Here is a 72,089-nt window from a genome sequence, read left to right as displayed (position 1 = left end):
GCTTGTGGCCTCCAGTGCCATCCATGTTGCTGTGTTTAAGGAATAGGTGCGAGCTGAGGAAGGGCTGCAACGAGGAGAGGCAAAATTTTGAGGGATGTTGAAGAATTCGTCACTCAAGACGCACCGAGACACTAAAGGGGAGATTTATCAGAGGAAAGACATGCATGTGTTTACTACTCAGATGGATGAAGAGGAGCTTGGAAGAGCCAAGCTTCTTCCCTTCGGTCATGACTGCCATGTGGACGCCAAGCAACACTCAGGAGGCCTTGGGCAGGCCCGTGGGTGCTCCAAAGCCCCTTGGAAGGTGGTAGGTGAAAGTAACCAAAGGACTCTTCTTAAACGTCATGCGCAATCCAGTCGGCGGCTGGTGAGGGAGGAGGGCAAGCTCCATCATTTAGCAGCACCCACGCACCAAGCACCGAATGGACCCCAGGAGTCAGCTGCCCAACCCAGGACCCCAGACACACGTCCTCAGGACCCCACTCACAGCAGGCCTCACTTTCTCGTGTGTACGACCAGAATGATGATAGTGTCTCAGCTGTCACAGGAAGGAAGCCTCAGTGCCTGACCCATCAGAGCCCACGGTCATTGCCCGGGATTTCACTACCCGCCCCCGCAGGGCTGGCTTCGAGCATCTGATTTATACCATCCTCTGACGGGATGGATGTATTTTCCCCCAACACAATAATCATCTGGTTTATATTTTATCTCACGGCTCATTCGCTGAGACTTTCCTGGGATCAGAAAAGAGAGGCACAGGACCCTCAGGCCACCTGCCTCTCTGTGTCTTGGGGCTCCTGGGGAAGAGAGTGGCGCTGAGAGTCAGCAGGAGCTCTCCAGCCTCAGTAAGGGGTGGGGAATAAGCCCCCAGCCCCCCGCAGGCGGGCCACAGCCCAGAACGGCCCCAGCTGAAGCAGGAAACCCAGCTGTCTCGAAGACAATACAAGCCCCACAGTGTATAAATAGACAAGAAATACAGGTTAGCTGACAGGTATATTTCATCGTACGTTGTCTTGATTAATTTCTGGAAAGAAAATCTTCAGATGTTTTATGTTATTTTAATTATAGGGAGTGGTTCCAAAGCCCCTCAAATATTATTTTCTCATTTCCTGCTATAGATCTTTATGGACTATTTCTCTCGCATACATCTTTATAGACAATTGAAGCTCTTCTCGATATATTTCTATCCTCTAAGTCTTCAAAGCCACAGTTTCTTCTTATTTTTTTCATGACTTGTACCCTTTAGCATGCTGAGCTTTTGAAGTCAGCTATCAATTTTTAACTTTTAATTTTGTCTCCAGAAAGTAATGTAAAGAGAAATATAAAGGTTAAAATAATACTTCTCATAAGAGTACAGCTGCAAATTTCATGGCTAAAAATGGAAAATTAATAGTACCTTTTCCTTTTAACTCTTAATGTGGTAACCGGTTCTTGATTCCAGCATCTCAATGAGATCCTTTCAGAAAGGTGTTTTACTGGGGTTTTATGGATTCAGCATCCAGGACACGAGCCCTTCTCGGCTGGGACCTAGCAGAGCTAAGGAGAAAATTGCTGCTTTTAATGCAGATCTTTCAAATGGACTCTAACATCTTGGGTTTTCATCCTTTAAAGACTTCAGATTATCCGTGGAACCCAAGGGTGCTATCGGGGCGAGGATAAAAGACCTGGGGGAGAGAATTTCCGGGGTGGTTTCTCGGAGGTATCTCGGAGGTATCGTGTCACACCCTCAGACGAGAGGAGGAAGGAGCCAGGAGCAGAGCCTTGGTGCTCTTGCTGGGAGCCGCCTGGTGCTGCTGGAGGGGCAGGAATCCCACTGTAGAAACAGGCTTGGCTCTGGAGAAGATAGAGACGGAGGGGGTGGAGGAGAGAGCACATGGGGTCGGAGCCCCCGACACACACACGCCCCTCGTAAGTTTGTGTGTGTGAGTCACAGGGAAAAGCCTGGAGTCCTGGTTAGGTCAGAGGAGAAAGGGAAGAAGAGAGGACAGGAAAGGCGCTCACGGGCCTGCCAAGGGCTATGGGGAAGGCCCCCTGGGTGTGCAGAAACCACAGGTCCTGGAGCCGCCAGTCAGGCCCCCACCCCAGGTACTGTGCTCGGCCGGGCCAGCCGCCTGCGTACACCATAGTGAGTGGGCAGTGGCAGGAAAGGGGCAGAACCAGAGTCTTTGCTCCTCTGCGCTGAGCTCAGCGTTTAAAGGTAGAAGTCACAATGGTGGTTAGTATCATTAGTGGGACTCAAGGTGGATGTGTGATTTCTGAGCAGCTCCCACTTCACAGACAGGAATACTGAGAGTCAGAGAGTTAATGGCTGAACCCATGGAGTGAATGGAGCCTGGGCGAGGATTCAAACCCGCACCTGTCGGACCCCAGGGGTCTTGTTCCATCTCCGCGCCCACACCGGGCCAGATGCAGACTGCACGCTCTTTCCGGATTAAAAGATGAAGACGTGAAAACAAGAGCCTCCTGAGGAACTTGTTAACGCCGCGCCTTTTACTAACGCCGGAGAAGGGGCTGGCTGGCTGCCGCCACCGCAGGTCAGCTAGAAAGTGCAAACGGCCTCCTGATGGAAACGTCACCTGCCAGCTCTGACAGTCACTCCCAAAGTGCTCTCGGGGTGCCTGGCGCTGCGGGGAGACGCCCAAGAAAGCAACAGAGAGCACTCCGCAGGAGCCTTTGCGCCCAGCAAGGCCCCGATCACGGATCCAGGGCACACGGTGCTTCGGTTTAACGGCGCCCGCAGGATTAACCCAGAACAAAAGCTCCCTGCACACCACTGGCGTGATTCCGAACACACACGTGTGATCAGTCTTCGTGGCAGGCTGCCACTCATGCTGGGGATCACGATTTCTTCCCCGAACTACAGAGGGAATATTTATCCCGTTTCACCATGGGCTACTTCTCCCTGTGCATAATAATTTAATGGGGGAAAATAAGGGCAAAGGGAAAAAATGAAGGGAAAAAAAAAACTTTAGTTTTTAATAGATCTTTAACAATGCAGAAATCCACAGCTGGGAGTGGAGAAGAGGGCTCACTCTTTCAAGTCAGGAAGTATGGGTTCGAGCCATTCTCTAGCCAAGAACCCTGAAACTTAACAGCCTTATGCCTCATTCTGTCCTATCTCTGGATCTGCAGCCCTGCCCTCCTATGCCCGTCATTGCGCATGCAGACCCCTGAGCAACAAGACAACAGAAGCTAAGCCAGCTGAGCCAATACCAGCACCTGAGGATTGGAAGAGGAGAGGCCCCGCAGGAGGAGGGGACACGTCTTGGAGGAGGACCTTCAAGGAAGCCCCACCTGTGTCTGTGTCCCGTCTATTCTCCTCTGTCCCAATCTAGGACTCTGCTATCCTCTTGGCTCCTCAAACCAAAGAGTGTGGGGCTCTCCACACCCCCATCGTGGCCTCTTCAACCCAGCCTCCTGGCCTGAGGTCCCTCTTCCCAACCAGTGCAGGGGTGTGGCTGGACTGTGCACACAGCTTCCAGATTCCGTGTTCAGTGACATCCCCTGAGTGGCTTGGAATCAGCTGGTGATGGCAGTGTTTACACCATGGGACTGGCAAACCGTCAAACTCAGGGTGTCCTGTTTTAAGAGAGCTGGCTAACCAACATACTACTCACACACCCCCATTTGTTTCTCCCCATTCCCACCCTCTTCCTCCCCTCCCTACCCTATCCCCACTATGACCCCATCCCCAGCACCACCCCATCCCCACCACGACCCCATCCACACCCGACCCTGTCCCCACCATGACCCCATCCCCAGCACCACCCCAGCACCACCACGACCTTGTCCCACCCGACCCCATCCCCACCACGGCCCCATCCCCAAAATGACCCTGTCTGCAGCATGACCCCATCCCCACCAAGATCCGACTCCACTGCAACCCCCATCCTCAGCACAACCCCATCCCCATCTGACCCTGTCCCCACCACAACCCCATCCCCAGCACAACCCCATCCCCACCAAGGCCCCATCTCTACCATGACCTCGTTCCCAGCACAACCCCATTCCCACCACAACCCTGTTCCCACCTGACCCTGTCCCCACCATGACCACCTGACTTCAAGTTATCACCTCTCACTTGGATAGGCGCCTTCTCCTATTTCTGCTCCTTCCAGCACACTCCCTTTACCAGAGATAATGAGGAGTTTTAAACCTAAATTGAGATGTCACATCCAATCCTTGCTGACCTTCCTATTAAATTTAGAAGAAAAGTCCAAACTCCCATCTGTGCCACAGGATCTGAGGGATCTGGTCCTATTTGTCTCTCCCCAACCCACTTTGGTCCCTGTGCTTGCACCATGCTGAACCCCTTCTGTACTGAACCATGCTGAGTACCTCCTTACCACAGGACTTTGCACATGTCCCGTGTCTGCCTCAAACAGGCTCTCCAGCACTTTGCCTGCGGGGCTTAGAGGCCACCTCCCCACGAGTTTCCTCCCTGGTCAGCTTTCTGGCGGATGACCCCACACACCCATGCCAGCGCGCTCTACAAACGTGGGCATGTAGCGCCCGCAGCCGTCGGAACTCTGTAGTGGCTCATTCATCTCATTATAGTCTGGAAACTCCCCCGGCCCTTAAGCCCTCAAAGGACAAGATCTGTGTATTGTGTTCATCCGGGCACCACTACAGCCTATTACCTACTCAACACCCAAAACAGTGTTCACCGGACAGATGAACGAATAGGCGGGTCCGCAGCACAAATGAGGCTAGGGCTCCGCAGGTGAGGCTCTGAGGAGGCAGGTACCCCTTGGAAGTCCCAGAAAGTCCTGAGCCTCTATGCAGTTTTCTTTCTAAACCTTTCCAACCACGCCCCCAAAAGAGCAGCCTGCTCTGGAAAATGTCAAGGAGAGAGCTTCCCCCGGATGGTGATCACATCAGAGTCCATCCCCACCTTGCACTTAGCCACCCACGGCACCCGAGCTGTAGTCATGTGCATAGAAATGGCCAGCAGCTCTCCAACCAGCAGTGCTCATCCCAGTCTCTGCAGCCGATCTCTGCAGCCAGCACTGAGTTCTTGAGCTGCGGTGGCCCGGTACCTGTGACGGCGCACGGTGAGGGGCCCGAAGAAACTTCCCACAGAAGAGATGGAGAAGGCGGGCTCAGCCCTGGCTGAACGCCATCATGTGGTGGCTTCCAGAGCCCTGGGCAGAGCCGAGGAGGATCAGACGCCAGGCCGGCCTCCATGGGATGCAGACTAGGGCGCCTGGCATCTCGGGGAGCAATCGGGAGTCTGGGGAGCACTGCACAGGGAGCGCTGCTGGCAGGTCTCCACTATGGGTCTCCATGCCTCTTAGACCAATACCTAATGCTCCTATTGATCTCAACGGGTTCTAGCAGAAGTGGTAAATGTTCCCCAAATAAAGGAGACAATAAGGCAATCTGAGCAGAGGCACATTAAAAAAAGAAAGAAAGAAAGAAAACAAAAGGAAAAAAGTTTTTCTCTAAAATCATAAAATGTTTATAACAATAGCAGATAATGGAGTAGCATCATCTTCAGAAGGCAAAGGTACCAATTAAATCTCTGTTGGGTAGAACGCACCCTCCTGCCTGAGATGCGCACCCAACCCTGGAACCGAATCTCTTCTGTTGTTTGATCTTCTCCCTCTCTGATTACAGAATCTGCAAGGACTTGGCTGGGGGTGGAGAGGAAACTCATCTATTCAAAACCATTAAAAAAAAAAAATAAGAAAACGTGAGAACAGGACTCAGGAGGAATGGATTACAATGTAGCTCCAGACATGGGGGGAGGAAAAGAGAATGCGTTTCGCCAAAATGTCAGAGCTCCTGACCTGTAGGCCCCTGAGGTCCAGCTATGAGTCCCTGCGGATAGGGAAAATTGGAAGTGTTTTCTAGAATTCTCCCCCTTGACACATGGCAGGTCAGTTTTTCCTAGCAGGAAACAGATTTTTGCAATAATGCATTCTGATTTTAATTTATCCTGCTGTAAATTGGATACTCTGAGTCTAGACCCTCATATTTTTTTATACTTAATGGGTGGGAGTGGGAATGCGCTGCTATTTTAAGTCTCTCAGCAATTTTCTGAACCGTCTTTGGGAGGGAAGATTGCTCTTTTATTTCAGAAAAACAAAACAAAACAAAGCATTTCAATGAGCCCTTTGATTTTGCAAAGAAGAAGCCAAAATCCTATTTGGGAGTGCAGAGGTTCCAGATAAGGAGATGTGAAACAGGTCTGCATGAAATGTTGGGCTTGTCAGTGGATGGAACTCACCCCCGAGCTGGCAGGGTGACCCTAATGTGGGAGAGGAGCCTGGGAGTGTGTGTGGGGCTAGGGGATGGAGGACTGGGTTCCTTCTGCTGGTTGCAAAACACTGCTGTTGACAGCAGGCAGGAGAGGGGTCCGGGGACTGGTGGCCTGGCTCCAGAGACACCGTGTCAAGTGGAGTGGTGAAGAGAAGCGTATCCAGTAGGGACCTACTGTATGCTGGACTTGGCTTGAGACCATAGCCTTCTTTCAACTTCTCTCTGTCCCTCCAAGCTTTCAGTGAAATTTTGATAAGCGTTAAGGGAGGCTGATTTACTCCCACCTTAAGGAAATAGGGGAGGACCTTAATCCACATTTAGGATAAAGCTACATAGGGAGATCAGTGTTCTTCTGGAGAAGGTAACTGCAGAATGCAGATGACATGTGGAGGGCCAGACCACCAGTCTGAGAAGAAGGGCAGAGGACGTTCGTGGACGTGAGTTGCATCTGCCCCTGGCCCTGTCTTCCTTTTCCAGGTGTGACAGCTTCTCTTTCTCATCTGAACCCCTCTGCATGCAGACTCAGCCCGTCGGAATGTTTTAGTGTTTGGGCTCAATCCTGGCCAATGAGAAGCCTTCGGACTTCCACTGGAACCATCAGCTAATGGCTGAGAAAGTTGCTGTGGAGGTGATGGAGCCTGCAGGGCTGGCAGCTGGCTTCGGGCTGGCATACGGGGGACCCAGCTGAGAATGAAGGATGGTAGAGTTACTTGTTCCTCTGGGTTCCTCTCCACCCCGCTGTCAGGAGCCGGCTTCTTCCTTCTTCTAAAGCCCTCATTTCTGTCCTGGCTCCCAACAGCTCTCCTCCCTGGGGTCCTGAAACTGCTCCCTCCCCTGCTCCTTCCCATCCTGGGACAGAAATAGTTCTCCCACTGTCACAGCCTAGGGATTCCTCAGTTTGGGGTCTGTTTCCTTCCTGAACCCTGATCGGGTAAAGATCGGACTTCTGTGGTCAGACAGACACAGGCTCTTCAACTGTCAGCTGGACAAAAGTGGGAGCTCTGAGCCCTAAAGATGGAGAAGTTAGGAGCCATGTGGGTTAACTTCATGATGAACACAAGTTATCGAGTCCAGCCTTTGCCCACAGAACCTCCTGAACCTGTCCGGAGTTGCCTCTGGACCGCCTTTAACACACTTACTAGGGCTCACCAGGGCTGCTCCTGAAAGCCAGGGCTGGGTGAGTGACGTCAGCAAGATGGTGGGACACATTCATATCCCCCTTCAGCAACAATAACTTGGCATCTATCCATGGACAAAAGTGCTTCTGTGGGAGCCTTGGAATCCAGGTAGGAAATTATGAGATCCTGTGCAGTGTAAGAGCTGGTTTAAAAATGTAGGCCCACACCCAAGTGGCTGACCCACTGATGACAGTCTCAGCTATGGACCCAGAAACAGCGCCGTGCCCCGACAAACTCAGCTAGAACATCTTCTGCAGTCAGTGCTGTCATCAGCCCCAGATGTCAAGGGGCCTGGGAGAAGTCGCACCCATGGGTGCAACAGCTGATAGGCCCATAGACCATGGTCTCTGCTGTGTACCTTGAAATGGCCCACAACCCAGTTCCAGCCCCTCTCAGTCACACACCAAGGTCCAGTGGGGATTATCCCTGGGATAGAAGGATGACTCCATATACACAAGTTGATAAAAATGTTATACTGTATTAACAGAATAAAGGATAAAACCAAATGATTGTCTCAATAGACATAGATTAAGCATTTGAGTTCAACATCCTTTCATGATAAAAACTTTCAACAAATTACATATAGAAGGAATGTACCTCAACAAAATAAAAGCCATATATGACATACCCACATCGAACATCCTACAATGGTGAAAGCTAAAAGGTTTTTCCCTAAGATCAGGAAGAAGGCAAAGATGCCTACTCTCCCCACTTCCATTAAACATGGTACTAAATTCCAAGCCAGAGTAATTAGGCAAGACAAAGAAATAAAAGGTATATAAACTAAAACAGCAGTTAATTTGTCTCTGCAGATGACATTATCTTACCTACGGGAAACCCTAAAGACTCTACCAGAAATCTGTTGGAACTAATAAATTCAATAAAGTTGAAGATGGGCACCTGGGTGGCTCAGTGGGTTGGGTGACTGCCTTTGGCTCGGGACATGATCCTGGAGTCCCAGATTGAGTCACGAATTGGGCTCCGTGCTCAGCAGGGAGTCTGCTTCTCCTGCTGACTTATCTCCTCTCATGCTCCCTCCCTCTCATTCTCTCTCTCTCTCTCAAGTAAATAAATAAAATCTTAAAAAAAATAAAGTTGAAGAACACGAAATTGACATACAAGAATCAATTATATTTCTATACACTAACAACAAACTCTCTGAGAAAGACAGAAAATAGTATCATTTATAATAGGATCAAACATAATAAAATACTTAGCAATAAATTTAACCAAAGAGGTAAAAAATCTGTACACCAAAAACGATGATACTGATGAAAGTAACTAAAGAAAACATGAAGAAATGGAAAGAGGCCCATGTTCATGGATTGGAAGAACGCTGTCAAAGTGTCCGTACTACTTAAAGGAATCTACAGATTCAATGAGATGCCTAACAAAATTCTAATCACATTGTTCACAGAAATAGAAAAAAAAATCTTAAATTAATATGGAATCATAAAGACCCTAAAAGCCAAAGCAGTCTTGAAAAAGAGGGGGAAAAAGGAAAAACATCACACTTTCTGATACCAAACTATGTTACAAAGCTGTATTAATCAAAATAGTATGGTACTGGCAAAAGAAAAATAAAGATCAAAACAAAACCAGACACACAGACTGAGAGAACAGGATTGGGAGCCCAGGGAGAAACCCAGGTATATGCCACTGTCAACTAACAGTACTTGACAAGGGAACAAAGAACACTTACTGGAGAAAGGATGGTCTCTTCGATAAATGGTATTGAGAAAACTGGATATTTTCATGCAAAAGAATGAAGTTAGACCTTATATTATACCACTCACAAAAGGTAGCTGTAAGTAGATTACAAAGACTTAAATGTAAGATCTGGAGCCATAAGCTCCTAGAAGAAAATGGGAAAAAAACTCCTTGATATCGGTCTAGGCAAGGATTTTCTTGGATGTGACGCCAAAGGCATATGCAACAAAAGCAAAAATAAAAAGTGGGACCACATCAAACACAACCAAAAGGTTCTGTGCATCAACAGAAATGATCAACAATGAAAAGGCAACCTACAGAATGGGAGAAAATATTTGCAAACCATATCTCAAATAAAGGGGTTAATATCCAAAATAGCTAAGAAACTCATACAACTCAATCATCATCATCATCATCACCATCACCACCATCATCCTTATCCTCATCCAATTAAAACATGGGCAAAGTACCTGAATAGCTATGTTTCCAAAGAAGACATACAAGTGACCAACAGATATATATGAAGGCATTCGACATCCCTGATCACAGGGAAATGCAAATAAAAACCATAATGAGACGCCACCCCACACCTGTCAGAATGACTATCATCAAAATTACAAGAGATCACAAGTGTCAGCAGAGATATGAAAAATGGGAACAGACCCTTGTGCACTAGGTAGAAATAAAAATTGGTATAGCCATTATGGAAAACATAAAACATGGAGTTTTTTCAAAAAATTAAAAATATGATTTCAAAAAAATATATATGATTCCCACATGATCCAGAAACTCCATTTCTGGGTATATATTCAAAGGAAATGAAACCACCATCTGGAAGAGTGACCTGTACTCCACATTCATGGCACCATTACTCACAATAATCAAGACATGGAAGCAATCTAAGTGTGTCTGTACATGACTAGATAAGGAAAATATGCTACATGGGCACACACACACACACACACACACTCTCTCTCTGTGTCTCACACACACGCACATTCACACACACACACACACACACACTCAGGCACAAAGAGAAACATTACTCAGCCATGAAAAAGAAGGGAGCCCTGCCATGTGTGACATGGATGGACCTCAATGGCATCGTGCTAGGTAAAAGAAGTCACACAGAAAAAACAGTGATCACGGAGATCACTATATGATCTCGCTTATACGTTGAATCCAAAAAGGTCAAACTCCTAGAAACCAAGAGGACTGGTGGCTGCCGGGAGCTAGGAGCTGGTCAAAAGGGGAGACACTGGTCAAAGGGTATACATTTCTAGGTATAAGATGCACAGGTTCTGGGGACCTAAGGTGCAGCGAGGTCACTATGGCTAACAACACGACACCGTGCACTTGAAAGTTGCTAAGGGAGTAGAGCTTACACGTTCTCAGTGCCACAAAGAGAAAGGGGGACTTTTGAAGTGATGGATGTGTTCCCTAACCCTATTGCGGTAATCATCCCACGGTATGTACGTATATCAAATTATCACGCTGTACACCTGCAGTTTACACAATTTTGTATGTCAATTATATCTCAGCAAATGTGAGGAAAAGGGAAGGAGAAAACAGAGCTGCCCGCTGAGCTCCCACTTATTAGCAAGCAGGAGCTGATGGGGAGGAAAGCTCCTTCCTCTCTCCAAATTGAAACAACGTGTGGCACTTAGGGGCCTCCTCCCCTGCAGGCACATTCCCTCAGCTCATCCCCTTGACCCTGTCTTACAGGGGAGGGCGGCCTGATGGCAGGGCCATGTGCCCGTGCTGACTCTGCTGGTGCGGGACAGAGACGGGGCGCCCCGAGCCTGGGGCTCGCCCCCCACACTGGTGGTCTCACGGGCCCTGCTTTCCCCGGGGAAGCAGCCAGTTTATAGAGCAAGCACACTCTGGTCCTTGACAAGAGTGGGATGACACTAGCTTTGGTGTGGGCTGGAATCCGAGCCGGTCATGTCGCCATTAGGACTTGGGGTGGGTTCCTTCTCTGTCCGTGCCCCCACCCCGACGCTCCGACATAAACCAGGGAGCAAATCTGTGCTGCGCGGGAAGCACTAGCACAGAGCACGGCGTAAGGCAGCCCATCAATGGCCGTCAATACTATTATCTTGACATTTATGCCTTATTTGTGCTCCCAAACTGCCCCAGGGAGACTGGGAAGGAGAAACCCTAGTTTCCCTTTTACGAACTGGGAACCGGGGCCTGAGATGGATCAGGGCTTGCTCAGGTTATGAACAGGGACGGCCACAGCCACGGCCACAGAAAGGGCCTGCGCTCAGTCTCCCGCTGCCCACGCCCACAGGGCACCAGGCACCGGGGGAGGGAAGCGGAGGGGACAAACATCAAGCCCAGATATCAAAACCCAACATGTCCCCACAGTGCCTGGCTCTGGGGACAACCTGAGCTTGTCTGGGCCTCGCAGGGGTGCGCTCGGCACCCGAGAGGGGGTTCGCCGCACTTCCCGGACCCTGTGAATTTTGCTGCTAGAGTGCCGGCCTCGAAGCGGCAGCCCTGGCTTCCTCCAGGTGGAGAGGACCTGCTTCTATCTCCTCCTCCGAGCTCGGTTCTCCTCAGCGGCTCCTTCCTCTGGTCACATTTGCAAATTAAAATTAAGCCCCACCAGGAAAGGGCCCCTCTCCGGCTTCGGCTTCGTGCTGAGCTGGCTCTCACCCTCTTTGAGGTCTTCAAAGCTGCTCTTAAGCAAATCCTTTAAATCCTCTTCCAGTGCCTTGATGTCTTCACAGGGCAAGTGCTTCGTGCTTCGGGGTGAACTGCGGCGTTTGTGAGGTTCAGGCGGAAATGACAGTTCAGCTGTCATTGACAAGCAGTTAGCACAGCCCCGCAGTCAGGGACCTGCGTTCTCGCCAGCAAACAGAGGGGACAACTGCTGGAACCTGCTGGCTGATCTGTGACAATGTTTATTTCCTGGCGTCGGAGCTCTGGCGACGGCTAGACGTGACACTGAGGAATGTGCCCGCGGAGGCGACCCACGCAATTCAGTCCCACCTCCCCCCTTTCCTGGGGGTGTTTGCACAAAGGAGAGCAGGAACGGTCCTACTTTTACAAGTTTGCCTAAGACCAGAGGTGCGGACGTCAATTTAAAGGCAGTGAGCCTCTTAGGAGGTGATTTCTCACCCCCCAAACGCGCGTCGGCCTCCTCGTCTGGTGTCCGCACGTGCGAGTGGCCAGCCAGCTCGCTCGTGGAGCTGATTTAAGTGCTTCTGCAGCACAACTTATAAAAGCCATAATTTTGGTTCTTGGAGAGAAGAGCACACAGACTCCACGTTACCCTGAATTTCCCTCCAAAGACCCCAGCAGAGGCTCTGCTGACGTGATCTGTCTTCCTCCAGAGCCGCACAGGGCAGGCCCAGGCAGGCCAGCATCACAAATCGGTGTGTGTCTCAGACAAACAGGAGACACGAAAGCCCTGGGCTTCATGTGACAAAAGACAACATGACGGCTTCCTGTTGGGGTCGCTGGAGGGGACAGGCTGGCTGGGCTGCTTACAGGCTACTTACAGGCCTAAGAACAGAGCCCCTCAGTGTTCAGGGCGCAGCTCTATCTCTTCCCTTTGGCTGCTCACCAGTCACCACCAATGAGGCTGCAGAGAACAACAGATGTTTACTGTCTCACTGTTCTGGGGTCCAGAAGTCCAAGACCAGGGCACGCAGCTGGCTGGTTCCCTCTGGAGGCTCCGACAGGCCATCTCTCCCTTGCCTTTTCGCAGCTGCTGGTGGCTTCTGCAAGCCTTGGCGTCCCTGGCCTGTAGAGGCCGACAGTTCTTGGTACCTCTGGCTTGTAGGAGGGTAGGGGCGTCACGCCAGCCTGTCCCTCAGCCTTCACATGGCCGTCTCCCCTCTCTGCATCCGTGTCTCAAATCTCTCTCTCCGTTCTCTTCTAAGGACTCTGGTCACTGCGTTCAGAGCCCACCTTCAACCCAGGATGTTCTCACCCTGACCTCCCGAGCTTCTTTACATCTGCAAAAACCTCATTTCCAAGGATGGGCGTGAGGACCTGGACCTACCACTTTGGGAAATGATAATGAACCCACAACTACAGCCAAAGGCACACGGGAGCCCCATGGTTGTGTCACGAGCTTACTTGCTGCCCTCAGAAAAGGGACAGTGAGCAGGACAGAGAAATGAAGAACCAGGCCAGGATGGGGGCCCAGCGGAGTCCCCCCGGCCCCACGGCTTTCCCGCTGGGTGACACTGGGTGACCACTGGGTAACCGCCAGTGGCTGGGTTTGCATGGTTCGGGCAGCAACAGACACTAGCCATGTGCTTTGTCACTAGATCAAGAATCCAGGGTGGTGTCTGGCAGAGCGCAGGTTCTGTGACCAGGGGCTTTCTCCTTGCTTCCTGATGACGGAGAGGCTGGTGGAAATGACAACGAGGTCCGCTCTCGAATCGTTCTGGGTATAGGTGGCAAGATCGTTTATTTATTTATTTATTTATTTATTTATTTATTTATTTACTTACTTACTTACTTACTTACTTATTTATTTATTTATTTATTTATTTATTTATTTATTTATTGCCCTGACTTAATTAATCATTTATCCGTGAGCATTTGGAATGACACACAGGCTGAGTGAAAGCTCATCAGAAGAATGGGTTCACACTTCCCGTTCGTCCCAAGGAGGCTGGAGGTGCTCTGCAGCCTGTGGTAAGTGGAGAGGGGACGGGCTAACTCCGTGGAAATGGGCAAGGCAGGAACAGTCACCACTCAGGTCCAGGCCTCTTCACACAGAAGGGAGCTCCCTTCTTCAAGGACCCTCTCTCAGAAGCTTCCCCTGGTCTCCCTCCTTCTTCTGTCCTCAACTCCAGAGGTTGTGTTCAAAGCATGTCCAAATGGACACTCAGGGTGGATGAGGGCTGCCAGATCAAATGCAAGGCACCCAGTTAAAGCCCAATTTCAGAAAAACAACAACTATTTTTTAGCATAAGTATATCCTAAATATTGCATGGATATGATTATACCTAAAAAGCCATTGTTTATCTGAAATTCTGGTTTAACTAGACATTCTATGTTTTTATTTGCTAAACCTGGCCACCCTGGAATGGTGGTCAGCTAGAAACAACCAGCGCATCCCCGCTGAGGAGCAGCTGGGCTGGGTCCTAGAAGGACACGGCCGCTGGCTTGGCCAAAGCTCGGTGCTCAACTCTCCCGGCCTGCGTGCTCCCTCCCTCATCAAGGGACGGGCTTTAACACCCTCCTGTGAGTCAGGGATGGAGGCGCTTGTAGCTGGCTTAAAACCAGTGGCATAAATGTCACCTTGTGACTTCCGAGGTAATGCAGATCCTATGTCATGGCTTGGACACTGGCCTCTGGGGCCCTCAGCCACCACACAGGAAATTTGAATACCCTGAGGCAGCCAAACTGTGAGGAAGCCCGAGTCCCAGGGCCAGGCCACTTGCAGACCTTCCAGCTGAGAGCCAGAAGCCCCTCCGTAGTCCCAGACAACTGCTGGCCTCAACTGACAGCCACACGGGGAGAACGGCCAGATGGCTGCAGCCCCCTGCTGCGGGCCAACCCCAGTTTTTTCATCTTCCCAAATGAGACATGAGACATCATGGAGCAGAGACAGGTGTCCCTGATGTGTTCTGGATGGACTTCTGACCCACAGACTCCAGGCACAGAACGGAACAACTGTTTCGCTCCACAGAACTTCACAGTGTTTGTTACGCAGCAGAACCATGGTCAGCTGCGCCCTCGGTCATGTCCTGCCTCATCCCAGCTCCAGTCACTTTTGTCCTCCTCCTCTCTTCTGAAGGCAGAACAATGGTCCCCCAAAGACACCCACACCCCAAAACCCAGCAGCTCTGTCTCTGTCACCTGATGTGGGAGGAAGATGAGGGTTACAGAGGGATTTAGGAGTGTTAAACCAAGAGCTGATAAGCAAATCCATTAAAGCTGCAGGGTACCAAGTCCACGTACAGAAATCTGTTGCACTTCTATATGCCAAAAACGAAGCAACAGAAAGAGAAATTAAGAAAATAATCCCATTTACGATTGTACCGGAAATAAGATCCCCAGGAATAAACATAACCAAAGAGCAGAAAGATGAGTAGTCTGAAAGCTATAAGACACTGATTGAAGAAATTAAAGATGACGCAAAGAAATGGAAAGACATCCATGCTCCTGGGTTGGAAGATTGAATACTGTTAAAATGTCCATACTACCCAAAGCCATTTACACATTTAACACAATCCCTGTCAAAATACCAAAAGCATTTTTCACACATAGAACTAGAACAAACAATTCTAAAATATGTGTGGAACCACAAAAGACCCTGAACAGCCAAAGCAATCTTGACAAAGAAAAGCAAAGCTGAAGGCATCACAATTCCAGACTTCAAGTTATACTACAAAGCTGTCATCATCAAGAGGGTACGGCACTGGCACAAAAACAGATTCACAGATCAGTGGAACAGAATAGAAAATCCAGAAGCAAACCCACAATTATGTATGGTCAATTATTCTTCCCCAAGAAAAGCAAGAGTACCCAATGGGAAAAAGACAGTCTTTAACGAGTGGTGCCGGGGGAACTGGACAGCTGCGTGCAGAAGAGGGAAACCGACCACTTTGTACACCGTACGCAAAAATAAAATCAGAATGGATTAAAGACCTAAATGTGAGACCGGAAATCATAGAAACCCTAGAGAACACGGGCAGAGACCTCCTTGACCGTGGCTGTAGCGACGTCTTACTAGATAGGTCTTCTGAAGTGAGGGAAACAAAAACAAAAATAACTGTTGGGATTTTATCAAAATAAACAGCTTTTGCACAGCAAAGGAAACAATCAACACAACTAAAAGGCAACCGACTGGGAGAAGATACTTGCAAATGACATATCATAAAAGATCAGTGCCTAAGATGCATACTTATATAATCCAACAACAAAAAACAACCCGATTTTTAAAATAGGTAGAAGATGTACAGATGGCCGACAGACACACGAAAAGATGCTCCACATCACTCGGTGTCCGGGAAATACGAAGCAGAACCACAGCGAGATCCCACCTCACACCTGTCGGAACGGCTCCACTTCACAGCACGAGAAACAGCAGGGGCTGGTGAGCATGCGGAGAAAGGGGGACCCTCCTGCACTGTCAGCGGGAACGCAGGCTGGTACGGCCGTTCCGGAGAACAGCATGGAGTTTCCTCAAAAAGTCAGAAGTAGAGCTACCCTACAATCCAGCAATCACACTAATAGATATTTACCCAAAGAGCAGAAAAACACTAATTCAACGGGACACATGCACCCCGATGCTTATGGCTGTATTATCAACAATAGCTAAATCATGGAAACAGCCCGAGTGTCCATCAGCTGCTGAGTGGTAGAAAGGAAGTGGTGTATACACACCATGGAACGTTGTTCAGCCATAAAAAAGAATGAATTCTTGCCATTTGCAATGACATGAAGGGGTCCAGAGGGCATAATGCTGAGCAAATTAAGTCAGAAGAAAGCAAATGCCATATGATTTCACTCATAGTTGGAATTTAAGAAACAAAACAAAACAAAGAAAAAAAGAGAGACAAACAAAAACACCAGGCTCTTGACTATAGAGAACACCCTGAGGTTCCCAGAGGGGAGGGGAGCAGGGGGACGGGAAAAACAAGGGACGGGGAGCAAGGAGCACACTTGTGACGAGCACTGGGTAACAGATGCAAGGGCTGAATGTCTATACTGTGCTCCTGAGACCAATACAACACTGTATGTTTATTGACTGTGTTTTAAATAACAGGTCACTGGTGTGATTCTGAGATGGGGAGATCATCTGGGTTACCTGGGTTGCCCCATGCAATGATAAGGATAAGGAGACCAAGGCAGAAGGGTAAGAACTAGAGGCGGCAGCATGGTGTCATGGGCTGTGACAATGCTGTGGTCTTGAGGATGGAACGTGGGCGCCCCACCGGCTGGAGGAGGCCAGGAAGTCCCCTAGAGCCAGCACTGTTCCCTGGACCCTCTAGAAGGAGCCAGCCCTGCCAGCACCTTGCCTGCAGCCCTTTGGGGCCCACTGCAGACTTGGCTCTAGAACAGTGAGATGTTACACTTATTTTTGAAGCCACTGAGTTTGTGGAACTTGTTCTAGCAGCCATGGGACATGAACAATGGCGCGCTGCCTCAGATTTCTGGGAAACAGTGAAATTCCTACCTATAATGACACTCTGTAAGACCAGCTCTTCCCAGCCCCCGCTCCGTGAGGCCTGGCCTCCGCTCCCCGCCACCACCCAGAACGGACTCCACGCGCAGCCTGTAGACCTTTCGGGCGCAGTCTGTCTACCAGACATCAGGCCCCGGCGCTCCCCGTTCCGTTCTGCCTCCCCGCCAAGCTCCCACCTTACAGGGCACGGGGTCGGCCACCTGCTTGTCCCGTCAGCGCAGCTCACCTGACACCAGCCCTCGAAGTGACCTGCCCGGCTCCCGCCACCGCAGCCTCTGCTTCTTACCCACCGCAGCCCACGACCTTCCCCACCAGCCATTCAAGTCTCCTGGGACCTCTCCCCAGCTTCTAAGAGCTCCTGTCCTGACCGCGGCCAGCTGCTCTCCCTCGGATCAGTTAAGGGCGAAACACAGTCTCAAGAAGAGAAACCGTCTGAGCCCCGCTGGCATCTGAATGTGGCCGTAGAGGTTGTCCCGTTGGAACTCGAACGCACGCACAGGAAAATAAAGCAGAGCGTCCGAGAGCGCAGAACAGCAGCTGAGCCCGTCAAGGGGCGTCAGGGACCTGCACTGCACAAGGCTCGCCCCGCACCAGGACAGGTGGGAGGCAGTCACCCTGGAGTCGTAGGTTGAACACAAGTGCGTTCTGTCCTTCCGACTTCAAGTCTAAGTGAGGGAGAAGGAGCTATTGCAGACGGATGGTCCATCTACGGTGAACTTGATCTTAATTCAGTCTATAAAAATGCAAAAGGATGAAACTGCTTACAAATTCAGCCGCTCACGCTCAGCAGTAATTTACAGAAATGGACTGGATGATACCTCACGGGGACTTGTTTCCCAATCTGCTTTCCATTCCCTCGTGCCTCTTGAAAATAGACATTAAAGGTCAGTTTAAAAAAAAAATGTAAATATATCACCCGGACTGAATATTACCAAAGATTCCTGTAAGGACTTGTCTTATATTATTCAACGTTTTAAGCACAGTTGCTGGGGTTAATTAGATTTCCGACCCTGAAAATTTTTAAGTGCCTCTGATGACTTACTTCCAACTGATAATTTTGTGTGAGAAACAGAAAAAGAATAACAAATAGACAGAGAATAAATACATTCTTCATATCCCTCCTTGTGAGTACAGAGAATATATTTCTGAAATTTAATTAAATATCAAGATGTCCACAAGATCTATAATAAACCACTTTGCAAGACCTGTAAATGTCAAGGAAAAACACATTTTATGTGAAGCCCCCCCTCCCCACCCCGTAAATCTATGAAGATTCAGGACTTTTTCTCAACCTGCAGACCCTACAAGCACATATTTTATCTCAGAAGTACTTTTTCAAAGACCTGGGAGTAGCTACATGTTTGCAGTAGGACAGAGTGGAAAGTATTTTAATTTATCACACGGCGGTTTGTACCATTAGTTTTCGAGATGCGCCAGACGGCTTTAAAATAACACGAGAGCCGAGGTGCCAAAGCGGACAGTGGTGGGACTTGGGTAAAAGGTGGTAAACAATCTCGTCAGCGCTTCCCACTTTCCTGATGCAGACATGCCAGGTCCTCAGCGAGACCAAACCATGCGGGAAAGAAGGTGGCATCTTGTGGGGGAAACGTAAAACAAAAACAAAAACAAAACCATTTGTCAGCCCCGAGAGCTTTATCGCTTGAATAAGTCCTGCTGTCTCCGTGCCGTGGTCTCCGTGCCACGGTCCCCACGTGTGGGCCACATCTCACCAGCAGCAGCAAGCACTCAGGGCAGCACGAACAGGACACAGGACACCACGGACCACACGGCGTGGGAGCAGCGCCTTCTCCGTGACTGTTCGTGTCTCTTCCTACGTGCAGGACGAAGTCTTGCTTTGCTGCCAACACGTCTTTAACATGGCTGGGGCTCTTGCTAATGTCTTCACAACAAAAAGAGACATCAGGCTTGGAGCCTTTGGCAGACTACAGAATCTGGCTAGGATTCTACAATATGGTCTAGTTTGCCCTGTTCTCCTCTTCAGGGCACCTGCTCTGTAGGGCAAGCACTTCCGATTTTCTGTTCGTCTGTGGTATAAGCTGGTGGCCCAGGACCAGACGCGAGATCCACCTGCTCATGATGCCGGAGAAGCTCCGGTCTCAAGTAGGAGCTGGCACGATTCCTGCCATGGACCTGGGAATAAACACTCCGTGTTTGCGGGCCATATGGCTTCTGTCCTAACTGCTCAGCGCCGCCCCTGGGGCCTGAAAATAGCCACAGACAATATGGAAATGAATGTGGCTGAGTTACTGCAAACTTTATTTATAAGAACAGATGAAGGGTCAGCTTTGTACTCTGGGCTCTAGTTTGCTGACCTCCGGTCTAAAGTTGACTTTGCAAAATAAACTTATTTTTCATTTTTTTAATGTGAATTTTTTAGAAGAAAATATCTCAGGAATCCTCAGCTGCCGGGGGTGTGTAGGTAAACGCTGAATGACTGGCCGCCCAGGACACGAAAGCCCCAACTTGGAGGAACGACGCATCTCTCTGGGGTAAAGGCCCACCGGTTCTCATAGATCACTGAACAGAGATGGACAATTAGGGTTCCCCAGAGAAACAGACGAACAGGTGACAGATACACACATATATAATTTATTTATCCTATTATGCATTTATGCTTATTTTACCCTATTATTTACCCCATTTAAGAGATTTATGAAGAATTGGCTCATGTGGTTATGGAGGCCGAATTACAGAGAAGGTCCATGGTCTGCCACTTGCGAGCTGGTGTCCCAGGAAATCTGCTGCATAGTTCCAACCTGAGCCTGAAGTTCTAGAACAAAGGGATCCATGGGGGTGACCTCCAGTCTCAGGGGAAAAGGGCAGAAGACTCGCGTCCCAGCTCGAGCAGTCGGACAGATTGAGAAAACTCACCCTCCACCTTTCTGTTCTGTTCAGACCCTCAAAGGATGGCAGGTGCCCATCCATGTGGGGACGGCCATCGGATTTATTCAGTCTAAGGACTCAAATGCTAATCACTTCTGGAAATACTCTCCCACACACACCCAGAAAAAAACGTGCCAGTTATCTGGGCCCCCGTGGCCCCACCCAGAGGACACATCGAGGCGCCGTCACCACAAAATTGGGAAGTGACGTGCACAGTCCCCTCTCTGGAGCCGTGGGAGAACCTTGAAGGTGTCTCCACCGGGTGGACTCTGTCCCCAGCCCATCATGTCCGCCTGAAACCTCCACAAGTGAACTCATTTGGAAACAGGGTCTGTGCAGAGGTAATCAGGTGAAGATAAGGTCACATCTGCTTGAGGCATGCCCTCGTCCAAAGACCGGTATCCTTACAAGAGGGAAGAAATCCGCACATGGAGGCACACAGAAGGAAGATGACGCGAAGGGAGGCAAAGACAGGGGCCATGCGGGTACAAGCCGAGGACTCTGAGGACGGCTGGGGGTGGGCGGGGGGCAAAGAAGGCATCTTCTCGGGGCCATCAGAGGGCAGATGGCCCTGCTGACCCCCTGACTTCTGATTTCTGACCTCCAGAACCAAGACAGTAAGCCTCTGCTGTCCGAAGATGACCAGTCAGCGGCCACTGGACACTCACACAGTGCGACCCAGGGGTTTGTGGATATAGTGGAGTCTGGGAAACACAGCCAGCCAGCGTCACCCTGGACATTTGGGCTCAGCCGTGTCCCACAGGAGAGCCCACATCCTTCACGATTTGACTTCCCGGCTCCTCGGAGAGGAACGCAAAGGGAGATGCTGTGACGTCCAGCCAGCTTTGCAGGTGCCCAGAGCATCAGAGGGGCTCCCACGTGAAGGCCAGACAGGACCTCTGGCTTCTCCATCCAGGATATCAGGGCATGTCCAATGGCATAGACAGGTCCAACCCTGGGGTGCCCAGCAGCCTCGCCTCTGAGCTCAGGGTCATCTCAGGACTCCCCCCATCAAGCTTCCACCGAGAATTTCTGCCTCTCAGCTACTGGGCAAAAGCAGAGCTTCAAGTTGAGCACAGCCGCCCCTGAAATTGTGCTGGTGTGGGCGGGAGCTCCTGGAGGTTGTGCCTCCCACCACCTCCCCTCCTTGGAGTTTATCTTTTTAAAAAAATTCTCTGCAAATCCTTTTTTAAAAAAGCAAACAACCAACATGGCTCTTCTTTCTTTCTTTCTTTCTCCCTGTTTATCCCAGGAGGTCTGGCTCTGGTGGTGGTTACTCTGTTTGGAAGGCAAGAGGAGGTTAATTAGCTTTTGTGACCTGAGAACTCTCAGGGAAGATGTCAACTGATGCATTAATTGCTCCTCAAAGCTGGATACGCCTGGAAGGGCAAGGTCCAGGAAGCAGGACGCCAGGCCAGTTTGGGGGTGAGTCCCACCCGGCGTGGCGGGACAGCACCCTGCCATCCTCCCGAGCGGTCCAGGCAAAGGGCCGTCCCTCGCCGGGGTCCTGTCAGCTGGCAGCCCCCAACCCAGGCCACTGTGGATTCTGGGGCCAAGTCTCACACTCTGTCACAGAAACCGACCCTCAAACCCACACATGTCATGTTCGGCTTCCTGAGCATCTGCAAAACATGGCATCCACACCGTCCCCACTTGGCCCAAGATATCCAGGCAGACACCGGTGATGTGCCCGGCCTCCGCCTTCCCAGTCACCAAACCTCCAGACCGCGCTCTGAGAACCAGCCACCTCAGGGTCACCTGGAGGCTCGCTGGAAACTGCAGAGGCCCTGACCTCCCCGGGGGGCATCTCCACATGCTCTCCCCGTTAGCCGGAGGAAGCCTGAGTCGTGTTGCTCAGGACCACGCCCCTTCCTGCCCATCTGAAGCCGGCGGAGCAGAAGTCACCACCGTCCCAGACGATCTGTCAGCAGGACGTAAGCCAGTGATGGGGATGGAAAGCGAGGTCTCCATGGGAGTAGCTTTTGTGACTTGATGTTCCTTGGCGAGCACCCTCAGCATGTCCCGAAACCACCAAGCAGTGTGGTTTCCCGCCTGTCCAGGCCTGGCCGTGTATTTCCCGATTCACCTACTGTTGACCATATTCTGCCACGATTACAAATGCACAGTCACAGTCATGCATGCTCCCGAGCCATTTCTCTGTCCTTTGCACAAAGCTCTTTCCCCCCGGGGTCTGCTGAGGGCAGCAGACACAGTCACCCAGCCACCGTGGCCTCCTCAGCAGACTCCCCGCCCCGGCTGGAGAAGGCCTCCTGGGCCCCAGCCGCTGCCCGGGGAGAACTCAGCTCGCCATCCGTGCTGGTCTCCCCGCGGCCGTGAGGTCTGCATTCTTGGCACAATTATGCGCACCCCCATCTGCCAAACATAGGCTCTGGGTGGCCCTCTGTGGCCACTCTGCCCAGATGTCACAGAACCAGCAGCAACGGCCTGTTGCAGCTGAAAGTGCAGCCAGGCCCATGCTGTCTGCACATGCGATGTGAGGAAGTCCCTTACGTTTGAGTTTGAAGCAGACATGCCGGCAGAACCTCGGCAGTGAGCGCCTCGAGGGAAAGGGGGTCTGCCTCTGATCAGTTTGTCCGGGGACACGACAGCCTGTGGCTGCTGGAGTTCCCCGGTGATGGGACTGGGACAGGACTGCAGGTGAGCAAGATGGGAGGCAGGGTCAGCCCAGAGCCCTCACTTCCACGGGGCTCCTTCCGGGACCTGGGAGAGGCTCCTGTGCTCCCACACTTTGCAAAACTGCCAGGAAGGCACTCTTCCACCTCCGTTGGATCAGACCACCGTCCCGGGCTGCTCTGACTCCCCATCCCGTCTCCGTTGTGCTGGATAGTGGTAACAGTGCTTGGCACTTCAGGCAACACCCATTTAGGGACTGGCGGCAGCTCTGGACAAGTTCACTTCCAGCAGAGTAGCGTGATGCTGGCCGCCCCTGCGCTGGTCTCCCACGTCGTTTGATCAGGTCCAGGGCACCCAGAACCACCAGGGAACCATGGATGAAGGCAAATAAACAAGGCATTGAGTGTGTGCAGCCAGAAGCCAGACCATGGGAACCTTTGACCGCAGGGAAGTCACTACGAGGACAGGATCCTGTTCTCATCGGCTCTCATCAGCCCCTTGTGCGAACGAGTGTTCCCGTGCCCCTGCAAGGGGTGGTTCACAAAGCATACGCACAAGTGTCAACATACCATGTATTTTTTGGTGGGTTGAGATAGACTTTGTGTGAATTCGTGTGTGTGAGTGAGCGTGCCCGTGTGCCAGTCTGTAGGGTGACGCATTCCACTGCCTGTAATAGTAAAAACCCCACTTTCAGCCAAGCACACAAGAAGACGTGCCCAAATGTCTTTCTGTTCTCTGTGCGGGAACAACGGCGCACAATCTTCGTTACATGAAAAGGCAGCAAAAGAAGGTGGCGGGGGCGGGGGGGCGCCTTACATGATCAGGTGACTAATTTAAAAATTCTACAATTTCATAGAATTTGTGATTTTTTAAAAAATATTTTAGCTTTTTAGAATTTAAATAAGCCCTTTTCCTAACTCACTTTGAATGTGTCATGTTGTGTTCTTCTCACATTTCAATTTAGAGCCCACAGCCTGCATCTGGAACAAGTCACTTGTTCGTGCATTTGCTCAGCAGAAACCACCGAGCTCATGCTGTAGGCGCCAAGGGCACAGCCGCACCCAGGACCGCCAGACCTGCCCCCTCGGAGTAAGCATTCTGACGCAGGGCTCAGAGAGTCAGCATGGAGACAGATAATACACAGAATGGATAGAACTGGCCAGGGTGGTGGTAGGCAGAGCCCTCTAAGGAGGTGATGCTTAAGCAGAGACAAGATAAATGCAGAGGGACCAACAGGCAAAGCTTGGGAAGAGCAGTCCAGGCAGTAGAGCCGCATGTGCAAGTGTCCTGAGGTCACAGGGAGGAAGGGAGTTCTCATGCTCTGTGAAGAAAAAGAGGTCAGCAGGGTTACACAGAGGACAGCAGGGGGCTGCGTGGTGGGGAGAGACAGGTTAAGACGCTCCGCACAGCCCACCATGTGTTAGCGCTCCATGCACGTGGCTATGACCACACACGTGGTGACCAGGACACAAGGTCCTAGCCTTGAGTAGAGCTGACACAGACGCCCATGTTCCCCTGATGCACCCTTCCTCAGTCCGCTCTCACTCCATACAGGAGCCCTTCCTGACCAGGCATCCCAAAATTCATGCGCAAACCTGGTTCTGAGAGATGAGCCCCACCAAAGTGGGAGGAGAGCCTTTCATGGGAAATGGGAGGTGGGGCCCCTGACCTCAGCCAGCTTGTGCAGCCTGAAGGAAGCCAGGCAGAAGCACCGCATGGTGTGCACACTCTCTCCAAAAACCAAAGCTGGATGGATTCTCTTTCAGCCTGGAGACCACGATCCTTCCCCAAACACCACCACCCACGAAAATCCCCATTTTCCTCCTCTGGAGACTTCTACACTATCAGACCCTTTGAGCACACTTGCACACTTGCAGGAATCTGCATTCTTATTTCTCTTTGGAAATGGTGGCTAGAGCCCTTTGCTGCACAAAGAAGGCCTGTTCGTACCAGAAGGGAGGCCATCTGGGAGGACAGAAGGAGGTGACGTGTGTGACTACTTCCCCAGCGGCAGGAACCCAAGAAGTGGCCATTCTCTGAGCGCCTCAGGAGGCCGGACAAGCACCGTCTGCAGAGCTCACCCCAGATGCCAGGGAGATGCCCCAGCTCAGGCCCTCCTTGCAGCTGTGGAGGAGCCCTTCAGGGGGCAGCTGGGTCCTTCTCTACCAGGCGGCTGTGACCACGGAGGACAACAGTGGGTCACAGCAGCGGCCACCAAGGAGAGCCTGGGGAGCAACCCCCACAAAGCCGGGCTGCAGCGGGCGGCCCGCCTCTGCCCTCCACAGGACCCTCGGGGCACTTCTGTGGCCGCGTCTGGTACCGGGGCCCCTAGTCTTCACAGCCTTCTCTCCCCCAGGCTTGAACCACTGGAAGGCGGGGGCATGAGCGGTCTGACTCTGTGCAGTTTAAAGTAGCCCCAACAAACTCACACGGCGCCCAGCACATAGTAGGAATGCAGGATGGCTGAGTGAACGCACCGAGCCCACACCTGCCCCGGACAGAGGAATGCGCACGGAGAGCCACGGGCCAGAGAGAAAGCCACAGTGTCTGTCAGGCATGCACTGACCCTAAGTCACCGAAGCTTTCCCCGAGAGCACACAAACGCACCCTGGGTGAGCACTGCTACCCTTTACCTCTGAGCGCACATCAAGGCACTGACGCGACAGTCACACGGCCGTGCCCACTGCCCGTCTTACCCAGGCCAGCTTCCATGAGAAGCCGACATGTGGAGGGAGAAATCAAGATGATCCGAGGGGCAAGCCCGCAGGACAGAGAAGGGAGAGAAGCAGGTGGGGGTGGCTGGGCCCTCCCAGGCAGCTGTCCCATGGGAGTGGAGTGGGGCCGCCCACAGGTGGGCACACACAGCCAGAGCGCCGCTGCCTCTTGGTCCGGTGCCCCCCATCGGTATTACTGACCCCGACACAGCACAGCGACAAACGTCCGCTTGGCCGCCGCAGTCAGAACTGATCAGGAACAGAGCCCAGACACGTCCCCGCAGTCAGAACCGATCAGGAACAGAGCCCGGACACGTCCCCGTAGTCAGAACCGATCAGGAACAGAGCCCGGACACGTCCCCGCGCAAGCCCACTGCTCAGACTGTCGCTCGGCAGACTTCATGGAAAGAAAACCAGAAGGTTGCCAGGTGGGATTTCCTTCACTCAGTGACTTGTTGACTGGGTTTCCAGCCTGGGCCCAGCACTGCACTTGGCCAAGGGGGGCCCGCGAGCAGGAGATCCGTTCCAGTGGAAGCGAACAGCCGGAGCAGGTGAGAACATCGGGGGAAACGGCCACAGTCAGGAGCAGTATCACAAAGGACACCACATGGCACGGAGCAAGAGAACCCAAGGGCAGGCCAATTTAGGGGTGGGGCGGGGGCAGGAAGGCCTCTCTGGGGAGACAACACCACACTGAGAAAGGGCAGGACTTTCCAGAGGCAGGGGCAGCATGAGCAAAGGCCCTGTGGTGTGTGTGTTGTGGGGGGTGGCCACTATGGCCAGGGCATGAGGTGGGGGATGAGCTAAGGGGAGACATAGGCCGGGGGGGTCATTATGACCGAGGCCCCAGGGGTGGCACACAGATGTCATTTGGCACGAGCCCAGCTTTGTGACAGGAGAACTGGGGACTAAAGGAAGGCATGTGAGGTTCTTCTCATGCATTACATAAAAGTCACATTGCGAAGGCCCTGCTGTGTGTGCGCCTGAGCCTGGCTGGCCATGGCGGGCTGCAGGCGGCCTCCTCGGCAGCCTGGCTAGACTCCTGGGCAGGGTTCTGCATGAACGCGGCGGCAACGTTTCTGCCGATCTGCTGCCCACAGGCAGGAGCCCACCACTCTGGCTCATCCTGCCTGAGGTCTTTCCACTCTCCCTAGATCGCCGGAGCTGGGCTGGGAAGAGAGGATGAGAGAGAGGGCCACCTGCTGTATAAGAAAGTTCCAGAACTGCCTGTGGATCTATCTCCCCCTTCTAGGCTCTGTACCTTAGAAATGCCTCATTCTCTTCTTCCCCTTTTGGGTGACAGACAGTTATTTCATGTACTGTTGAGAAGATAATTCAGAATTCTGTTTATTCTAATGCGGTTCAAAATGTCTGTGACTAGCATTTGAAAATAGCTCTGGGTGTCAGGCAGCGGCAGCCAGGAAGCTTCTGGAACCTGCTTCTCACCGTCTCCCAGTCTGGCAAGTCAGGAGTGGAATCGCAGAGACATGACTGCCAGGTCAGATGGACAGAGCTGGGGTATGGAGAGGAGATCTGGGATGCTCCAGTCACATGATCGACGTCCACACTCCAGTCACATGATCGACGTCCACACCAGCCTCCTCTGTATGTGTTGGACACCATTCCGCTTCATTTCCTGCTACTTCCCCTTACTCTGTGACTCACAGCCATGAGGACTGCCTTCCGATTCACCAAATTCTAAGCTCCCACCTGCCCCGAGGCCTTTGCTCATGCCATCCCCTCTGCCCAGAGCAATGATTCTCTCTCTCTGAGCAGTCATTACCTCCTCCAGGGAAGGCTTCCTTGCCTCCTCCTCCCAAGGACTAACACAAAGCCTCCTACTATTCACTCTTGCAGCCTTGAAACTCTATATAAAATTTTATAAATGTTTAAGAGCTGTTATCTGTCTTCCCTATTCGATTTCAGCTCTTTGAAGATAGGCAGTGACCACATCTGGCTTTGCTCACAAGCAATTGTTACAGGAATGAAAGCGACACTTTTGAGTGTATGCACAAGTGCAAACTCTTAACAGAATGCCGTGACAGCCCAGCCCACAGAGGAAGCGGGTCACCTCCCTGCAGTGGGTGTGTTCCCTCTAGACCCTGGTGGCGCGGCTAGAAGAAGGCAAACTGCCTTTGGTCACTGCACAAAAATCTCCGCGATCCCATTCTCAGGAATCCAGGCCTCCCCTGAGCGCTTCTTCCTACCTACCGCTTGGACTACAACCGCTCCGCTGAATTTGGAAAAATGAAGTCAAGCGGTTTGGCATTTGATCCATAAACCATCAGGTAATGCAAATATTTGGACTGAGTTTGTCTTGTAAACAGCTTTCAGTGTGAAAACCCAACATCGAAATGCAGGGACCGCAGGCTCCCCCGGGCTCCCTGGGCACACACTTCAGGATCACATTCTGGGAACGTTTCCCCCGGTGCCAGGGCTGGGACCCTAGAGCCACAGCCGCAAAGCACCACTGTCCCTTCACGGTTGACGTCTTTATTCTGCCCACTCTCACCCAACCCCACAAGGGGCAGCCCTGGGAAAGAGCTCCTTAGCCAGTGTCCATCCCCGGTTCCCTGCAAGGGAAATCCAGGATTCTGACTGCACATCAGGAACGAAATGACCTGGCCCAGCCCTGGTGTAGGCCTGGAGTCACCAGCATCCTCCCAAGTTCAAGCCAAATGAGCTGCAGTGCGATGCCAGAGCCTGATGAGTGTCTTCCTGCACCCAGGCCCATGGACACTGTGGACACCGACTGTAAGTATCTCTGCATCCCCAGAGCTGGGGACGGAAGAGCCACGCACGTGCCCAGAACGAGGAAGGCTTGCGTGGAGGACGCTCCGGCCAGGGACTGCCAAGTCGCTCCTGAGAAACATGCCGCCTGGAGGCAAAGAGGAGAGGCTGAGAGCCTGGAAACAATGGTCCTGGCCCCTTGCCTCTGGCCCTGCCTTCCACTCCCCTGGGCATGGCTGTACAGGGAGCCAGCAATGGGAGGGCACCCCAATGGGTCAAATTCAGAATGCCCTCGATCGCCAGAAGGCATCAATTCCCCCCAAAAAACCAGGGATGCCGCCATCCAGAGAAGAGGGACGGATGCTGCTCAGAGGTGAGGAAGTGGGTGCCCACTGTGGAAATCCTGCCAAACCAATTCTTCTTGCCGAAGTTCTGTCAAAACACTGGTTTTCCAGCAATTCTCAGTAGGATCTTGACACAGGATTATAAAATAATATCAAAGCAACAATTTCATATCTTTCATATTTCTCCTATTCCAAATTTAATTAAAGTTTTAGAAAAGACAAGGCTCTTGGGGGAGGTGCCTTCCCAGAAGAAATCTAGGGAAGTGCACCCGGACTCGGGGGGGAAGGGACACGCCCAAGACTGGAAACTCAGATGCTGTGAAGTCAACAGTCATGCTCAACTGCCTAAAAATTGGGAGATTTTACATGGCAGAAGCTTTTACAAACCTGTCAACAGATAAATGGAGGATTTGTAAAAAATAAACACAGATCCTTCTGGGTGCACAATGGGGCTACATCCTGATAAAGCCATTCTAAGTAGAAAATATCTTAAGTTGACGATGTACTAATACACCTGGCCTACCGCCCATCACAGCCCAGCCTGGCCTGCCATGACCATAGCATGCCAGCAACACCCCAGCGGCCACGACCGTGCTAGCGATGCCCTCTGTGGCCGTGACCGCACCAGGGATGCTCCCGGTGGCCGTGACCACGCCGGGGATGCTCCCGGTGGCCGTGACTGCGCCGGGGATGCTCCCGGTGGCCGTGACCATGGTGGGAATGCTCCTGGTGGCCGTGACCGCACCAGGGATGCTCGAAGTGGCCGTGACCACGTCGGGAATACTCCCCGTAGCCTGCAGCTGCACAGAATCTGTCAACCCAAAGCCTGCCTGGTCACCACCTGTCAACTGTGTCACCTAACATACCGGACACTGTCCCGAAGTGGGAGGCGGAAGGGATATCTGGGGCAGGGTGACTATCCACGTATGCGTGACAGGCAGGGAGCCGCCGCTGCCCAGCCTCACGGGACAGGAGCCTACTGCATATCGCTAACCCGGGAAGGAGTCCAGATGCAAAATGCCAGAATGGTTTCCACCGAGTGCACACTGCTTTCAGGCCACAGGAGAGGTGAGAAACGGTTAAGTCAAACCATCGTCAGCTGGGGGCCACCTGCCTTTGCAACACAGAATAAGGAAGGGTTAGTAGCTTTAACACAGGCAGACCTCTTACAAAAAGGACAAGCAGCAGCAACCTAGTTGTTTGTAAATGAATAAAAGGATGTGAGTAGGTAATTCTCAAGAGTATCTCCAAGTGATCCACAAACATGAATAAGTCTCCAACTCACTCATCCAGAAATGCAAATTCAAGTTACAGCGAGTGATCACTTTGCCCTCATCAAACTGGTCACGATTTCATGGAGGAGTCCAATGCCCCCCTCGCTGGTGCAGATTCCGGGAAAAGATCTCCCAGGGTGTGGGGTGGAAGGGCCAGACCACTGTTCACTCTAGGAGACCCCCCTCATGCCCATCAACACCGGCTGCGCCTCCGCGGACGCTGCTCCTTCGGGAACGTCTCTCCTGGCACATTTCAGGCGCTCAGGCACATCTATCAAGTGACTTCTTTCACTTTGGCTTTGCCAGGACACAACTGCAGAAGCTGTCCCCGTCACATGGCACGTTGGTGGTACAAACTGCTCTGAGACACCCAGGAAGGGTCCCTAAGAAAGCCATCCCCACTCACCCCTGATGCCAGCACGCTCACCGTCCTGGAAGGGGGGGCCGCGCAGCACCACGTGCTTGCTCATGGCGTCTCTGACTTAAGGTATCTGAGAGTCCAGACAAAGATGGGACCCCTAGGCCCTCCTAGGCATGCTTACCTCCTCGCCAGCCAGTCCCACAGGACACGAGGAGATAAAAGACATGCAGTGGGCTCCATGCTCCCTGTATCAACCAGTTTCTCCCCACTGGCCATTCTCCATCCACCTGAAATACATTTATTTCAACCCCAAGCTGCTAACTCTCACGAACCGTCCTCCCCCCCTGAACTTCTCAAAGGCACAGCACCCGCTTACTGTCTCGTGTCTTTCCATTCATACGTCTGGCATTCTTTCCACCCTGGCTTTCTCAAAGGCCCGGGACGGCCGCTGGCAAGCCCCTGTGGCCACAGTCAGTGCTGTCCCCCATCAGTCTCTGTGACCTTCAAAGTGTTTGATCTAAGAGTAGGGCTCTTCCTCACATGCCACATCTGGAACTCGTGGGTGCCAGACATGCGCGTGTGTGTTGGAGGAATGCTTGGAGAAAGCAATAAACACATGCGTGGGAGTGAGAGAAGAGTCCCTGGGTAAGGTCCGGGCTAAATTGCCGCTATTTACGATCGAACAGAGAGGAGGGGAGGACGGAGGACGAGGCAGATCAGAAGCCTCAGCACAGCTGGTGATGGCCATGAGCTCTTGTCTTGCTTGGCTGGGTACAGAGACGTCGTACCTGGTATGCTGGCAGCACCCGTCTCCTCCCATGTCACACTGCACTGACAGTTTCCATGGGAACTGGAGCCGCGGCCGAAGTACAGCCACTGCCTGGGGCCCTGCCCACCTGCCCGAGGCCTGCCCACTCCCTCCTCTGGGTGATGGATCCAACCTTCCTATGATCTACCCCCCACCTCAGACTGGAGATCAGCAGACTGACCACACGGGATCAGGACACAAGCCCTTTGACTTTGCTCTCTATTGCTTCCAGAAACTTCTCAGATAAGAGAGCCAGGCCCCCTTGGCCATGTCCATTTACACACTTCCCGCCACTCAGTTCTGAACATAGGGCTTCGAGGCAGTAGGTCCCATTTCCATCTTCCCCCACACACAGCCTCATAATGGGGAGGAAAGAGACCCCCGGTGCCCCTTCCTGATCTCCCTGTAATCGTGCACACTTTCCTTACACAAACACACACACACGCAGTCATCACAACCATAGCCTGGATGTAAGCACCACTGTTGTCTCTGCTTCCAGACGGGGACAAGGCAGAGCAAGGCAGGCTGCACCCATGTGCACGGGTGGGAAGGGTGGGTGCAGAGAGCCTGCACACTTGGCCACCATGCCCTGTGGCCCACTAGAGCCAGAAATGAGGGCTGTGTACCCCCTCGAGTGACACAGGGCCTGGCATGTAGGAGCTGAGCTGCAACAGGTGTTGAAAGAAGGGAGGGGCGCAGGACGCGTGGGAGGCATGTCAATCGTCCTGCTCAGAACCTGAGGCACAGCCACCCCAGAAGACCCCAGAAGACCAGGACAGATGCTCACAGGTCTGCCACCATCTCAGTCTGATGCATAACTCAGTACATAACTTATCCCCAGGTCGTAAAAGTTGGGGGGCACCTCCTTCCGCGTTTGAATTTCATGTATAAAATTTGCATGTGTAATAACCCCTGCCAGATGCTCACAGGTGCCGGCCGTACAGCGCGCGTCCTTCCGAAGAGTGCAGCGGGTCACTTCCCGGGTGACTGGGAAGAAAACCTCCAGTTGCCGGGGCGGGCACTCCAGTCATCCCGGTAGGTACATCCCCTGCTGCTGAGAAATCTAAAACGAATGCCAGACCTGTGGAGAGCCTCTCTGAGAAAGTGACTCCGGGTTTCGGTCCTAATCTTTCCAGGTGTCATGCATTAATGGGGCAGGTGCCCTCAGGCTGGGGAGCTCTGCCCAGAGTAAAGAGTCGCCCTGTGCCATTCCTGACCCTCCCAGGACATGTGAACACGGAGAATGCTTTCAAGGCCTGGAGCCCTTGCCAGGGAGATCCGCCCACACAGAGGCCTGCCTGCGCTCTGTGCCAGAGAGCCAGCCCAAAGATGGGGAGGGTGCCCGCCTGGACCCCAGGGGTGGGCGCTTTAGTGGTCCCCAACTGAGAGCACCCCAAGACAACGTCCTGTTTGCTGGAGGCTGAGGCCGGGGAGCCCTCGGACCTAACTGCCCCCCCTCCCCCAGACGCACAGACACGAGGTTCACGAGCGTGAGACCTGAGGCCTAGCACACCGGCTTCAGACCCCGGCTACACCGCCTCGCATGCTGACACAGTTATCTGAGCCTCAGTGTCCCCATCTCTAAGCTGGGAATGATAACATCTATTCCAGAGTAAAACCAAATGATAAGATAAGGATGGGCACGGCTTGGCCGCTCTTCTGTGTGCCTCACCCTGGTCGATGGATGTGGCTGTGGGTTCTTTTCCTTTACAGCTGGTTTTTAACCCTCCTGACAAGGATGAAAGTCCCCGTATCACGGTGTTTGCATCTTCGACACCTCACGTATTTATCTCTTCAATAAAGAAAACAGATCTTGGGCTCTGATCCTTTGTTAATTAATGATCTGCAGCTGACATGTATTCACTTTTTACTGTATTCACTCCATTATCCCCCATGACTATAAATGATACTAGTTTTCCATCTACGACACTGATTCCATTTAAAACAAACTGTTCAGTTTAAAAGTCACCCAAGGAATCAACATATATTACAAAAGGAAAGAAGCCAGTCTGATTCCCATCTATGACTTTCTGCAACAGGCCAGACTGGGGAGACGGCGCAGAGATCAGTGGTTGTGGGGGGCTTGTGAGGGGGAGGACTAGTGGGAGCACAGAGAGCCCGCAGGAGCGTGAGACCACAGTGCATGGCGGTGTGCCAGGGCCATGGCATGTGGAGACCAGAGCGTGTGGCGGTGTGCCGGTGGACCGTGGTGTGTGGTGCTGTGCCGGGACCACAGCGCGAGGTGGTGTGCTGGTGGACTGTGCCCGCTGCACATCCGTCCAGACCCACAGAAAGCACACCCCAACAGTGAACCCTGGGGACTGTGGACATTGGGTGACGATGACTCGTCCATGTGGGTTCGTCGACTGTAACAGATCCCCCATGGGTGCACCGGTCACAAGGGAGGCTGTGCCTGTGCACGGCAGGCAGTTTTGGCCAAAGTCTCTGTACCTTCCTCTCAACTTTGTTGTGAACTGAAAACTACTCTAAAACATAAAGCCTGTTTTTTAAAAAAGGCACCTAAGAGGAGACAATAAGTAAATTATAAAAAAGGTAGTATTTCTCAGTGGAAAACCGTGAAGGCGGGAAGTGGGGTCAGGGAGGCGTGGCCAGAACCGTGGGGCAAGGAAGGAAACGGCTGAGCCTAGGAGAACACTGCGACTGGCGACCCATCAGGGGCAGCACCAGGCATGCAGGACCATGTGGCTCGTGTGCGTGTGGAGCCCAGGGGTGCAGGAGGAGAGGAGGACCTGGAGCCCAAAGCAGGACATGACACTGGGTAGAGGTGCTGGACCGCCCCAGCACCCAACAGCCTACCACAGGGCCTTGGATGCCATGACAGCTGTGCACGTACAAGGTCCCCTACGGCCCTGGCAGGGTCTCACCCGGCTGGGGGTGGGGCGGGGTGGTGGGCACGGTCACTTCTTGCTACCTGGCTGTGTCCATCTTCCCGAGGGCAGCGGGTCAGGGAGATGCTGGCTTGCCACTCGGTGGCCAGCAGCCTCCAGGAACTGTCCAGGGTGCTGAGAGGCAGGGGCGGTGTCCTCAGAAGCAAGATCAGGGACTGTCCCCTGGATTACAGCTAAGGGAGAGGCTTCCTACAGGCACCACATCCAGGGTTGCTTCCCGGTCCTGACCTTCTGAGCCCTTCAGGCCACGGTGGTCAGTGCTGGCGTGGCCGGCCGGCAGTGCCGTGCTTGGGGAGTGTCCCCCAGCCCCGCCAGAGCCCCCTCCAGTTCTTCCAGTAACAACCTGTGAGCATCTGAGAACCCCACCCTGAGTTCACTCCCACCCCACCCCACAGAGGGGCTCTGTCTGGTCATTGAGTCCTGAGGGGAGCAGCCTACCCCTCAGCTTTGTGCATGACATGCAGAGGCAAAGATGGCATTGTCACATGATGTGACGTGTTCAGGACAAGTAGTGCTCGATGATTCAGGACTTCTGACCTGTCCTTTCTCTGCTCCTCAGGAAGTCCCTGGATAGATTCTCTTAACCTTCTCAGAGACTTCCTCCAGGCAAACCCATGCCCATCAAAGCCACCAGGAACCCTGTCTTTGCCCACACACTTGTCCAAGTGAAACGGGGCCATCTGTGCTCTCCCAGCAGCCCTGAGCTTGGAGACTGAGGCTACACGGTGATGGGGGGACACCAGGTCTCCCCCTGCAATCACTGTTCTCACCTCTGCACTCCCCCAAGCAGCTGCAAGGCCCCTCCTACAGATTTAAGGGCGGAATGATGTTTTACCGAGAAAAGATGTGGATAGGCACAGTTTCTATATGAGAGAGAGGGAGGGAGAGAGAGATGAGCTGGATTGCAAAGGGTCACCAGGAATTTAATTTTTTTAGCACTATCAGGATAACCCTGGCTCACCCCGGCTCTCCCCATCTCTGCTTCACTCTGATTAACTTTCCCAGGACAAATATATGGAAACTGCCCACCCCAGGCCCTCTGCAGCCAATTCATCCTCTTGCGGTGACTGAGGAGCGGCCTTCTGCCGGTCAGGAGCGCAGCACGGTTCCCGAGGGGGGGAGGGTCTCTGCTGCTGCCACAAACCCATTTGTCAAGCAACGGGATGTCGTGTTTCAACTGCCGTTTCTTGCTGCAGTTTCTACCTGGAACCGACACTGACTCTCTGTGCGTGGGGACCCAAATCTCTTCAGGCCATTTCTTCTAAAATGTATTTCAAGGGAAGTGGAGGCACGTGGTGGGGGCGGAGCAGTGCCTCTCACCAGGGGTGGCACGTGGGGGCTGCAAGGACACCCCTGCCCCTGCTTCACCAGGTCTCCCAGCAGAGCCGCCAGGATGGACAGGAGAACCAGAGCCCACAGCTGGATCCTCCCCACTCTCCATCGTGAAGCCTGTGGCGCTGAATGGACCGGACAGGACTGGTCTGTTCGCGCCTCCTCTCTCCACACTCTGGGACCCGCCGGAGTAAAGAAATATGGCTGTTAGTTTCCAGTGTAATTGAACTTGGCCACGGTGTGCGTAATACCCTCCCCCAGCTCTGGGAGGTGTATCTCGACCGCGGTCTGGTGGAGGGACCCAGAGCTAGGTACAAACGCTTTGTCTCCTGAGAAGCAGTGAACTTGTGAGGGCTGAAAACAGATACAGAGGCCGGATGAGCTAGGAAGGAAGGCGGTCACGACCGGCTCTGCCTTCCTCCCACTCTCTCGGGACAATGTGATGGCTTTAAAACACACTGGCAAATCTGCATTACTCAGGTTGTCATTTTAAGCCACCTTCTTCATCGGGTGGCAAGCAATTATCCCACCCAGAACGGATTTAACGTTGTTGTATTTGTCACAGAAAACAGCTGTGCAAGCGTAGGGGCTGAAAGGCCATCTTGTACTTTTGTTGCTCTGAATGCATCTCCCTGACGCTTTCACGCCTCCTAGCACGATTCCCCGATGCCCCACGTACACACATAACCAAGAGGCGGCGTGCATGGGCAGCCGCCCAGGGCAGGCGTGCAGACACCCTTGTGCAAGACGGCCTCACCTGGGAGGCTGGTGCTGGGAAAGTCTCGGTACACTTCGTGGACCAGGTGGCTCACCACCCCCACGGCTTGCCCAGTGCCTAGCACATAATAGGTGCTCAATTCATGTGTGTGGATGGGTGAAACAATGGACAGTTGATCACCCGGAGCCCTGGTGTCACTCTAGATGAGGGCTTAAATGTCACACTTGAATCTGGACCAAATGATCACATGATCATCGATACCAGTGAGCTCTCTTGTGAGGCAAAACACAGAGCTTTGTCTTGGGCCACACTCTTCATGGCAAGGCTGACATCGTCCAGTTTCAGACCCTCTTGGAGGTTTGTGACAAGTCTTCCAGACTCGACACTCTTTAAGAGCAGGGAGTCTTTTTAACAACTGTCCCTGATCGCCAGCATGGTCAAGGACTAAGTACTAGGACGTGGCCCCAAATCACCATTGTGAGGGTCCTACCTTGGATTCTCTCTTCTTTGGTGCATTTATTTTTCCTACACCAGAATACACTCATTGACATTTCACCCATCTGCCCTGCTATTTTCTCTCCCCTAGAGACACCCTTTCTTTAAAAAAAAAATTATTTGAGAGATTGAGAGAGATGGAGAGAGCACAAGGGGAGGGGCAGAGGGAGACGGGGAGAGAGGGAATCTTAAGCAGGCCCTCTACTGGGTGCAGAACCCAGTAGAGGGCTCAAGACCATGACCCTAAGATCATGATCTGAGCCAAAATCAAGAGTTGGACGCTTAACCCATAAACCACCCTGGGGCCCGAAGCACCTGGCCTTCATGTCCACTGCAGCCCTGCCCTTGGAAGCCTTCCCTGGTGACAATAACGTGAGTCGGATAAGTCCTTGCTCTGGCATCAGAGGGATAAGGTCAGAACTCTAAGCTCCCGCTCTGGCCGTGGGCCCTGTGCCCTTTGTCCCCTCTCCCTTCACCACGCCTCCTCTCGATACCTCCTGTGTGGTAAGAGTCTGTGGCTCAGCTCGGCACACCGGCCCTCCTCTCATCTAGCCACGTGACCCGCAGAGTTAGAAAAGAGCCATCTGATGATTAGAAGCAGAGTGCCATGAGTGGGCTCCCCCTGGCTGCAGCGTAGACACTGACGCGGGGTCCCACTGACGCGGGGTCCAGTGGGTGGGAGCAGGAAGTTTAGAAGCCAGGGGCCATTCCCCGGGGTGGACAGCATGTACCGGCTGGAAGCAGTGAAGGCGGAGCTGAGTGGCGCAGTCATGGTCATGTGTGAGGGGTGGGGAGGGGCCTCGAGGAAGCAGGTTTTGGCCCAAAGCACCTGGAGGATTTAAATCTGCTGATAAGGGGACGCTCCGGACCCGGAAGTTCTGGAGGTGGGAGCTGAGCTCACTCCAAACTTCAGATGGCTTCTGGCCATCCAGGTGGAGAAGCGAATGGCGTCTGGTCTTGAGTGAGGGAGTGAGCGTGGAGGGAGAGGAAGTCCCCCCACTTGATATTCGGGCACTGCTGGCCATTGGAGAGACCCTGGAGCTCCTTTCCCTGAACTCAGCTGCTCTCACAAAGGCGCAGCAAAGGCATCCGAAGGAGGGAAACAAGCAACTTCAAATGCACCTTCAGGGCGCCTGGTGGCTCAGCTGGTTGGACGACTGCCCTTGGCTCAGGTCATGATCCTGGAGTCCTGGGATTGGGTCCCGCATCGGGCTCCCAGCTCCACGGGGAGTCTGCTTCTCCCTCTGACCTTCTCCTCGCTCATGCTCTCTCTCACTGCCTCTCTCTCAAATAAATAAATAAAATCTTTAAAAAAAATAAAAAAATAAATAAAATGCACCTTCATCTGGTTCCACATCTCTAAATTAAATTTCAATGACTCGCTAGGAAAATGTGTTCCTTTATGTGTTCCCATAAATTGCTCATTGCAATGCTATATGTTTCTTTTTTATTATAGAAGGGGCTAAAAAAAAAGTTAAATAATCTACAAGAGCAATATTTTAACTTTTAAAAGATATTGCCGTCTACCTAGACACTGAGGGCAACGAGCTTTGCAAGCCAAGCATCCCTACACTTGGGCACAGGCACCCGGGCGGCCACTCCAGGAGCTGTGGTGTTTGCACGTCAAGGGGCCAGCGGACAGCTCCCAGGTCACCAAGCAGACCTGACGGGGGGCTAACTGCTGCTTACGCCTCAGCTCCTGTCTACACTCCCTTGTTCTCTCTCAGAAGTGAGGCCCCAGGTGCTCAGGACTGCCCTGTGTAAGCCCGCTGGGACGAGAGCGTTCTCAGGAGCACAGAGAGGAATGCACACAGCCACGTGTGTGTGAAATCCGTGAGCACTGTTGGATACTTCTCCATGGAGCCATGACAACAACCCTGGCGTGGGTCCCCTTGGAAGGTACAAGGCCCCGCTGAGGCCTGCACACGCCACCTCTGGGTGCCATTGCTCTGTGTCTTCAGGCTGTGGGCAAAGGCCTGGCCCTTGGAGACACCGGGGCCCCATGAGCTCCCACGGGGCGTTGGTGCTCTGGTCACAGTGTCCCCCACAGACAACTGCCCAGCTCAGCAGGGATTAGACGGGATCGGGAACATCCTGAAGTGGACCGTCACTGACGGGGATATGTGCCTTAACTCTTCCAGCAGGAAACACAGAATGTGCATTCACGTATCTGTCCACCCACCTCTGCCCTCTGGCTTCTGGGCCCATGATGCCGTGTCCTGTCCACAGAGCCTGCTGTGAGGACACGGAGGCTATCAGAAGCAGCCGTGGGTACCGCCAACCATCAGGATTGTGACTTTTTCACCGATCCTTTATTGCAGATTCATAGAAACTTAATTTGAAAGAAAAATTTTAGTACCTTGCCTTTTTTGAGCCTTTCCAAAAATGCAACTGTTTTTATAGAAACAACCGCCTTCTTCCTGTTTGCACTGAAATGTCATTGTTTTATGTGATATTTAGTTACATGATATAATTACACTAGCTGGTACAACTGGCATAAACAGATTTGGGAACAAAAATAACCACTCTTTGCAAGCACACAACCCCAGAGCGGGAGACGCGCTCGGGACTCCAGGGCTCCAAAGCCAGGAGAGCCCACAGCCGGCAGACGGCCAGGCAGGGACCTACAAATCGGTAAGCAGACGCAGATGCAGACACAGAGGGATGGCTTCTGCCCAGCCTGTGTTCCCCGCCAGCCACAATGTTTGCCGAGCACAGCACCTGGGACAAAGTGGCCCACGATCACCGGAAGTCAGAACATGGGAGGGCGTGAGTGCACGTGGGTCAACCATGAGATCCGGGAGGCTGGGCCAGAGGCCTGGGTGAGAGGGCCTTGTGCAGGGCTCAGGATACAGACCCATCTAAGAGCACCAGCAACAGGTCAGGAGCCTCCAGCCCTTCAGTCCCGGTCCTCTGGCTGCCAAACATCCCGGTCGGTTCCCTGAATTCACCCACTGGGAGAAGAAGAAGGCTCAGACAGACTTGGAGAGCTCAGAGCCACTCAGAAGCCTCAGACGATAGCAGGGGCCAGCCATGCGCTCACCACATGCGGCCATCCTCCTGGGCCCCACCTGCCGCTCCAGTGAGAGCAGGTGACTATCAGCCCCGAGGTTAGGCACTGCTAGAGAAATGGCTAAGGGCAGGACAGCTGAGCCTCTCAGGAGGGAAAACACACTCAACCCTCAAAACACCAGCTCCAGAGAGACCCACCGTGCAGATGCCAAGAGACAAGTTCAACCGAAGCTGATGGGAGCGAAGGCAGGGAGCCCCGTCGCACGCAGCAGGCCAGGCAGGGGCACCCGGACTGTTCTCCCCCCATCACGGTGATGCCTTCTCTCCTTTTCCTCTGCTCAGTTTTAACCAAAGGGCCAGAGGGCTGCCCAAGCCCTCCCCCAGGAAACAGGGTTATTAATGTCACAAGGACAGACAGCATTCCTTGAACACCCACTGGGGCCAGGCACTGCGCCAAGTGCCTTGATGGAATGACTGCTGCGGGGTTGAACGGTGCTCGCCCCCCATTCCGGGCACATCTTAGAACCTGTGAACGTTACCTCATCTGGAAAAGGGTCTTTGCAGATGCAGTCATGTTAAGGGTCTCAAGATGCACTTGTCCTAGATTACTACAGCGGTGTCCTTATACAAGACAGAAGATGACTTACGGTGGAGGTGACATGAAGAGGAGGCAGAGGTCAGGGTGACACCATGAAACAGAGATGACGGCTGGGGCCACTATAAGCTGGAAGAGGCAAGAGGGAGGCTCCCTTAGAGCCTCCAGAGGGAGCACAGCCCTGCTGACACCCTGGTTTTGAACGTCTGGCCTCCAGAACTTGTGAGAGAGTGAGCCTCTGCTGCCTGAAGGCTTCAAACGTGGTAGCTGTTCCGTCTGCCCAGGAAACCACAACAGTCCCATCTTCTCTTTCTCTGGACGGGGATAAGCAGCTGCATCTTCCAAACCTATTCCCCAGGTGTCCCCATCATGTGAGTCCCAAACACGGACACGGGGCTTTCTCCAAGAAGGTCTTCTTAAAGGCAGGAATGCAGTCACCCCACAGACCCGGATTCGGGACCTGTCTCCACCACTTTCCAGCTGAGCGATGCTGGACGAGCTCCTTAGCATCTCCGGCCCAGCGCCTATGACAGGCGATCACAGGACTGACATGGGGCCAGGCCAGCGTGTGGGGTCACAGTTACTGCCAGGTCGCTGTGCTCACTCTGCCCCAAGCCCCTCGCGACGAGCACAGAAACCATGTAACGAATGCCCTCTACCCTGGCTTCTGCCCACCGAGAGCTGTTCCACGAGAACCTGCTTTCCAGCCCTGGTGTGGGCAGTCAGAGTGGAAGTTCGTCACCTTGGGGGGCAAAGCAATCAATTTCATCACTTGTATCCTCATTAATTGCTGGTTTTAAACACCATGATTAAATAATTAATTGCAACATCCCTATGAGTGTGACCAATAAGCCTAGGAAATGGATGATGTTATGCCCTTGAAAGGTTGGCCTGAGACTCCAAGCATGTCACCCAAATGGGGGCCTCTGAGCCCCAAATATTTTCCTGTGAACTGCTGGTCCCCAAGGGACAATAGGCAGCCAGCACCCCCACCCCCGCACATCCCATCACACCACCAGCTCCCCCACACCGTGGGCGCTCATCCTGGAAAGGGTAGCAGCAGGGAAGGGGTGCAAGGCTGGGAAGAAGCAAGCTGAGAGTAAGTTCTTCCAACCTCAAAGACACAGTCGACCTCAGAGAAGTTCTTTTCTGTTTCTAGAGCAGCAGCATTTACGGTGAACATGGATGGCTCCACCCGCCATTGCACTTGCTCCCAACCTCGCAGCTTCAGAAAACACAGGCTCAGGCTCGAACCTCTCCTTCCCTGGCCAGGGCAAGTAGGTGGGGAGCTGCAGGAAGGTCTCCTTTCCGTGCAAGAGAGAGGAGGTGGTTGGAAGTCTCCGCTCCGGAGCCTGCCTGCAACACTGTGATGGGATGAAAGTCAGCTCACGGTCTCCCTCCTCGGCCTACAATCCTTCAGTGACTTCTGATTACGCTCCAGTTAAAACCAGAATCCCAGCCACAACCCACCAGCTCTCGCATGGCTGCTCTCCCCGACTCCTCCAGCCGTGTGTCTACATACACTCCTTCTCCCTCTGGGCCCTACACCAAGAAGACCCGTGCTACCCCAAGACCTCTGCACATGCCAGGCCCCCTTCCTGGAACACTCTCTCCTACCAACTCCCCACCCCTGCGCCCCCTTGCTTATCCTTCAGATGTCACTTCTTTAGGGGAAATGCTCCCTTACTCCCCATCCAAACTAGACCCGGACTACCTAGTCATGCTCCCGTCGAGCCCAGGGTCCCTCCCCTCCACCGCACGTACACAGGACCTAGCCACTTGGACTGGCTCAACCACTGCACTTGTCTCTGCCATATACTGCTCCGTGTGCAATATTTATGTTCCTCGTTACATCCCAACACCCAGCCAAGTGTCTGGCACACAGGGGACAGCCCCCTGCTCTTTATGAATCAATGAACAAACAAGCTCTCCCTGTGACCTACACAGAGTCACATGATTACTGGCCACTGACTCAGCTGGGACACACTCAGGTTGCATTAGAAAGTTCTAGTGACGGCGTTAACAGAAGCAATCATTGTACACATAACCCAGGTGTTTAAAACCAGTAGCAGCATGGCCTTGGGTCCAAGGCAATGAACTTCGTGGAAGGGTGTCCCTCCACTGGATATGGTTTTAAAACAACAGAAATGTTAAGGAGACTCAAAGCCAGGCTGGGGAAGGAGGCTGGAAGGACACGGCAGGTACTGAAGGTGGTTACTGCAGGAACGTGAGCACCACCTCTGGCTGCCTAAGGTCTGTTCTCTGGGCAGGACAGGCGTTTGATGAGTGGCTCCAAGTGGGGAGCCTGGACTGTGACGGAAGGTGGCCCCAGAAGGAGGCACAACACATTCCAGAGGTTGGAACTCTAACACATATCACCTACACTATTTGGAGCACCTTAGCCCCACTGAGCCTCGTTTCCACAGCTGTGAAACGGGGTGATGGTATTTTCCAGTTCATAGATTATTATGAAGATAAAATTAGAAATGACACTGTTTCAGTCCACTCAGGCTGCTATAACAAAAAATACCATAGACTGGATAGCATATAAACAACAGAAATTTATCTCTCACAGTTCTGGAAACCAGGAACTCCAGATAATGGCACTGTGTAGTCAGAGCTTAGTGAAGCCTTCCTGGTTCAGAGGAAGTTTCTTCTTGCTGTGTCCTCACATGGTGGAGGGGTGACGGAGCTCTCTGAGGTCTCTTTCTGTAAGGGAGGTACCGAGCCACCGTTACGACCCATCACTTCCCAAAGAATCACCTTCTAATACCGTCACATTGGGAATCAGGGTTCAACATATGAACTTGGGGGCTACACACATCTAGACCACAGCAGACACACACATTTGTGTTGCTCTGCAAAGCACCTTGTCCACTGAGGGCTCACAGCCATGGTCTTACCAACATTTTTCTCAGAGCAGGGACCTCGGCTGCTTTGGAGACCTAAGACGGGCCCTTGCTCCTTCAGGATTAAGGAGGCGGCAGAAATACTGGGGTAACACCCAGGGCTGGGCTTTGGGGCAAACAGGTGGAAAAGCCAAACCCCCGCCAGTCACCACTTTCTTTTTGCTCACGAGTCTTTGGACTCTTCTTTCCAGTAACAATTGACCCAAATTCAGCCGCTGCTTTTCAGGATGTTTATCTTAGGTCAGGAAGGGCCGGTGTTGGGTTTGCATCAGAGTCTTAGGTCTTTGCACAGATTGTGGGGTCCCTGGTCTGAGCCACTGTCATGCTCTCCCCACTTCCTCCTCCGCGGATTTGCTTCCACGTGAGAAGGCGCAAGCCTCAGGGATCCTACTCTTGATGGAACGTTCCTAAGTGGGCTCTTTGCTCTTAGCTTGGGCGCAAGGGTTCTGTCCGCAGCCACCTGCTCTTCTAATGCAAATATTCAAGGTCACGCAATGCCCTCTGTATTTTTGGCAAAGGTACACATTCGAACAGCTGGAAGGCAGCTGGCGTCTGCAGCAGTGAATGACAGGTCCGTTGCCTGTGAAGATACAGTGTTCTGCAAAACCAGGTCTCCGGTCCTCCTAAGGCCATTACTGAATGGAAGTGTGTCTGCCGCTCACTAGGATGTCAGAGACAAGACATGCCACAGCAGCGAGTTAAACTCTTTATCTCACTTCAGAGCACACGCGAGAACGAAGACGTGGTTATCTGTCAGGAGGAGCCATGGCCTGAGGACTCCTGACTCCAGTAACAACCGCCATGGCAGCTGCTGTGCACGGAGGCCATGGCTTGGTGCCGGTCCCTGTGCGCAGCCCCTCCTGTGAGACGAGGTCCAGGCACGTGCTGTCGATGCCAGAGTCACCTGCTCACAGATGTGACCTCAGTCCCCTGGCCCGGCTGGGACGGACCCCTGGCCACCACTCCCAGCCTCTGCACAATCTGGTTGCTTCCAGACATGGTCAGTTGTAACTGCGCAGAACACCCTCCAAAAACACTTAGTCGTGGGGCTTTAAGTTAAACGTCTGTTGAGGATTTTTCCCTTCTTTATGCATTTTTCAGTATTTAGCCCTTAGACGAGTGGATGCCTTGTTGGAAAGTTAAACGGGATTCAGAATTCATGATTCTGTGTGGGAACATTGCTGAGAGCCCGCGTGCGGAAGTGCCGTTTCTAGAGGTTGAGCACAGCAGGCCAAAGCCTCGTGCTTCTCCCTCATGAGATTCTTGCGATCAGAGTCCAGAAACTCAGACACAGAATAGCACAGCCAAAGAGCAGCCCCATTGGGCCTGTGTGCTGACCACAGGGCTCACCTCCGGGCCTGAGCCAGGCGTGGTCCTCCTGCAGCGCGGGAAGGCTCCTGCGAGGGTAATGGGAGGGCAGCGCGGGGCTCGGTGAGCTCCCACAGCACACCCCACCCTGGAAGGCTCTGGAGGCACCAACAGCTCAATACTCAGGGTGCCGTCCACAGAGGGCACCCACCGCAGCTGGAGTGGAGGACGCATACACAGTGGGCAGAGATGCGGAGGGTGGGCTGGACTGAGACACAAAGAACTCTTCGCCACTCCTTGCTTCCCACATGGTGAGCCCCATCCTCACCTGCACTCGTCCCACTTCAATCTCGAAATAACCCTATGAGAAGGGGATTCATGTACCCTTCCACGGCTGAGGCCTGCTTGAGATGGGCCATCCACCTTCCAAGGGATGGAGCTGCATTCGAACCCAGGTCTGAGTCCCGGTCCCATGCAGCCCACAACATGCCCACGCGGATTCACAAGTATTTCCACCCACACCACCACATGGAGTGGTCCAGAGAGATGGAGGTCACTCTGTGTTTAGGCAAGTATCTCAGAGAACATCAAAGATGATGCAGTGTACAATGCTGACAACCCTACCATCCACCCGTTCCTCTTTCCACTCACTCTCAGTCTGGTCCTCACCCTGTGGCCATCCTCAAAGTCCCTTATCATCTCCCTCTCAACTTCCAATCCCAAACAACGGCACAGTTCTCCCCAAACCGGGCCCCTGCTCCCTTCGGCACCTCACTCTGACTCTAGTTCTCCAGAAGCAAATCTGCCCCAAGCTTTTCAACCACATGACTTCCTCAGACCCTTCTGGGTCCTTCTAGGCCTTTCCGCCCACCGCCCTGATTCCCACACCGGGCTGGGCCCCAAACAGGCAAAGAACACCCCCTGGAGCCTTGGCAGACGCTACGTCAGGGCCACAGACAGAGTTCTCTTGAGGGGCTCGGCACAAAACAGGTGACAAACTTGGCACGTACTTCCCCCTCCGTCCTCACCCATCCTGAGGCCAGAGCTGGGGAACGGCGTGGGAGACGCTTCAAGGGCGGCTGTGGCCAGAGGCAGACCTGCTCCACCCAGGGGCCACGCTCGCACACCTCCCAGAGGAGGGAGCTCTGGGTTCCCGAACGCAGGATGGAGGCATTTACAGAAGAACAACATAGAGCACACAAGGGCCAGGAAGGCAGGGAGCGGGGCGCCGGCTGGCACGCACCGCTCCCCCTGGAATTGGCCGGGGTCGGTCCCGTGAGACGGTGTCATCACTGGCCTGGGTCTGAGGCCATGCTGGCGAGAAGGAGCGTGCACGGCCATCCAAGGCGGTTGCTGCTCTCAGAAGGACCTATTACCCGACGCAAAGTCGCAAGCTCAATTTGGATGGGAAAATGAGTTTCTACTTCATAAATACATAATGCAAGCAGTTTCATTTTTTTTTCAAATTGACTTATCTCAGCAAATTGTGTCTTCCTTTCATGTAAAAAACCTATAGAGTGGTTCTAATTTAATTATTGCAAGTTTTTATTAGAATTATTGACAAAATTCACAAGCAGAATTTGAAACACCTTTTTAATCCTGCGTGGGGTGTGGAGCCGGGGGCCCCGCCCTGTCTGTCAGCAGATGGGACTCACAGCCCCATGCAAGGCGGTTACTGGAATGGCAGGCGGCGGACCAGTGTGTGTAGCACACGGACACGAGGCTCCTGCCGATTCCGGCTGCTAAGAAATCCATCCCCTCCACTGCAGGGTCTAATTTCTAGGGACCCAGAGGCCAGGGTTGCGACACTGAAGCCGGCCCCCGGACGTGGCCGCACGCGTCCCGGACAGGAGCGTGAGGCTCCACCAGCAGCAAGGTCAGGACAGGACCCACAGGGGAACCCAGGCCCCGGGCTGCTGACACACTCAAGGTTCCAACACTGGATAAAAAAGTGCAGCTGTCAAATCCTGGCCCCAAAGCAGGGACCCAGGCTAGAGGCCACAGGAACAGAAAGCCAGAGGCAGCAGGGACAGCGTCAAAGGGAGAGCAGGTGAGAGCCCCATGCTGAGACCTTCGCAGGGCAGCACGGGGGCACGGGGCACCGCCAGGAAGCCCCAGCGCACCGCAACAGCGAGCCGCCCTTCGTTTTGTTCTCTCCCACCTTCCTCCATCCTTCCTCCTCCTCCTGCTCTGTTTCCCCATGTGTGTCCCTGTCTCTGACTCTGCGCCGAACCCCCGATTAAAAATCAAACCCTAAGACCCCCCTCCAAACCTCACTCTGTGCCTTCACCCTCTGGAAGCCCCTCCCATCAGACCCTCCGATGTCCAGCCCTCCCCATCTGCCCGGCCCTTCACGTGGCCAGCTGCTTGGACCCTGCCCTCACCAGCCTTCCCTCACCGTGCCCCCACGCCTCAGCCCACTCCCCCACCCTATCACTGCCCCCCATTCTCTCACCATCGGAAAGTGCCTGCTTGTTCACGGGGCTGCCTCCGTCTCCCCACCACACGTTGAGCATGGAGAGCAGGATGCACGCCTTCCCCAGCACAGACGCGGTACTTGGCGTGTTCCACAGATGCTCGCAAAGTGAGGGTAAGGAAGTGAAGGAGCACGTCCTTCCCCCACCCCAAAACAAAACACCTTTAACATCAAGGTCATTTCTGTTCTGAAAATCCAGGCTTTCCCTACCTGGTATCCTGCCCAGGAGTCTCCGACCACCTGGACGGTGCCCAGGACCCTCGGGAGTTGGGAGCAGGCAGTCTCCACGCGTGGCCTAATACTGTCTCAGGCATCTTTTGGGAAGGCTGGAGCTCAAAATGCCTGGAGTTCTGAGACAGCGAATCTGCTCCATTTTCCTGGGCCCCCAACCAGGTCAAACAGAAACTAAGGGCCATCTGCCCATCAATACCGGGTATCGGTGCTCTGGGTAAAATGCGCAAGGGGCGTGGCACAGGGAGGTCACACACGTGCCTGCCCATGCTCCCCAGGTCCTCTGATCACCCGAGCAAACCAGACAACGTGCCTCCGCTCTCCTCCCACTGAGGGTGAAATCCGGCCGAGGCGCAGGCCGTTCCGCCGGCTGGTGTTTTCCTGTTCCTGCCATGTCACCTTGACTCCTCTGGCACTTGTGATTTAGGAGCGTGAGCTCTGCTCAGCACAAATGAATTTTCAAGGCATATGCGGGCTTTTGTGATGTGAGAGCCGACGAGCTTTTATTGACTTGTGCCACCGCTGAGCATAATTAGGGAAAGGCAAGGAACAACAGTCACGGAAGGAGACCGTGAGCAGGCTGTGGGGCAGGGCCAGGGAGAGGGCCTCGGAGACGCTCTCCGCGGGAGGGCCAGACCAGCGGCCCCAGGCGGCCTGCGCCAGTCCGCAGACCCATGTGCACCTCCGGCCTCGGGGGCAGCGGCGGCGAAGGCGGAAGGACGACCCGAGGCTCCGTCTGGGCGGCTCGGAGATGATCCGCACTGACGCTGAATCGAGAGCCCGCAGCTGTGCCCTCCATGATGACCGTCCCCGCAGGGCTGTCCAAAGACGGGCAAGCCCTGGAGCTCTCCCGCCATGAGGGTTAGAGGACGTGCCCTCCCGTGGCTGTGCCTAGAGCAGTCATCCCAGGAGAACGCACACCAAGCATCCACTAATCCCTGCTCAGCAGCCCGTCTCGTTCTCCCGCCGCTCGAGCCTCAACTTCTCCCCTCCCCATGCCTCCTCCCAGTGCCCTCCGAACACCACTGTCTCCCTGGGCTCCACGCAGATGTGTTCGCGTTAACGTCAAATACAGGAAAACACACGAATAATAGCACAAACGTCCAGTAGGCATCATCGGTAATTAACAAGTGCTCGCGGTTGGTCATTTTGGCTTTCTCGTCCCGACCCCAGAGGCAGCCTCTGTTATGAACCTGGTGTGTATCTAACCAGTTCCAAACTGTGATTCCTTGCATATATATAGAAATGAATAAATGTGCACATTTATATAGAAACTATATATATATACACACATTTACCTATGTGCTTCAATGCAAGCAAATGTATTAGAGATTATATGTGTATATATATGTATATATGTTAATAAACAACATATGGCATTGTTTTATTCTTTGTAAAATTGGCATCAGTGCTATCACACTGTATATAATTTTATGGAACGTGTTTCTTTCCCTCAACCTCGTGTTTTTGAGGCCTGTCAGGCGGCAGCATGTTGCAGAGGAACTGGCCAAGCTCCAGGGGATGACACAGTCCTCCAGATTGCCAAGTAGGCCTGAGACTTTAGATGCCAGACACACAACCGGGGTCCCCCAGGCCACCGTCACTTCTGACCACCTGGCTACAATTTGGGGTCCCCAGATTCCCTCAGGTTTGATAACAAACTAGAACACCTCCAAGAACTCAGGAAAGAAAGCACCGTGTTTACAATTACGGTTTTATTATAGTGAAAGGACACAAATCAGAACCCACCAAAGGAGAGAGGAAAGTCTGGGTGGGTCCACGTGCAAATTCCCAGTCGCCTCCCCGTGGAGTCCTGGGCCATGTGATGTCCTCCCGGCTTCCACGTGTGACCACACTCCAGACTACAGCCAGCCTTATCACGGCCTTCAGTGTCCAGAGTCCTCCCTGGGGCGGGACCACATACTGCCCACTTGACTGACCTTTCGTCTCAGCCCCTCCTGAGGTTAGCCTCAGAAGTCCCAGGATCCATCCTAAAGGCCCCATCATAAATCATACCACTGGACTCTCCAGTGACCAAAACCTCCAGCAAACAAGACATTCCCGCCGGCAGGATGGTGCAGGGTCCTGGAGATCACCTCCCTGAGGCTGAGGGCGAAGACCAGACGTCCCCGGGGTAAAGTGAATTCCTCACACGCACGTATAAACACAGCTCCTTCACTTGAACACCTGCGTGGAGCTCCGTCTCCCATGCCTCCTCTCAATGCTGGATCCTCCCTGGAGCTCCAAGATTTGGTGTGACAGCTACTTCCTATATGTTCACAGAGTGGGTTCCTGGCCCCACTCCGGGACTCCAGGAGAAGATGCCCAAACATCTGTATTCGTAATAAACTCCATGGATCATTCCAATGTTTATGAAACTTCGAGAACTACTTTTCTAGAACACACACCAAGTTTTGTTGACTTAATCACAGCGGTGTGCATCCCCTGCCCGTACACCACGCAAAGGTGTTGATGGCCCACTCTCTCCGCCTCCAGCAAGGATTTCCCACCCCGAGTCTGCCTCCAAGCGTAGAAGGCAAAATGAAGAAGACACGCGCCCAGACATATAGTGCTGTGTTTCCAGAAAGAGGTCATCCCCAAGGGGACGTTGACCAAACTGAATCAAAGAACTCTTGGGATGAGATGAAGGAATCCAATGTCTATTAATAATATTTAGGTTGTTAACGTAGGCATATATGCGTGTTTTTATCACATGGAAAAGATCAGTTTGGAAACATGGGTTTTTCCATCTCGCATTTGCTGAGACGACTTCATTCAGACTCTGTGCACGTCTGTGCCATCAGCATCCTTGCCGCGTCTCTAGGGCGCCCATCGGAATCATCTCACACACTTTTCCAGAGCACCTCATTTTATCTTTCATCTCAGATGCTTGCAATTAAGCACTTTTTGATTCCACACATGAATGTGTTTCTGGAAATTGCTTCCTAATCCAAGCACTCATTTATATGACACAAGGACGGTCTGCTTTTCATTTTTATTTTTCCTGTAGGTGTACATCAGCTAGCTCCAGAGTAACTCCTTGCTGTGTCGCTTTTTAAATAAAGTGGTTCTGGAAAGACCCGTGTCCAGTAACACACGAGGCCTGGAAACGTGACGTCCCACCCGTGGAACAGCTGCCAAATCTGTGCTCCATTTTCTTTATTGCTGTTAAGAAACCACCCCCACTACCCATCCTGACACGTGCCCTCCATCGGCAGCCCAAGCTGGGACTGAATGAGGCTCTTCTAGCCTGAAGTGTCTTCCTGAGTCAAAACTGTTATTCAAAACAGAGCGAGAGCCGCAGGAAATGAAAGGCATTGACAACTCAGACATGAAGTCACTCCCAGTTTCTGAGGAATGATTTTTAGAAAAATAGTTCTTATACTCAGGCATACGGGATAAATAAAATCTCCTAGTTGAAATCTGAGCATCAGGATACGCAATGGGAAATGCCACAAAATTTTAATCTGGATTTTTAAGTATGCTCTTGAAGAAACAAAAAGAAGGTAATAGCACAGAATTGCATTATGTCCCACAAAGCCTCGAAAATAAGTCAGACCTTCTCTTCAAATACCCCAAACATTACATGAACATAGCAAGAGAAACAGTCTATTTTCCCTTATTAGAACCCCCTCCCAAAGGGATCTGCCTAATCAGCGGTCCCTGGGGCGAGTGCGGGAAAGAATCCGCCCCTTCTTTTGGGACGGCTGACACCTCAGGAAGGCAGGACAGAGGTGGGACACACCGTGGCCTACATGTTGCCACTGACTTGCTCCACGGACGGCCACACAGATGACCAAGATTGACGTTAGAGCTTTCACGCACCACCCCTTACAGATCCCTGTGTATCCCTCACCAAGAAACATGCTCCGAAAATACAGCTGCGAAAGAAACGTCACGGAGAGGAGCTGCGTTCTCCAGGTTACAGAATGCCTGTCGGAGGTCTGGAGCGGCGTGCTACGCGTGAGCACGAGCCGCACACTCGGACCAGTCTGGGATCTGCAGACACAGCCTCGGTGCCCTGCGGTCCGGGACCACACTGCAGGGCATCCCCCTCCATCTGCAAACAGCGCACATCACTGGGCTACAGTGCCTTTAGGTGAAGAGAAGAGGGCCATCCTGGCTGGCTCACCCACTGGTCCAGCAAATCACGTTCTGTGCCTCGTATGTCCGCAAGGAGCACGGGTCTGCCTTCTTTGTTCAGAGATCGCTCTTATCTAGGCACGATTTTGCCCCCTCACTGGGATGCCCCACCACTGCAAGCTTCTTAAATATCTGCTCTAGTTAGACGGAAACTAACTGCTCCTCCGCTCATCACCAGCTGGGAGAAGGGAGTCGGCTGCACGACCGGACCTTGGCATTCTTCTCCAGGAAGCACTAGTTTTTAAATTATTTCACATAATTTCAAGATATGACATAGTTGCATCCACATAACAAAGGTCATCAAGCAGGTGGGATCCCACATGCCAGGCCACCGCCCCCGAGGTCCGATGATGAATGGGGTGAGAAAGAACTCCTCCCACGTTGGCTTCCATGTCCCGAAGCCTAACTCCCTGCCTGTGGACAGAATAAAACCTCTCATCCAAGGCTGCCCGTCAACAAGGTACACTCAGAAGAATTGAATACAGAACCTGCATCCGAAGTCTTTGGAAGTGCCATTGCTGGGGCTTCCCAGGCAGCTCAGTGGGTTCAGCGTCCGCCTTTGGCTCAGGTCATGATCCCCATCTTAGGGATCGAGCCTCGTGTCAGGCTCCCTGCTCAGCGGGGAGTCTGCTTCTCCCTCTCCTCCCTCATCTGCTCTCTCTTGCTGTCTCTGTCTCTCTCTCAAATAAATAAATCTTTAAAAAATTTTTTTAAAAGGTGCCATTTCCAGACTGAGAAAGTGGGGATTAATCCAGAAGCACACGCATTCGAAGGACCAAAGTCAAAAGCAAGCGTTTACTCAACGAGGACCACCTGTTAAAGAGCAGCAAGTGTGAACACACATGCCGAGGACACACACGAATAACCCTTCTTTCCGCTCATTGTTCCTGTCATTGTGCGTCACACACTCTGCCTTCTGCTGGCGCTCCCCAAGGAGACACCCAAACAGGTGAAGGAAGGAGAGACCAGCAACGAGAAAGGCATTCCAAAGGGCCTCAAGGTGGAAACTTTGCTTTCGAGATTCTTGGCCCCCCCATTCCCCAAACCACCAGACACGGTTGCCTTTATTTGCATTTTCGTAGTTACCCCAATTCCAAACTTAAAATTATAGACTTTTCCCAGCTGCTTTTTAAAATGCTACATTATAATTTTGAGGAAGCATCATACGTAATTACATTTAATAGACAGAGAATTGATTGAAACACTTAGCTGGAACAAAAAGCCCAGACCTAATTCTGTAAACATGTTATTGTACAGTAACCCCCAATGAGTTTGTTCTTAAACCTCCTAATTAATTTTTAATTAAAAAGCTCAAAGATGCTATTACAATTGTTGTTTTAAATGGTGGTCTCACGCTAGTGGAAACGACAGAGCGGTGCAGACAGATATCTCCCATTAAAATCTGTGTTAATGAGAACTGCTGTGTTTGGTACTTCTGAGATGGAAACAGAAGCAGGAAGCACCATTTAAGGGAGCCCTCGGATGGAGGCTTTTCTCGCTCGACGCGTAGAGACGTGTGTACCCGGAAGGTGATGGGTTTTGTATACAACAAGCTGTCCGAAGCTTTGCTTAAATATATCCTCCTCCTACCCTGTCCGGAACCCAGCTAAATATAGCTTGCGTGTTCTGTGGCAAAGTACGTGTAATTCCTCCACAAGCAAAGCCAAAGAAGGCTTCTGCTTCCAGAGATGCTGAATCTCTCTCTGGCTCAGATGCCATCCTGCTGTGAAGGCGCATCGGTCCCGTCCTCTCTGCCCGGGGCAGGCACCTCCAGCCTCCCATTCTCACTGTCTCTGTCTCTCCGCCGGTGCCAGCGGCAGCTTTGTGGGAACACAGCCATCGAATCTCGGCTTCTCGGGGGACGTGGGTGATGTCACAACAGAGAGTTATTAATAGCAGCAAAGACAGCAAGTGTCTCTTTTCAGCGCCATCTCTTAATAACAGGAGGGGAAGTGTTTCAGAAAGAGCAGCTGTACCCCTGTAGCTCAGCCGTGGCCGGGACATCACGAGAGGGCCCCCTTGCCCCCGGCTGCTCTGAGCACCAGGTCCACGGCTGTACTTAGTTAAAGGGGAGAGTGTCTACGGCTGCCGCGGTCGTGACTTTATTAGATGCACACGCCTCACTCTGTGTGTGCGGCACGTTTCTCCTCTTCCGCTTTCCCAAAGAAAGTTCCGAGGGCTATCGACCAATTCTGGGCCAGACTCCCTCATCAGAACCAGCCGTCCTTTTGCCTTCGCGCTCGGCTCCCCATCGCGCACCCTGGCACTACCGACATTTGGGGCGGGCAGTCCTGTCGCGGGGCGTTCGGTGCACAAGGACGCTTAGCAGCACCCTCGGACTCTACCCATGAGAGGCCAGTAGCCAGCCCCAAAGTTGTGCCAACCAAAAATGTCTCCAGCCTTTGCCAAGTGTGCCCTGGGAAGGGGGCAAGATCAGCCCCAGCTAAAAACCATTCCTACAGACTGAACAAAGCTGGACTCTGGGTTAAGGAAACCATCCAGGGAGGAGCGCGAGGGCGGATGCCGGTGCGGCAAGGAGGCTACTGACAGAAGGGCTCCCCATGAGGGTCTCAGATTTGCTCCAGTAACTAGGAGGATGGCTTCATGTTTGTTTGTTTGCTGAGGAAAACCTGTGTGTGCGTGTGTGTGTGTGTGTGTGCGCGCGTGTGTGTGCATGTGTGTGTGTGCACGTGCGTGTGTGCGCGCGTGTGTGTGCGCATAAACACAGTGGCGTGTGTTGGCACCAGAGGCGGACAGGACGTACAGGGCACTGGGCAGGAAGAGGTCCGTCAAGCTGAACTGTGACGAGCTGACCTGTGCCCAGACCCTCAGGAGCACCTGCTCTGTCCGGCCGTCGAACGCGGATTAGCTGGAGGCCAGGCTGGGGGCTGCGAGGCCCCGCTCGAGCTCGCCGATGATGGACCGTGGGACACACGCGGGCACCAATCCCGGAGCAGCGCGCCTGGCCTGCCGCGGGGAGGGCGAGGCGGGAAGCAGACACACAGGAGGTGCAGGGCCACACGGGCGCTGCTGGCAGGGCGGCCCGCGCGGGGAACAGGCTAAGGGACGTGCGGGAACTCTCCCTGAGCGTCTTCTCTTCGATGGGCCTCGGTCTACCAGATGGACGTGTTCTGGGACGTTCTGCCATGTTTTTGTAAATTGAATGACAATTGGCAACATACATATATATTTTTATTTAAAGAAACATGATAAATCCTTCTGAGAAGGGGAGAAAATCTTCCTGTGAAGTGAGACATTTCTCTTCACTTCTGTTTTTTTTTTTTTTTTCTAAATTCAGACACAGAGGTTTTGCCAACAAGGACCACGGCTGTGCAGTGGGCTGCTTCCCCCGCAGCTGGAGAACGGAATCCACGACGCCCGAGAGACAGAAGATTCCAGGCCTTCGGCAGCCAGGAGAGCTGGACTCGAGCCCCGTCTCAACCAGACAGCCACAGCACACAGTCCTTCTCGATTTTTCCAGGGCAATGAAACCCATTCCCTTCACCTCCCAGGGTGCGTGAGGGCCACATGTGCAAGAGGCCAGGGACAACTAGATCGCATTGCACGCGCTGGTTACTTCTTCATAAGAAAACATTTCCTAGTGGTCAGCGGCGGTTAACCAAGTAGGAGTCTGGGAGACTTAAGGCCTCTTTGGAATTAATGTCTTAGAAATCCCTTGCAGGCTCCAGCAGCCTCAGCCCCCAGCAAGGCGTACTTACCTCCCTGGGTTTCGAGGTCACCTCCAGTCCTCTGCTTTCTCAGTTGATTTCAGTCTCTAAAAGTGCCTATTTTTAGCTGTTTTCACAGGGGTGGCCAGAGGCAAATATTATACAGAAAGTGCCACATTTGGACTGTTGATAACCCCTGGGTGCCGGCGGGAAGCTAACCTTGGCAGAAAGAAAGGAACCGGCTAAGTCAATTTAGGGCAGGCACAGTTTGGGTAAAGCAAAGCCACAGGGACTCAAGTCTTTTTCAAGCATCCTAAAGCATTCCAGAAGCACTGGACAATTAATACGTTAATGACGAACCATTCTTACCTATTCAGAAAACGAGAGGAGCCTGTTGGCTTGATGAAAGCCACAGTGTTGGAGGACATAAAAAAGACTCTCCTTCCCAGAATCCTATCCCTCCATCGAGCTCCCAAACCTAAACACAGGGGTCCAACCTCACTTTGAAGTTCCCAGTGAGGGCTGCATTGCGTTTCTTCCGTGAGAAATGAAATCACCTGGAAGTAGGGCAACCACCATCTTGATTTCTGGCCCTTCCACGGCCCACCTCTCTGAGCTTCAGGATCTCTTCTCTGATAAATCTCCTCCGTCACTCATATGGACATTTGGACTTACTCCTCAGCAGAACTAAGCTCCCACACCCACATTTCAGCACCCATCGCTATCGCCGATTCTCCCACGTTCTGGAACTCTCCACCCTTCAGGGCTGCCTTGCAGCGATCTGAACCCCAATGATCATTACCGAGACCAGTGCCGTCCTATGGTCCCAGGCCGTGAGCCATGGCTTTGACACCGGAGTAAGTATGTAAGTATGACAGGGATTTTTTGTGAAATTCCCTTCCTCTAAGCAGGACTGGGAGTTGGAAGAGTTTGCCCTAAGATCAGCCTGGATCTCTGCCAACTATCTGATGAGCCTCACAGGCTCCACTGCCCATGGCTGGCATCCGGGGTCTTGAGGAAGAGGAAGGGGAGTTTGTATTTGTCTTTGTTTTCGAACTTCACTTTGGACCAGGCTTTTCCCTTCCAAAGGAGACACACCAGTTCTGCCTGTCATTACCAGCCAACCCTCAAGGGGCATTCTGGAACCTAAGAGAAATTGGTGCTTTTGCCCTGCGATGGTGGTTATTAATTCCAGCATTCTAGAATCTAGCATGACAATGACTCTAATAACCCACCGAGTTTATCAGCTCACAAAGACTGCAAACGTCTACAAGATTCATTCACTCTCCATCCTTTGGACTCTGCATCAAAGAAGTTGGACCAGGGTAGATTAAGAATTTATAAGCCATGATATCTCTCTAGGACAAGGGCTCACACATGAAGAGGACCCTATTTTTATGCAAATAGATTGTTCCTAAAGGGACAGAGAACAGGGCAAAATTTGGGTGCATTCAGTAGTAATTTTCCAAAGACGTGTCTCATCATTGGAAGGATAACGCACATTTCTTTTTAGTGTCTATCAACAGTGGTATGATTCTTAAAATACCAGTGTTTTTTTCCCTCCTGTCAAGACTGCAATTCCGTATTTCAGTCCAATGACCTATGAGAAATAAAGGCTGGCATTTCTGGCTGTGCCGGGCACTGCATATCTTCCATGTGTTTAGCACTGGCTCTCACGACAAGTCTCAGACGTAGACTGCATCATCACTTTATTCCCAGATGAGAAACTGAGACAGGGGACATCAGCAACTCTCCAAGCGCTATGGTCTGTATGTCTGTGTCCCCAGCACAAGCTCCGGTGTTGAAATACTAAAGCCTAATGTGTGGTGACAAGAGGTGGGGACTTTGGGAGGTGGTTAGGTCCCGAGGGTGGAGCCCTCATGAATGGGACCAGTGCCCTCATGAAAGAAACTCCAGATAGGTCCCGTCCCCCTCACCATGTGCAGACCCCTAGGAACCAGGAAGCAAATGCCGAACACCAAACACCAAACCTGCTGGTACCATGACCTTGGACTCCTCAAATTCTGAAACTCTTATAAAGGTCGGTTTGTCATTTACAACTCATTCTGTGGCACTGCATCGCAGGAGACAAAAATGCACTGAGTGGTGAGAAACAGGCAGACAGGGCCCCAGTGAGTCTGAGGGGAGCCCCTGTGCTCCTCAACACTGTGTCTCACTTACCAGGACCCCCGAGCACTCTCCCCTGCTCTTCCTAAAATGCGCCCCTAAGAAGTGCTTAACTCATCTCATGACAAAATGCACAGCCTGGGTGTACGCCTGAGACTTCCCTTCACACACAGACACAAACGAAGTAACAAGGAGCCAAGTGACCCAGCCAGTGTGGAGCAGCCCGGACGGATTCAAGCAAAGGCAAGACCTGGAGGTCAAGCCAGCCCGGTACCCACAGGTGAATCTCCAGAAGTGTTCCCCCTGCCAGCATCTTTTCTCTGAAGGCCCCCCCAAGTGACCTAGAGGGAGTACTCTTGGCAGGCCCTCAAAATGACCTAGAGGAGGTGCCCCTGGCGGGCCACTGTCTGACATTGCCCATCAACAGTTGTAAGACTTCAGGGAAATCAGAAGTCACTCCTTGGAAAAGGCTGGAGACCCTCCCGCAAGGATGCGGCGAAGGCGCAGATGCTCGGAGCTAATGAAGCAAGGAGAGACAAATCGGATCTCCTTCCTTCAGTGTGGTCTACAGTGACCTCCGGATTTTCATCGCTCTGGGGATAATTGATTTGTGAGCTCTTTGATTGGAAGCAAACCACTTCCACCCGATGGAGGCAGTGCTCTGAGGGAGGGAAAGAAAATGTTTTCCCGGGGTTTCTGCAGAGCAGTCCCAGAATAAATAAGACACAGCTGAGTAATGAGGTAATGACAGATTTTGTCTTAGTCTGGGAGGGCGTCATTATGTAGGAATAATTCATGGCTTGGTACTGTCAGTCCTAGTTATATGATGCTAGGCCGTCAAGCTCTATGAAGTGAGAGTGCATGGGAGCCTGTAGGTGCCTCACTCAATTTACTCAGGTTCTTGAAATTCTGAGAGATTACCAATTGTCACTTGTTCAACAAGGGGCTTAACTAGTTTGACTTTTGTTTAGCTCATCAGAAAGACCAATGCTTGTAGGAACTCGATACACTCTGACCCTAAAACGTTGACTCAAGTTACATCATGATTACATTCAACACATATGAGTATTGAAGTCTCTTTTCTAGAAAGGCAAAGCTTTTCTCTGCCTGCAATCCATGGATAAAATACCGTTTTCTGCATTGCTGAAAAGGAATGAATTACAAGAGAAGTTGGGAATGAAAGTGCATTTTCATTAGCATCTATTGGTAGCCAGGGAATTCAGGAAGGAAATCTGTCTCGGAGCAGCACTAAAGAAATGCATGTTCATTCAGCTGCCATTCTCGTGATGGGAGCTCTCTCCACCCTACAAGGCTGAACACTGAGGGCTTGAAAGAGGCACCTTGTGTCTCTCCCAGACGCTTCAGAAGTCGGTGGCCTTTGTGATGGATGTGAAGGACCAGCACACCTCTCCACAGCCAGCTGCCGCTAGACCCTGCTGGGGAGCCGAGAACCACTTGCTTCTCCTCCCAGAGCCCGGAGTACAGTTCCCATCCCGAAACTCCCCCATCTGCTCTGTGCCGGTCACTGTGCACACTCTGTCAGCTGCTGGTGACAAAGACTCAAACTAGCCTGGGCAATGCGGGAATGAACTTATAGACCCAGAAATCTCCCAAAGGATGTGAGCTTGGCTGGGCTAGGCCTGGGTCAGGGGCCCATCTCTAGAGGGAGGGGGAGAGACTAATCCAAATGAAATGCACTCCCCAGAGGAAAGGGGACCTCGCACGAGCAGAGCTGGAAGCAGCACCGGGCAGGCAGGAGCAAGCCTCATCCTAGAGTTTCCATTCTGAGAGCTGTGCACACAGCTGGTACCCTCCGCACCCTACAGTAGGGATCGCGGGCACAGGGAAATGACACACCTCGCCCGGCCTCAGGGCTGGCAAATGCTGGTCCACAATCCAAACAGGGGCCGTGCAAACCCAGACTCTGCAGCGTTTCCTGCAACCGGCTCTCAGCGCGGGACTCCAAACCCTGCTGAGGCCGCAAGCGCACCACGCTCTAGAGCAGAGAACAGACACGGAGGTGTGTCACAGGGAAGGCAGGTTAGGAGCCTGTCCACAATCCCAAATGGACAAATGGTCTTCTAAAAAATCCCTGTTCCAGCCACAGCAGAGTGTGACAGCAGGATGTGGCTCCTGTGACCACAACAGGGCGTGTTGGTGCCAGTGACTGGGACAGAACCCAGGGTGGGGGGATCCGACGAGCCCTAAAGGTCAGCTACAGAGCAAGGGAGGGCAGAGCAGGAAAACTGGTGGAACAGGTACCTGGGGTCTCTTGGGGGAGGAGGTGTCAAGAGGCCAGGAACGAAGAGCAAACACAGACCTTCTTGCCAAAGCAGAGATTCCGCGGGTAAGGTGTGGGGGCTCACCCTGGGGCCGAAACGGCAGGGCTCTTCCTAGCAGCCCATATCACGAAGAGTCCCGTGGAGGAGCCCCGGGCTCCTTACCACTTCCACAGACTGTCATGTAACGTCACGTATGCCACCTTCCCAACTGCATTCCCCCCTGCCAGCCCGCCAGCCCTGACGGCAGGCATCGTTGCCTTGTGTGACTGTGGTCTGGGCCCTCACACACAGCAGGTGCCCGCCCAGGGCCAGGGCACACTCTCCATGCGTGCCAAGCTGAGAACGGATCCAGGGACCCAGCTGCCTTATTATCCGTGGCCCTTCAGAGTCTCGGGTGACTTTAAAGGCGACAGAGACCTTGGCCTGTGGAATCCAAGAAGAATACTGCTGACCTTGGAGGTGTCACCATGCCCCGGCCCCAGCCTGAATCAAAGGGAAGCCATGAAAGTAATATGCTGCCACGTCCCATTGCCTTTCCCTCATCCCCCCCATCTCCATGAACAAGAGGAGAACCTTTCGTCTGTCCCTGCCATGCATGCACTGGCAGCTGCCCGAGGCTCGGCTCGGCTAAGTCCACTGGCTACACCGAGGAGTAAACAGAACAGACACAGACCTGCTCCCTCGGCAGAGCTCAGAGGACACAAGTGGACGAATCAAAGAGGTCTTTTCAGAGGGTGACAATGCTGTACCCGGAACCAGGTTACAGGAGGCAGACTGATGATGAAAAGGCCCTTTCTCTGAGACTCTCAGGTAAGCCTAGAAGAGGAGGTGACAGGCGAGCTGAGACCAGGGTCGGGGGGAGATGCTGGAGTTCACCAGAACAAGAGAGTCCTGAGGACACAGGGGCTAGACCCCCTCTGGACCCAGAGCTAACCCACACGGTCAGAGCGAAGGTAGCAGAGGCATCTCAGACCCCTGGGCTGGGCCAATGGAAGCCCAAGCACACAGAGGGAAGATCTTTATGCAAATATATAGTCTGTAGTTCCGATACTAAGTATCAGCTAACAGAGGCGGCTTCTCTGCCCTGAGCTCATTTCCAAGAATGATGCAGTATGAGACCTTCTGACGCACTTCTCTCCCTCAACTTGGGCTCTTGAAATCCTCCTAAAGTGTATTTTCACCAGGTGAGAAGCCCCCGCTTCAGGGAAGGACTCAGGAGCAGGGGAGAGGGACCCTCACACTCCTCACATCCCCTCCGCCCTGTTCCCAAGACTCTCAAATCCGGAGGGGAGAACGTCGGGCCCCTTTCCAATGCCTGGGCCAGGCTTCGTGGACCCCCGGGAGGGGGACGAGCAGGTGGCCTGGGAGCGGACCGGTGAGGTGGGCTCTGAACGCTGAGTCACCTTCCACAAGTCCTGACCGCGCTGGAGAGACGCGTGGGTGAGGAACCTGGACACTTCCCTGGGAACAAGAGACGGGGGCAGCCGAGGGTCGGCTCAGACACTGGCAGGGAGGGCCAGGCTACGGGCGGCCTTCGAGGGGAGTGGACAACGGTCTTGACGGGAAGCAGAGCAGCGCAGGGAGCCAGCGAGGGGAGCGGCCCTGAGTGAAGCCGAGGCCTGCGGCTGCGCAGACGATGGCAGCGTCCAGGCCGCTCGCTCCTGCGCGGCCACAGTAAGTCTGCCAAGCACTTCACGCGCGCTGTTCCAGCTCATCTGCACGAAGCCACGCCAGGTCAGAGCCAACGGCATCTCTTTTCTGGTTCCAGTTCACAGTCGCGCTGCTAGGAGGTCACACACCCTGAGGCAAGGCTGTGTTACAGACCGCGGCGGCTCCACCTCCGCACCACTGACCTCGGGGCCTGGGCCATTCCGAAACGGGGGCTGTGCCTTGTAGGACGGTAGGATGTCCCGTGGGGAGGACAGACGACCCTCTGGTTGAGAACCACTGTTGAGAGCCGGGCCCCATGTAGGTCATCAGCCCCTGAGAGCGAGTCCGGGCCGGGGCGCAGGCGAGAGCCGTGAGCACCCGTGAGGGCTCTCGGGCACCGGGGAAGAAATGAACGGGGCGAGAGCAGAACTGGGTTTGACGTGTCTTCAACGCACCTGTCAGAGATCTCTGGCGGGCCCCGGAGGCCTGGGGGAGGTCTGGGGCCGCACTGTGTAACAGGCTCTAAAACAAAAAAATGTCAAAGCGGTGAGTGAGAACCCAAACACCGGCTGCACATAAAGGCTGCTGGGCACGAGGAGAAGGACGTGTCTGGAAGAGGCTGTCGGAGACCGAGACCAGGAAAGGCTGGGAGGAGACAGATGTCCCACCATAGACGGAGAGCAGAGCCGGCATGCCACCGGGGGAAGCAGAGGGACTCTGTGAGCGGGGGCCGGACGTGACAGGAACCAGAATGAAGGCAGGTTTGACTGGTCTCAACAGGTATTTACTAAGAGTCACAGGTGCTTATAGACATCTGTGGCCTGGTGGCCTTGGATGACGCTCTCAGGATGACAAGTGTTAAGTTCTGAACTTAACTTGTGGCAGCTGGGGCCCGACGGCAAGCAGGAACTCAGCACGTCACCTTGACCAGAGGGGGGCAAAGGGGGCAGGTGACCTGCCACCGGCCCTGCCTCCCGTCCCCCAAGTTCGGCCAGTGCTGGGCTTCCCGAAGGCCTCAACCCCTCTCCCCAAATGTCTGCTTTTAGTGCAAAAGCTAAAGCAACTACTCCTCTTCCCGCTGAACTGTCTTGGAAACAGAGTCACCGTTTAACTCGCTCCGCTCTCCTCCGTGGAAGCGCTGGGAGCACGTTACCTTCTCCTCAGGACCCAGTGCTATTTATTCCTTCCACCGCGCGTTACAAAAACAGCCTCCCGCAGCTGTGTTTACTGTGCTCACAAGCCGTTGCTTGGACTGGGAAAATCTGAACCTGTGAAACCGCTTTGCAAAGCATACGGACGTTAACAGTTAAAATGTTCCGGTCTCAAACGGAACCGTTCAGCCGAAACAAGAGAACGAGGCCGGCAGAACTTCCACGTGAATGGCTCACTGCTCGGCTCTTCATTGGAAACGAAGTTGGGTCCCCAAAGCAAGAGGCCATATGAGGAGAGAGTTAAGAGCGACTGACATCTGGGCACATCTTTCTGTTGGAAAAGAGCTGGGACTCCGGCCCTTCTCTGCAGTGCTGTTCTAGAATGCCGCAGCTCGCTCTGCCGTGCCCGCACCGCTAACGCAGGACAAACACGAACAAATGAATATGGTGCAATCATATCCTTATTATTTTTCTGTATCTCCAATTTATTCAGGGAGCAGGAGAGATATTTAACAATTACTTAGCAGCCTTCTTTACAAAACGAGAGGATGAATACAGATAACACTGGGAAAGATTATTGAGAGCAGAATATTGAATTATCTGCAGACGAGAGCCGCCGTATGAATAATGCATTCTCCACAGGCGGGTATCCGCCCCTCCTGGGCCTCAGAGGCCAGGCCTCGGGGCCGAGTAAGGGCAGGGGGAGGCAGGGCTGTGGGCTGACATCCTGGCCCGCCCCAGTGTGCCAACAGCGCAGAGCTCTCCCCGCAAGCACAGCTGCATGGCCACCTCTGCGCTTCTCTGCAGCGCATACTTAATTTCTGCGTGGCTGTGGACACTCATCAGTAATGAAGTCATTAAATGCAAGAGGGGTGGAGAGAGAACTGTCTTCCAACCTTCTCCATTAAATTCAGGTACTTTGGCACATCTCTAATTAAGATCGGGAGGCTCGAGTTCCAATTGACAAAGCACTCCATCCCCATGATACGCGGTCGAGAGCGCTCGAGGGCAGAGCTAATACAGTGAGCGGGTAATGGCTTGGGTAATTCCAATAAAGATTTCGAGTTACGCTAGATTCCGGAGGTTAAGCGGCACTACCCAGAGACAGGGCCCGGTTCTGGGTGTGTGTCCGGGCCTCTCCCAGCCTTCCCGAGACCATGGCTGGGAGATCTGCCTGGAATCCAAGGGCACTACCTTGGAATTCCTGCATCCGGGATGCCCTTCTCTCCCTGTGAGCTCCAAGACCTGCAGCATAAAACATTCCCAACTGGGGGCACCTGGGTGGCTCAGTGGGTTAAGCCGCTGCCTTCGGCTCAGGTCAGATCTCAGGGTCCTGAGATCGAGTCCCATGTTGGGCTCTCTGCTCAGCAGGGAGCCTGCTTCTCTCTCTCTCTCTCTCTCTCTGCCTGCCTCTCTGTCTACTTGTGATCTCTCTCTGTCAAATCAATAAATAAAATCTTAAAAAAACAAAACAAAACAAAAAAAACATTCCCAACTGGATTCACTGTGGGGAACAGCAAATAGGTTCGTCATGTCGATGGAAAAACGGTGGCCAGGTAATTCCTGAGGGGGATTATATTGTTTTATTTTCCACTCATTTAGAAAGTTGGAGAAAACATTTTGACATTTGCTGATTATCCCACTTTTTCCCTGAGGAACCGAGCTCAAGAGCATTAATTTTAGAATCATATCTAAGAAATACATCTGATATGTGAGTGGGGAAGTGGGGGGCGGTGAGAAGGCAGGGCACTGCTGGGTATGGACTGCTGCGGCTTCAAGAATGCACTTGTACTGGGACGAGTGGAGAGGCAGGGACCTGGGGAATGGGGGTGGTGTGCCGTGGGACGCGGAGAGGCTCCTCCTTCAGGGGTTGCTCTCCACGGCCGGCTTCGCCTCCATGGTGTCCTGCCCCCCAAGGCCAGCAAGCTGACTCACCTGCCCACCCGCCGGAGGTGGACACCTGCCCAGGTGAGAAATGAACCCAGCGAAGACCAAATACTCGGGCTTGCTCTGCTCGTCCTCTTTTAAAAGGCCACTCGCCATGTGAGTCACAGAAAGTCTCCTGGGTTTTCATAAACTGTCCTTCCATATGGTTTCCGGTGACGGCCGACACGGAAGTCATTTGCTTGCACGGAGTCTCGCGCTGTGCTGTGAACATGGGAGCAGGCCGCCGTGCCTCTGCACCTTTGGATGATCTGACAGAACCCAGTAAAATTCCCATTTGCGCTGTGAGTGGCAGGGAAGCCAAGTGGCCTTAAAAATCTCTGGTAAAGCGTATTCCCGAATTCCACATGGCTTTGAGAACTGCTAATTTCACTGGAAGGACTGCCAGTTGTCAATTTTTTTTTTTTAATGTGGAGTTTTAAAAGTTTATTTCACAAAAGACTTGTTACATTTCTACATCTGTTGACTGCTTTTAAAGAAGATTATAAGAAAAAAAAAATTAGCATTACCAGGCTGAGAAGCCTTCTTTTACTGCTTAAGACAATTCAATGAAATAGTCTGCGATGATTATAAATAATGGAAGCCAAGCAGAAACGTCCAGAGCCAGAGATAAGAGCCTTCTCTAACCCATGCGCCCAGCCCGGCCCCATCCCCACCCCCCAGGAGGCCCCAGGAAGCCTCTGGCCTGCAAGTTTTTTGAGCCAAGTTGGAAAAGTTATACTTTTGTCATGAGGGAAGAAGTGGCTTTAATAAGATATTTTAAAATTTAATAAAGTAACCAAGAAAGCAAGTAATAAAGCAAGAGAGAGGAAATCTTGATAAAATTATCCCAATGAACATGACCACAGCAGGAATTAATCTAAAGCCTACAAAGGAGGCACAGAGGCCACAGCGCGCGGCTGCTCTCCAACAAAGCTAATGAGTCCGCACTCCCAGTAACAACAGACGATGATTTCCGAAGGAAGCACCAGTACATTAGAATGAGCGTCAGATGAACATCTTGTCACAAGGGGAAGAAAAGATTATGGAGATAGAAGAAAATGCAAAATGAGCAGGAAGCAAATAAAAATGGACTGGTGGGTGGTTCTGACATCCCTGGAAACCGAGCTCTCTCTGCTCTCAGTGGCTGATGCATTTACACGGAATCGCCTCCTTCTGGCGTTATTTCCAAGAAGGCTCTGGGGGAGCACCGGGCACATCCTTTGTCTAAGTGCAGAAACGGATGCAGCCCCCCGCCCCCGCTAGCTGGGCGAGGCTCCTCACCGGTGCTGGGCAGTAGAAATGTAGTGCCAGGGACCTGGGACAGAGGCAGAGCCTGGCCTTCTGCGCCCTCCCCTCCCAGCTGCCCTACAACCCGGTGGAGGTCAGAAGGGACTTGGAGTCAGACTGATGTGGGTTCAAATCCCAGCTACACCATACAGTAGCCACGACATTCAGCAACACACTAAAACTCTGTGACATTCGCTTCACACACACACACACACACACACACACACACACACACACACACACGGCGGGGAGGGAGGAGGTCACAGAGAACCACGAATTAAATATGACATTCTGGGGAAGGTGCCTGGAACACAGTAAATACGGAAAACGTTCAACAGCCAGTGGACAATGTGGTTAATGAAGAATGCTGAGGTATGAAAATAAGGTAGAACAGAGATTCTTAAAAGAAAATCCCAAGTGCTTTTTTCCCCTTTCTCCATGCACTGACTTGGCACTAAGGAACAGAGGAGCTTCCTTCTGGCTCACTGATTGATTCATCGATTGCTAATGGGCACGCAGCATTTCCTGAGCACCTGCCTGTGCCCGACCCTGTCCTCCGCACTCCACAGGCATCATCTCCAACCCAGTGGGACAGACTCTTCTACTCACCCCACTTACTGACAAGAAAGCCAAGAGTAAAAGAGGTCAATCTGCCCAAATCCGTGTTGCTTCTGGGATTCCAGGCCCCAAGCGCTTTCCCTCGACCTCAAGCCACCACGTGTGCACCCCGACTTGACCCGAGGACCGCCGTGAGCCAGGCATGTGGGCCTTCATCATGCCCATGGATGGTGGAGCCGGCACACATGGCTTGGCCAATGGCCTAGGGACTCCCACGCCAGGTGCAGGTGAACTTACAGGGCACCAGTGTGGGAAGGCAGCCGGGACCCTGTCTAGAGAAGATCCAACCACATGTTCACCCCTGGCTGCTTTTGCTTCCCTCCAGCAAAAATCCTAGGATGTCTCTGCTCCCCTGGTTTGGCCCATCTTTCCCATGAGCCCTGCCCCCGTGTTCCCATCCTCTGTCTCGCTAATGACGGTGAGATGGACCAGTGGCTATCAGCTGGAGGCTGCCTGAGCACCATCCTAGTCCACGGCTCTGCCCTGTCTCAGTCTTGGTCTCAGGTCCTCACCCCACACTGGATGTGCAGGGTCCCGTCGTGCGTGTGTCCTAGCTGTGGGCCGTGTGAGCTGGGGTCGATAGTGGCAATCGTGTGGCGAAAGGCAGCTGGGACGGTGGGCACTGCCAGGCCTGTGGGCAAGCAGCGGAGGGTTGGGTGTGCTCCTGGGCGTGTGGCCTGCAATCCCAAGTCTCTGACCTTCCCAACGGATTCTGTGAGCTCACCTAAGTACTTTCACGGACTCCCTTCCCACTCAACGAGCTATGAGCTAGAGTGGGTTCTATTGGGAGACAAAGAAAAATAGAAACATGGCTGATCTCACAGTTGCCAAAGTCTTTGTCAGAAAAGTCCAGCTCCTAAACCCTCCCTGCGGTCCTGTGTTTCCTTTCACTAAAGACTCACGTCTTCCCTGGTATATTTTCGTAGGAGGCTGATGCCCAGGCTTAGCCCTGATTCTTGTCCTCCACGAAAAGAGCCATTTACATTGTAGGCATGGACTTCCCTGGTAACCAGAATTCTTGGCGAAGCAAGCACAAGGTTTGATTATTCCCCTGGACCGTGCTTGGGCACACAGGCAGGAGAGCAGGGGGGTCTCCCGGGAGAGCAAGCTGAATGACGATCCTGGGTCACCAGAGAGTGCCCACATCACATCACGCATCTGCCACTCAGGCTTAGTGGGTCCTGGCTTTCCGGCACCAGGGACAGAATTTGTCGGAGTCCAGTTGCCCTTTATAAGGAAAATGGTTTTCAACTGCGGAGCCCCCTAGGCAGAGGGAGAGAAAGTGTCTGTGGGGAGGGCTGCTCAGGCCAGGGCTGGGGCATGGGCTGGAGCAGGGGAAGACGAGGTGGAAAGCTCAGAGGCCGCCCTCCCTCCCGGGGTCACCTCCCCAACCTGACCACAGAATGGTGACACAGGTAAGATGCCACACACAGGGCCATCTGCCACTGGAGGAGGAAGTCCTTCTGAAGGTCAGACTGTGCCCCACCGAGCAATCAAATCAGAGCAAGAACAGGACTCCCGGCCCTCAGGCTGCCCGAGGCAGGCTGTGGAGCATCTGTTGATGGGGCCACGTGAGGAGCTCCAGCCTCCGGGGATCGGCTACATGAGCAGGCAGTCACCGGTAAAAAAGGATTAAAGTGCAGCTCTGCCCTGCCCCCCACCCAGAGCACCCCCAACCCCGCACGCCGAAGCAGTCTGGCTCTCAGTGACGCCCCAGCTCATCTGTCCTCAAGTCAAAGCAGTAGGTGGGGGCAGACAGGGGCACAAGCAGGGCACTGCCCTCGTGGGCCGGGGAGGCCGCACTCCAAGTGGTAAAAATAGATTTGTGTTGGGTTTCATTTCTGGGGCTGCAGAAAATCTTCATTATCTCCTTGTCCAAGTCCTGGTGCTTTCCAGAAGGATCCGGAGGTGGGGAGGGAAACACCCTTGGGTCCCTCCTCTAAGGCAGGAATGGATGAACATCCTAACAACAGAGCTTTGGGATCCACATTTGGGTCTCAAAGAGACCTCGCTGCTTCTGGGTGAACCTTTCCCCACCTGCCCGCCGAGCCCGAGCACTGTGGGGGCTCCTGCCACAAGGTCCTGTCCTTGAGCATCTGGTGTAAGTGAGGCTGATGCGCATGCAGCCAGTGCTTTCTGCAGGAGAGGCTGCTGGACACGGACCCCCGGCTTGCTGCGCAGAGCACCCTGTGCTCGCCAGGCACACCCCTCACGCCCTCCTCTGCGTGGTCAGCAAACAGCAGGAGCCTGCTGTGAGGACGGCCCCATCGCAGGCAGCTCACGGCCGGGGCCTGTACCAAGAGGGCCGTGCGTGGCAGCTGCAGGGAGAGGGGCGGCTGGTCGGTGCAGAAAGGGCTCTGGAAGCCAGGAGCCTGGAGCCAGCCAGCCTGACAGCAATCCCCAGGGGAGGGGGAGAGAGGGAGGGAGGAGCCCTGGAGGAGGGGCAGGTGAGGAGGACGGTGACAAGAGCCAGTGCGCCCTGCACTTATGCACTATACATGGGTCTCTATAAACAGACCACACACTCAGGGAGGGCAGGGCCCCATGATCCATTTAAACACCCGCCATGCCTGGAACAGGTCTGACCAGCTCAGTGATGAACCTGAATGTGAACAACTGGCAGAAGTCCCCACGAGCATCTATCTACGCCTAAAGAACCCCCTCCTGTCCCCACTGTCCCCATCAGCCCACCCGCGGATGGCCACAAGCTTAGGGAAGTGGGTGAGACATCGAGAAGCAGGTTTCTGTGAGCTGACACCAACCGGGACCCACCTACCCACCGCTCTGGGTCCAAGGGAGTCACACCAGATGGGACAACAGAGAAGGAGCCCCTGGGGGAGCTGCAGGAGAGGGCCAGGGAGGGGCTGGGTGTGCTGACTAGGAACAATGCCCGTAAGACCTCCCATTTGGGTCCTTCAGTGCCCTTGCCGAGGTGTCCCCTAGGATGGCCGTCCAGGTGCTGTCTGGGCAGGGACCCTTGGACAAAAGTGAGCCCGGGTGTGCCCGCGGGTCTGCCACGACATCCTTCAGACTGAATCCATTTGCAGAGCAATTAAATCAGACCCCCAAGTGCTCTCGCAGTGGGGGGTCATCAGGCTCCCCTGCCGTGCAGGGGGTCCACGCACCTCCATTCCGTGAACCACCAGCTGCCTGCTGGAGTCTCGTAAGAAAGGGGCGTGAGGCTGAGGGACACTCGTCAGCACAGTTTACAAACCGAAAGCCGAGGGAGGGATGGTACTTGTAACGCTCGGAACCCCCCGTTCCCACATACGGATCGTAATTTGAGCAAGTTGCTGGCTGCTCAGTCAGTTTCCATAATCCCAACATCAAGATGTCGTAACTCCTGGCTTATCTGTGTCTGAGAGTTGGCTCTGGATGAGTCATGTCGAAATAAAGAGCTTTCTTTGTTCTCCAGACACCGGCTAAAGGCCTGTTCTCTGCCTGGGCCACCAGCACAGCACCCAGCATCAGGTAAGAGCACAGACTGTGGGGTCACGGCTAGGTTCAAATCCCAGCTCCCCACCAGCCAGCGTGTCACCCAGGAAAACGGCCCTCCGTCCCTAGTGTCGGTTCCCCCAGTTATAAAAAGGAGCCATATCCTTAATAGGATCCCTGTAAGGATTAGAAGCAGCAAAGAACATGCGGCTAGCCTCGGTTTCTCAGTCAGCAGTGCGCGTGGGGCAGATGAGTCTGTTAGGGACCTGTCCTGGGCACTGAAGGGTGTTCAGCGACATCCTTGGCCTCCACCCAGTAGACGCCAGGAGTAAACAGGCACAGTCACACACACACATGCACACACGCACACACACAAACACACTGTCGAGCATCCGCTGGGGAGAGTCACCCCGGGTTAAAAAAGCACAGACCTCCTTCAGGCCCACTTTCCCTGGTCCTAATGCCGTGACCAATCGTGAGAACAAATGAGGGACACGGACACCGTCCACAACTCCGTCCGGAGGACAACACAGAAGCCAAAGCCCAGAGCAATGACTCTAGCCCCGGGATGACCTTGGTACCCATCAGCCGGCTGCTCCGCTCGCCCCTGGCCCCAGCAGCCACTCTTCACGTCAGTCTGGCCATGACCAGCCCCTGCCCCAGGCTGCTGCACTGAGCTGCCCCAGCTGCTTGCCTTGTCCTGGCCTGGGTGCATCATTCCTGCCACGCCTGGCCCTCCTCTCCTCCCCACGGTGCCTCAGAACCATGGCGCCAGCTCTGCCCTCTGCTGGGAGCCCTCAGGACACAGGGCTGGTCCACACTTCCTTCTTGGCTCTGCTCGCCAACCCCCTTTCTGGGAAGACCTCTGACCTAATCCACAGCCTCTCCCCTGCCTGGGCTTTCTGATTTTACAGCACATCTCCTGCAGGACACAGGTCATGATTCTGTTTTCGTCTCCTGTCCGCCTCTGAGGCAGAATGGGAGCCCACGAGGGCAAGGACTCCACCGCTCCGTTCACGGCTCCAGCCTGACTGCCCAACACATAAAAAGCTGCTCAAGAATATTTGCTGAACGCAGCTCAAGGACTGAGATCGGCCAAGGTCCACCGGGGCTGGAAAAGGAGTGTGGGCCACCCAGACATAGCCACAGATTTGACTCGTTTCTGCACACGGTGGGTGGGCTCATGGCCGGATGGCCTGAAGCCAGTGGATGGGATGGAGGAGGCAAGGAGAGGACCCTGAGTTGGCCCCCCAGGGCACAGCCTCTCCCAGCATGGAGAAAAGACAGCAGTGACTTCACAATAAAAGGCACATTATTAGAAATGTAAAACCCTAGTATACAGTGGCCAGTCCCCTGCTGGGACCCCGCCAGTTGTCCTGAGATCATTTCACATCGACCCACTGGAGTGCCATGTCCTCCTGACCTTCCCCGTGCCATGTCCTCCGGACCTTCCCCGTGAAGAGCATCCTTGCAGACCCAGCAGTGGGCAGACCTACGGGGAAGACACCCTATCTGCGTATTTATGGATTCCTAGGAGTCCTCATTCTGTTTTTAATTTCTGTCCCTGTAGTCGCCTCACACCCCCAGTGCAATCTCCAGCAGCCACACCACTCAGCACCCCCAGAAGCACCCCTTCCCCGGGGGCTGCACACACTCCATCCCGTGCAGACACTGCTTCCAACAGGGCCCAGCCCCTCTGTGACCGCATCCTCAAAGGGACACTGACAGAGGAATTCTCCCAGTGTCACGGGATCACAGAGGATGGAACGCTTTGCTCCCTGGCCCGGTTCTACCTTGTGTCATTTCTGACACAGATCTGCTGGGCAGCACCGGTCCCTGAACACCGGCTCACCCAGCACCAGCATCACGACGGTCCCTGGTGAACATCTGGTCCACATTCTCCCCGCTCCAAGGAAAGCAGCAGCCCAGGTCCCGCTCTCCAGCCACAAAATACCTTCCCAAGGGTCTGGGGGCATACTGCCCTCCCCCTGCCTGGCCAGCTCCAGCAGCCAGAAAATGAAGTATGTGTTGTGGCCTCATGCAAAAGGGCTGGGCAGGCTGGTTTTGGAGAACACATCTGGGAGAATGTGGCTGAAAAGAGGGCTGGGTGGGACACTCCTGACTGATGTGGGGACCCTGGGGCTCACCAAGGGAAGGCTTCAGAGCAGCCAGCAGTGCACAGTGCCACGGGGATGAAGACGGCGAGGGCTGACTCAGGCCTGGGTCTCACGTGGGTGCTCCAGAAGGCGGGTGCTGGCAGCCGAGCTTCTGGGACAACCCACCGACTTCACCAGGGTGGGGGTGGGGAGAGTGGACCAGGTTGGGGACTAGTTTCCCGAGGGGTGCAGGGGAACACTCTGAGTGTGTGTGTGTTTCTAGACCTCACTGACTTGTAACTCCAAGTTCAAAATTTTTTTCTTTTATTTTGCTATTTTTTTTTCAAAGTTATAAAAGCCGGGAAGGATAGTACAGAGAATCTCCATAAGATTTTTACCCCATTTATCCATTTCATGAATATTTCACTTGGGTTTTATATGTGAACATATGGACATGTGTGTGCTTATATTTCTAAATCATGTGAGAGTGGGCTGCACACCCCATGCCCATCTCTCCATTCTACCCGCTGTGTACATCCCAAGAACTAGCCTATTCTCCTACAAACTCACAGCACAGTGAGCACTGCGAGACATTTAAGCCCAGTACCATACAACCATTCACACCGCTGGTCACATTCC

The sequence above is a fragment of the Lutra lutra genome, chromosome 9 (genome assembly GCF_902655055.1).
Source record: "Lutra lutra chromosome 9, mLutLut1.2, whole genome shotgun sequence".
Taxonomy (NCBI): domain Eukaryota; kingdom Metazoa; phylum Chordata; class Mammalia; order Carnivora; family Mustelidae; genus Lutra; species Lutra lutra.
This window is presented reverse-complemented; position numbering follows the sequence as displayed.